The following is a 72,089-nucleotide window of genomic DNA, read 5'->3' as shown; positions in this document are numbered from 1 at the left end:
AACAATACACTAGTGTTCCAATAATGGATGACAATGTGGGAACAATGGACCGGGATGCTCTAATAATGGATCAGATTATGAGAACAATAGACTGCAATGTTCGAATAATGGATCAGAATCAGGGAAACATCGACTGCAATTTTCCAATAATGGATCAGAATCCGAGAACAATAGACTATCATGTTCCAATAATGGATGGCAATGTCGGAAAAATGGACCGGGATGTTCTAATAAAGGATCAGAATCTGAGAACAATCGACTGCAATGTTTCAATACTGGATCAGATTCTGAGGGCAATAGACTGTAAAGTCACAGACCTCCAGCCGGAAAAAGACTCTTCGACTGCTACCCTCTGTCTCCTGTGGCCAAGATGTGGAGATGCTGGCGTTGGACTGGGGTAAAAACAGTAAGAAGTTTAACAACACCAGGTTAAAGTCCAACAGGTTTATTTGGTAGCAAAAGCCACAAACTCTTTCGGAGCCCTCACCCGAGGAAGGGGCTTGGAGCTCCGAAAGCTTGTGTGGCTTTTCCTGCCAAATAAACTGTTGGACTTTAACCTGGTGTTATTAAACTTCTTCCTGTGGCCAAGCCAGTTCTCTACCCATCTAGCCACCTCTCCTTGTATCCCATGAGCCTTAACCTTCTTAACCAACCTGCCATGAGGGACTTTGTCAAATGCCTTACTGAAATCCGTATAGACGACATCCACAGCCCTTCCTCCGTCAACTGTGTTTGTCACTTCCTCAAAAAGCTCCACCAATTTTGTAAGGCACGACCTCCCTCTTACAAATACTGGATCAGAATCTGAGAACAATGGACTGTAATGTTGCACTAAAGGATCATAATCTGAGTAAAATACACTGCAATGTTCGAATAATGGATCGGACTCTGAGAACAATAGGTTGTAATGTTCCAATCCTGGTTCAGAATCTGGGAACAATAGACTGCAATTTTCCTATAATGGATCAGAATCTGAGAACAATCGACTGTAATGTTCTAATTCTGGATTAGAATTTGAGATCAAAAGACTGCAATGTTCCAATACTGGATCAGAAACTGAGAGCAATAGACTGCAATGTTCCAATACTGGATCAGAATCTGAGAACAATAGACTGTAAAGTTCCAATACTGGATCAGAGTCTGGGAATAATATCAATGGATGTTCCATTAATGGATCAGAATCTGAGAACAATACACTGTAATGTTCCATTATGAATCAGAATCTGGGAACAATAGACTCTAATTTTCCAATACTGGTTCAGAATCTGAGACAAATAGACTGGAATGTTCCAATAATGGATCAGAAGTTGGAAACATTGGACCGGGATGTTCCAATAATGGATAAGATTCTAAGATCCATACACTGCAATGTTCCAATACTGGTTCAGAACCTGAGAACAATAGACTGCAATGTTCCATGAATTGATCAGAATCTGAGAACTATAAGCTGTAATGTTCCAATACGGATTAGAATCTGGGAACAAATGACTGGGATGTTACAATAATGGATCAGAATCTGAGAACAATAGAATGTAATATTCCAAAACTGCATCAGAATCTGAGAACATTAGACTGCAATGTTCCAGTACTGGATCAGAATCTGAGAACAATAGACCGGGATGTTCCAATAATGGATCAGATTCTGAGAACAGTAGGCTGCAATGTTCCAATAATGGATCAGAATCTGAAAACTAAAGGTTGTAATGTTACAATGCTGGATCAGAGTCAGGGAACAATGGACCGGGATGGTCCAATACTGCAGCAGAATCTGACAACTATACACTGTTATGTTCCAATACAGGATCAGAATCAGAGAACAATAGACTGGAATGTTCCAATACTGGATCAGGATCTGGGAAGAATAGAACGGGATGTTACAATACTGGATCAGAATCTGACAACAATAGACTGAAATGTTAGAACATAAGAACAGAAGAAATAGGAGCAGGAGTAGGCCATCCAGCCCCTCAAGCCTGCTCCGCCATTCAATAAGATCATGGCTGATCTGATAGTGGGTTCAGTGCCACTTACCCGCCCGCTCCCCATAACGCTTAATTCCCTTAATGGTTAAAAATCTATCTAACTGTGACTTAAACACATTTAAGGAGGTAGCCACGACTGCTTCATTGGGCAGAGAATTCCAAAGATTCACTCCGCTCTGGGAGAAGAAGTTCCTCCTCAACTCTGTTCTAAATTGACTCCCCCATATTTTGAGGCTATGCCCCCTAGTTCTTGTTTACATTGGAAGTGGAAATAACCTCGCTTCTTCTACCCTGTCTAGCCCCTTCATTATCTTTTATGTATCTATAAGATCTCCCCTCAACCTTCTCAACTCCAATGAGTACAGGCCCAGTCTACTCAAACTCTCCTCATAAGCTGACCCCCTCATCTCCGGAATCGACCTGGTGAACCTTCTCTGTCCCCCCTCCAAAGCTAATATATCCTTTCTTAAATAAGGGGACCAAAACTGGACACAGTACTCTAGGTGCGGCCTCTCCAGTACCCTGTACTGTTGCAGCATGACCTCCCTGTTTTTATACTCCATCCCTCTCACGATAAAGGCCAACATTCCATTTGCCTTCTTGATCACCTGCTGCACCTGCAAACTGAGTTTTTGTGATTCATGCACAAGGACACCCAGGTCCCTCTGCACAGTAGCATGTTGTAATTTTACACTGTTTAAATAAGAGTCCATTTTACTATTATTCCTTCCAAAGTGGATAACCTCACACTGACCAACGTTATCCTCCATCTGCCAGATCCTTGCCCAATGACTTAGCCGATCCAAATCTCTCTGCAGACTCTGTGTCCTCCACGCAATTTGCTTTCCCATTCACCTTTGTATCATCCGCAAACTTTGTTACCCGACACTCGCTCCCCTCCTCCAGATCGTCGATGTATATGGTAAATCGTTGAGGCCCCAGCACCGATCCCTGCGGCACGCTACTAGTCACTGATTGCCAACCGGAAAAGCACCCATTTATTCCGACTCTCTGCTTTCTGTTCGATAGCCAATCCTCAATCCACGCTAACATTTTACCCCCAACTCTGTGTACCTTTATCTTATGCAGCAACCTTTTGTGAGGCACCTTATCGAAAGCCTTCAGGAAATCTATTTACACAACATCCACCGGTTCCCCTCTGTCAACTGCACTCGTCGTATCCTCAAAAAATTCCAGTAAATTAGTGAAACATGGCTTTCCCTTCAAGAATCCATGCTGCGTCTGCTTGATTGAACCATTCTTTTCCAGGTGTCCTGTTATGTCTTCCTTAATGATAGATTCCAGCATTTTCCCAACTACGGATGTTAAGCTAACCGGCCTGTAGTTACCTGCCTTTTGTCTACCTCCTTTTTTAAACAGTGGCGTTACATTCGCTGTTTTCCAATCAGCTGGCACCTCCCCAGAGTCCAGTGAATTTTGATAAATTACAACTAATGAATTTGCTATTACTTCTGCCGTTTCTTTTAGTGCCCTGGGATGCATTCCATCCGGACCAGGGGACGTGTCTACCTTTAGTCCCATTAGCCTACCCAGCACTACCTCTTTAGTAATAGTGATTGTTTTAAGTTCCTCAACCCCGACCGTCTTGAGTAAGGGCAGAAGTTGTTTTTTGTTGTTTAGTTAGGGCTTCATGATCGGCAGAGGTTTGGAGGGCCGAAGGGCCTGTTGCGGTGCTGTACTTTCCTTTGTTCTTTGTATGTATGGGTGGCATGGTGGCACAGTGTTTAGCACTGCTGCCTCACAGCTCCAGAGACCCGGGTTTGATCCCCGGTTTGGGTCACTGCCTGTGCGCAGTCTGCACGTTCTCCCCGTGTCTGCATGGGTTTCCTCCGGGTGCTCTGGTTTCCTCCCACAGATCAGAAGACGTGCTGTTTAGTTGCATTGATCATGCTAAATCCTCCCTCAGTGTACCCGAACAGGCGCCGGAGTGTGGCAACTCGGGGATTTTCACAGTAACTTCATTGCACTGTTAATGTGAGCCGACTTGTTACATGATTAAATAAACTTTAGAAACTTGACCAGCGCTGTGTGAAAAGCAGAGAATGCCTGTCTGACACCATTGTATCAGTCACATTCTCAAAGGGGCCACACATTCAAAAAGAAATCCAAGCACCTCATGCTAAACAGTAACTTGTGGGCAGGAAATGCAGCCTTGGCACAGTCACCATCTCGTACCAGGACTACATTTATAATGAAATGAAATATGAGCTTTACTAAAAATTGTACATCTTTTACACAAAACGAAACAGTCCAGTGACTAAGCTGGGGCATCATACTCTGCTGCACAGATTGGCAACAGGGCTTCCCTCAGCACCCCTCGTGCTGATGTTGCTGTTATTGCTTTCATCAGAGGGCATGGAACAAGTAACATCTGACTCGATAATTCATGGAAGCCGAAAGTATAGAACACAACTGCATTCTTTGTCAGAAAGGCAGCTGGATTGAGCTTTGCACCATGGGGTTAGTGCTCCCTCACAGCGCCAGGGATCCTGGTTCGAATCCGACCTTGGGTCACTCCATGTGTGGAGTCCGCACATTCTCCCCGTGTCTGCATGGGTTTCCTCCAGGTGCTCCACTTTCCTCCCACAGGCCAAAGATGTGCAGGTTAGGTGCATTGGCCGTGCTGAAAATTGTCCGTGATTGTCAGGGGGACTATCAGGGTGGATGCGTGGGGTTACGGAAATAGGGCCTGGGTGGGGTTGTGGTCAGTACAGACTCATCATAAATTGTATCACAGAAACCCAACAGTGCAAAAGAGGCCATTCGGCCCATCGAGTCTGCACCAACAACAATCCCGCCCAGGCCCAATCACCATAACCCCACATATTTACCCCACCAGCACCTCGAACCGACACATTCCGGAACACGAAGGGGAAATTTAGCCTATAATTCACCCCACTGACAGCCTGAATAAATTGCAATTATATTGTATCTTTAATGTAATGAAACAGACCGGAATGAAAAACATGAAACTTATTTCTGATCTGAATTTCTCATCACAATGGAACACTATTTTCATTGAAAATTGGGGATGAAGTGGAAATGATCGAGAGCTTCAGGTTTCTAGGTGTCCAGATCACCAACAACCTACCCTGATCCCCCCACACCGATGCAAAAGTTAAGAAAACCCACCGGTGCCTCTACTTTCTCAGGAGGCTAAGGAAATTTGGCATGTCAGCTCCGACTCTCACCAACTTTTATAGATGCACCATAGAAAGCATTCTTTCTGGTTGTATCACAGCTGGGTCTGGCTTCTGCTCTGTCCAAGGCTGCAAGAAACTATAAAGGGTTGTGAACGAAGCCTAGTCCATCACTCAAACCAGCCTCCCACCCATTGACTCTGTCTACACTTCCCACTGCCTCGGGAAAAGCAACCGGCATAATCATGGACCCCACACACCCCGGACATTCTCTCTTCCACCCTCTTCTGTCGGGAAAAAGATACAAAAGTCTGGGGTCACGTACCAACCGACTCAAGAACAGCTTCTTCCCTGCTGCTGTCAGACTTTTGAATGAACTACCTTATATTCAGGTAGCCGCATACAACATATAATATATATATTATATAATACTTTATTATTATGTGAAGTTGATCCTTCTCTATACGGTAGCCATGACTGTAACACTACATTCTGCACTCTCTCCTTTCCTTCTCTATGAATGGTATGCTTTGTCCGTGTAGCGCGCAAGAAACAATATTTTTCACTGTATACTAACACGTGACAATAATAAATCAAATCAAATCCAATCATTGCTCCTTCTCAGTGCCAGCATTGCAGTGTGTTGTTTGTTTTCTCACCTGTAATTGATTACTCTAATAGGTTGCTCTGCCGAGTCTCAGGAGTGTTTCTGCTGTTTATTAAAGAGAAGACATTCAGTGTGAGACCTCAGTAAATGGCCATGGTTTATGCCATAGGCAGACACCATCGCTTCTCTCAGAAAACACACATCCACTATCGGTCAAGCTGGAGCCAGTTACTATCCTATTCTCGCTGCCATTGGAGTTCCTGGTCGGTGATTGCAACAGATTAAAATATGTTTATTCGTGTCACAAGCGGGCTTACATTAACACTACAATGAAGTTACTGTGAAAATCCCCCAGTCACCACACTCCGGTTCCTGTTCGTGTACACTGAGGGATAATTTAGCATGGCCAATGCACCTAACCAGCACGTCTTTCAGACTGTGGGAGAAACCAGAGGAAACCCACGCACACATGGAGAGAACATGCAGACACCACACAGGCAGTGACACAAGCCGGGAACCGAACCCGGGTCCCTCGCTCTGTGAGGCAGCAGTGCTAACCACTCCATCACCGGTAGACCCTAAATAGATTGGACATAACGTCTGCTATGAGGAAGCTTCCTCCCACCACCTCCTAACTTTGGAGAGAGTGAAGTTGCTTCCCCGCAGCAGAATACCTGGGCTGGTGGAACGGCAATGGTTCCCTCCTGACCAGAGGGACGGCTCACGGGACCACAGACCCGACCAGCGTCTATAGCTGCTGAGGTGTGATGAGGGGTTGCCAGCGATTCGTCTTTGCTGGAATATTATTGTTCAACTTTGTCAATCGGGGTATAGATTACAAAAACGTAGAGGTCATGATGGAGTTGTATAGGAGCGTTGGTTTGGCCACAGCTGGAGGACTGTGTGCAGTTCTGGTCGACACATTATAGGAAGGATGTGATTGCATTGGAGGTGGTGCAGAGGAGATTCACCAGGATACTGCCTGGGATGGAACATTTAAGCTATGAAGAGAGGTTGGATAGGTTTCGTTTGTTCTCTCTGGAGCAAAGACTGAGGGGTGACCTGATCGAGGTGTACAAGATTATGAAGGACATGGACAGGGTGGTGAGAGAGCAGCTGTTCCCCTGAGCTGAAGGGTCAGTTACGAGGAGGCAAAATTTAAAAATGAGGTGTGGGAGATTCAGGTGGTATATTATGGACAGTCTTATTAAAATTCCAGTTGGTGAGAATAGTCTTATAAGCACTTTCAAAGATAGAACATAGAACAGTGCAGCACAGAACAGGCCCTTCGGCCCACAATGTTGTGCCGAGCTTTATCTGAAACCAAGATCATAGAATCATAGAATCCCTGCAGTGCAGAAGGAGGTTATTTGGCCCATCGAGTCTGCACTGACCACATTCCTACCCAGGCCCTATCCCCATAACCCCACATATTTACCCTGCTACCCCCCTGTTAATTTCTTGTCAATTATCTCTTCCAGATATTGATCGATCAAATTCCAGAAATAAGACTCAAGGCAAAACTGCTATCACAATATTCAAGGCAAACCACATGAATTCTGACACTCTTCCACTGCACTGTGGAAATCCAAAATATTCAGAAACAGGGGTGTATTTTGAAACATAAATCTTTCTTGGTTTCTGGATGGACTCTTCAAGTTTTACAACTTCACTCAGCAGAGTGCTAGTCACAGAATATCTCGTCACACAGCCTATATCGAGTCACAGAGCAATACAGCATGGAAACAGGCCCTTCGGCCCAAACAGTCCATGCTAACCATGGTGCCCTCCCAGTTGGTCCCAATTGCCCGCGTTCGGTCCATATCCCTCTAATCCTTTCCCTCTATCCAAATACTTTTTAAATGTTGCTATTGAACTTGCCTCAACCACTTTCTCTGGCAGCTCATTCCATACACACACCACCCTCCGTTTGAAGAAGTTGCCCCTCAGTTCCCTTTGAAATCTTTCCCCTCTCAACTCTATATATAATCATATAACTCAGCTCAGTGACTTTCCTTACATTTCCTCCTTCCCTCCCATCCCCCATTTCATTGTCTCTCGCACCTCTTTGAACTCCACTGTTCCAAGATATTAAGATCGTCCAGTTTCGATCAGGAATGGCTGCCTCCCACTTCGGGTCAAACAAAATGTACTAAGGTCCCCTCATTACTGATGAAACCTTTCCAAGTGATAAGAATCTTTATCTATGATTCTATGAAAATCCCACAGAGTATCTGGAGTATTGTGTCCAGTTTTGGTCTCTTTATTTGAGGAAGGATGTTGCTGCATTGGAGGCAGTTCAGAGGAGGTTCACCAGATTGATTCTGGGGGTGAGAGGATTGACGTATGAGGAGAGATTAATCACTTTGGGCTTGTACTCACTGGAGTTCAGAGGGATGAGAGGGGATCTGATGGAGGTATATAAAATTTTAAAAGGGATTGATAAAGTAACTGTAGACCAAATGTTTCCTCTTATGGGGCAATCTCGAACAAGAGGTCACAGAGTATAGGTTGAGAGGCGATAGATTTAAAACTGAGATGAGGAGGAACTACTTCTCGCAGAGAGGGTGGTGAATTTGTGGAACTCGCTGCCCCAGAGTGCGGGGGAGTCTGAATCATTGAATGGTTTCAAGAAGGAGATGGATATATTTCTAATAAAAAAGGGATTAGGGGATATGGGGAACAGGTGGGGAGGTGGATTTGAGACCAGGGAGAGATCAGCCATGATCTGATTGAATGACGGATCAGGCTCGAAGGGCTGAATTTGCCGACTTCTGCTCTTAATTCCTATGTTCCTATGTTATCGAGTCATTGAGGTTTACAGCATGGAAACAGGCCCTTCGGCCCAACGTGTCCGTGCCGCCAAGTTTTTACCTTTAAGCTCGTCCCAATTGCCCGCTATTGGTCCGTGTCTCTCTATACCCATCGTACCCATGTAACTGACTAAAGGCTTTTTAACGTACAAAATTGTACCCCCCTCTCCTACTGCCTCTGTCGGCTTGTTCCAGAAACTCACCACACTCTATGTGAAAGAATTCCCCCTCTGGACCCTTCTGAATCTTTATTTTGAGGATTCTGTATTCTGCATCTGTTTTCACAGTGGAACACGTCATTTCCATAGCAGGAATAGAGGATAACCAATGGACTTACTCATAAGAGCAAGGAGCTCTCAATATCTGGAGTGGAAGTATAAGTATAAGTCGAGGGAATTAAACCATATAACATCGCCAAAACTTAAAGCTGACTTTAGTGCTCTGAAATAGATAACTGCTGATATAGTAAATGTGCTGTTTTTATTAATGTCACAAGTAGGCTTACATTAACACTGCAATGTAGTTACTGTGAAAATCCCCTAGTCCCCACACTCCAGCGCCTGTTTGGGTATGTGGTGGACTCTCAGCTGCCCTCGAGCAAGTAGGGATGGGCAATAAATGGAGAGAACATGCAGATCCGCACAGACAGTGATCCAAGCCAGGAATCGAACCCGGGTCCCTGGCACTGTGAGGCAGCAGTGCTAACCACTGTACCACCGTGCTGCCCATTTCAGTTTACCACTCAAAGAACAAAGAACAGTGCAGCAAAGGAACAGGCCCTTCGGCCCACCAAGCCTGCGCCGACCATAATGCCTGCCTAAACTAAAACCGTATGCACTTACAGAATCCGTATCCTTCCATTCCCATTCCATTCATGTATTCATCGAGATGCCCCTTAAATGCTGCTATCGTACCTGCTCCCACCACCTCCTCGGGCAGTGCGTTCCAGCCATTCACCACCCTCTGTGTAAAAAACTTGCCTCACAGATCTCCTCTGATCTTTTCCCCACGCACCTTTAACCTATGTCCCCTAGTACTTGACGTTTCTACCCTAGGAAAGACCCTCTGACTATCCACTCTGTCTATGCCACTCTTGGACAAGTTGTGGAGACAATATTTACAAATCACTGCAGCCTGTAGGGAGATTGAACTCACATCATTGGTAGTATACTGAATCACACCCTTGTCATGTAGGCAAGTGAGTTCACCGCCCTACACGATGGGGCCAGTTGATGTCATAGATTTGGATTACAACAATCCCATAGCATGCAGCACAAAGAGTCGAGGTGTCCGATTGTGGCTCAGGTTGTCAGCCTGGATTGGATAGATAATTCGTCAGCAGGCACGGAACAGTGAGTCGGGATACTGAAGCACATTCAGGCTGGTTGGCTGTAACTTATGAAATATTGCAAAAATTTGTATTGGGGATGTAGCTGTTTATGTTTTTTTTATTATTTGTTCGTGGTACATGGGCGTCGCTGGCTGGGCCAACATTTATTGCCCATCCCTACTTGCTCGAGGGCAGTTGAGAGTCCACCACATTGCTGCGGCTCTGGAGTCACATGTGAGCCAGACCGGGTCCGCACGGCAGATTTCCTTCCCTGAAGGACATTCGTGAACCAGACGGGCTTTTCCGACAGTCGACAATGGTTTCATGGCCATCAGTAGATTCTTAATTCCAGATATTTTTTATTGCATTCAAATTCCATCGTCTGTCGTGGCGGGATTCGAACCCGGGTCCCTGGAACATTAGCTGAGTTTCTGGATTAATAGTCTGGCGATAATACCACTCGGCCAATATATGTCAACAAAATAACTGAAGTTGCTGGGAGTAAGCTACCAGATTTCCAATATGATTCTAAACTAATTGTGAATTAAAGCTATGAGGAGGATTCAAAGGGGCTGCACAGAGATATAGACAAAATAACAGAATGGGGAACAAGTTGGCAGATGGAGGAATAAATTAAATTATTTAATTTTGTGATGATTTGTTTTGATTTGATTTTATTCTTGTCACATGTATTAGTATACAGTGAAAGGTATTGTTTCTTGCACGCTACACAGACAATGCATATTGCACAGTGGTGAGCAGCACAATGGCATGGTGGTTAGCACTGCTGCATCACAGCTCCAGAGAACTGGGTTTGATTCCCGGCTTGGGCCACTGTCTGTGTGGAGTTTTCACATTCTCCCTGTGTCTGCGTGGGTTTCCTCCGGATCTGGTTTCCTCCCAAAGTCCAAAGGTGTGCGGGTTAGGTGCATTGGCAATGATAAATTGCCCCTTAGTGTCCTGGGATATGTACGTTAGAGGGATTAGCAGGGTAAATATTTGGGACGATGGGGATAGGACCCGGGTGGGATTGTTGTCAATGCAGACTCGATGGGCCGAATGGCCTCTTTCTTCACTGTCGGGTTTCTATGATTCCAGGGAAAGGAGAGGGTGCTGAATGTTACAGTCATATCTAGGGTGGAGAGAAAGGTCAACTTAATGCGGGGTAGGTCCATTCAAAAGTCTGATGGCAGCAAGGAAGAGGCTGTTCTTGAGTTGGTTGGTACGTGACCTCAGACGGAGGTCACCTGATGGAAGAAGGTGGGAGGGCGAATGCCCGGCGTGTGTGGGGTCCTTGATTATGCCGGCTGCTTTTCCGAGGCAGCGGGAAGTGTAGACAGAGTCAATGGATGGGAGGTGTGGATAGAGATGCGCAAAGAGACATATTTAGAACGTATATCTCTGTGAATGGAAAAGTACTGAAGGACCACAATCGATATGTCGATATATTATCCTGTGAATAGGGAGTCACTGAAATTCTGTATCTCGAGTGTAGATGTTTCCCTGTAGGTGGAGAGGCTGTTAGGGTGCAGGGCACTAATCAAGAAAGGTTGTCTTTAATAAAAATGTTAGTTTAAAAGTTTATTTATTAGTGTCACAAGTCGGCTTACATTAACATTGCAATGAAATTGCTGTGACATCTTACCGTTCAACTGAACTCAACCGTCCAACCTGCTTTGAGCTCAGCTCAAGTCATGCCATGGAATGGAAAGCTGTATAAACTCGATCCGCTTGAAGCCAATGCAAAAACAGAACTGAACCACTGGATTCCATTCAACCCAAAATAATGCAACATTTAAAAAGGCAAAACCATCATGTGGCCACCGGGATTTACTGGATGGTTTCAGAATGAGAAATGAGAAGGGAGCCTGACGGACAAAGCATCGTCATGAATAACTCCCGTGCTATGTTTTTTTTAGCTCCCATGTTTCACAGATGGCGATGTTTAAAATGAGAAGGAACGTCTTTTTTTATTCCGCACGACATTATAAATAAGAGATTTTTCGGCCAAATTCCCCCGTTAAAACAGCAATGTCATGATGCTGATTTGCTGTCAGCTCAATGATGTGATGCACAGTGTAATGTTTCAGGAATGAATCTTCTGTTTTCTGTTGAGGAACTAGTAAACCTTACAATGAGGCTGCTTGAAATATTCAAATCCTGAAATAAAATGCAGTTTCCACGACAGTTTGGCTCATTGTTCTTCAAAGACTTTTACAAAAAGAAGTTTCAACAAATGCCGAAGGTCGAATGTCTCCTTAAGATTTTAAAAATGTTGACAGTTTACAATCGCACTCTGGTCTTCATTTCTCAGAAGGTGATGCTGCTCTAGTTGCTTCATGTGATATTCAGCTGCAATGAAGGTCGCAGGAAGTGAGTTGATGTCCTCTACAATGATATATTCGGTGTTACTGCTTATGCAACGACTGGATTGATGTTACATCAAGTGCTGAAGCAGATTCTAAGCGCAAACAACAACCACGCCCCGAAAGACCAGCCAGGAAAGAACGTGTTTGTCTGGGGAGGAAAACAGAAATAATGTTTCAAATTCACTTCTGTGTTAAACATCAAATCACAGAATCCCTGGTGTGCAGAAGGAGGCTATTCGGCCCATCAAGTCTGCACCGACCACAATCCCACCCAGGCCCTATTCCCATAACCCCACATATCCCTGCTAATTCTCCTGACACTAGGGTCAATTTAGCATGGCCAATCAACCTAACCCACACATCTTTGGAATGTGGGAGGAAATCGGAGCACCCGGAGGAAACCCACGCAGACACAGGGAGAATGTGCCAACTCTACACAGTCAGTGACGTGAGACCAGAATTGAACCCGGGTCCCTGGTGCTGTGAAGCAGCAGTGCTAACCACTGTGCCACTGTGCCGCCCCAGATAGTCCACATCTTTTCCCGAAGGTAGGGGACTCCAAACGTAGAGGACATAGCTTTAAGGTGAGAGGGGAGAGATGCAAAAAGGCCCAGAGGGACAATTGTTTCACACAGAGGGCGGTGAATGTCTGGAAGAAGCTGCCAGAGGCAGTAGCAGTTTGTCTTTTAAGAAGCATTTAGACAGTTACATGGGTAAGATGGGTATAGAGGGATATGGGCCAAATACAGGCAATTGGGAGTAGCTGAGTAGTTAAAAAAAGGTGGCATGGACCAGTTGGGCTGAAGGGCCTGTTTCCATGCTGTAAACCTCTCTGACTCTATGACATGGGGGACAACAGTCAGACTCCGCACAGACAGTAACACAAGCCGGGAAGCGAACCCTGGTCTCTGACGCTGTGAGGGAGCAGCACTAACCACTGTGTCACCTAGTCTCAGACTATCTGATCTTATTATTGTTGGGTAAACAAATATAGAGAGAGAGAATGAATGATATGAATTAAAAGAGTTTCCACAGCTGGAATCGTGGTCTGTGTGGATGAGCAATCCAAATTAAGATGATTTGCAGAGATACTATTTAAAATTCACTTTGTTATATGACTGCATCATGTAACCACGGTTTTGCAAATTATGGGTCTGTGTGAATTATGGAAAAAGCTATTCGATTTCCCATTCTTCTGGTTTTCTTGTCGAATTACCTTTCTTTTTACTGAGTTACCTTTTAGATCAACACTAAATCTCAGATCCTGGCAACAAGAAGGTCATTTATTCTTGTTTTCTTTTGAATATTAATGTCTCAAACGGATAAGTAGCGACCGTTTGGTAAATAAGACAACTGCAAATGACTTGCTGGGACTGAAAGGGCTTCACAAAATTGATGTGAGCTTAATTTTCAGCTTATCTGGATTTGATTTGATTTATTATTGTCACATTTATTAATATATAATGAAAAGTATTGTTTCTTGCGCGCGATACAGACAAAACATAGAGAAGGAAAGGAGAGAGTGCAGAATGTAGTGTCACAGTCATAGCGAGGGTGCAGAGAAAGATCAACTAAATGCGAGGTAAGTCAATTCAAAAGTCTGACAGCAGCAGAGAAGAAGCTGTTCTTCAGTCGATTGATACGTGACCTCAGATTTTTGTATCTTTTTCCCGAAGAAAGAAGGTGGAAGAGAGAATGTCCGGGGTACGTGGGGTCCTTAATAATGCTGGATGCGTAGCCGAGACAGCGGGAAGTATAGACAGAGTCAATGGATGCGAGGCTGGTTTGCGTGATGGATTGGGCTACATTCAAAACCTTTTGTACTTCCTTACAGTCTTGGGCAGAGCAGGAGACACACCAAGCTGTGACCCAACCAGAAAGAATGCATCTGTAGAAGTTACTGAGATTCGGAGCTGACATGCCAAATTTCCTCAGTCTTCTGAGAAAGTGAGAGGCGTTGGTGGGCTTTCTGAACTATAGTGTCGGCATGTGGGGATCAGGACAGGTTGTTGGTGTTCTGGACACTTTCTTCTTTCTTCTTCGTCCCCATTGATGTAGACAGGGGCATGTTCTCCTTTACGCTTCCTGAAGTCGATGACAATCTCCTTCATTTTGCTGACATTGAGGGAGGGATTACTGTGGCTGCACCAGTTCACCAGATTCCCTATCTCATTCCTGTACTCTGTCTCGTCATTGTTTGAGATAAGTTTATTTATTCGTGTCACATGTCGGCTTACATTAGCACAGCAATGACGTTGTGAAAATCCCATAGTCGCCACACTCCGGCACCTGTTCGAGTACAAAGAACAAAGATCAGTACAGCACAGGAAACAGGCCCTTCGGCCCTCCAAGCCTGTGCCGCTCCTTGGTCCAACTAGACCATTCGTTTGTATCCCTCCATTCCCAGACTGCTCATGTGACTATCCAGGTAAGTCTTAAATGATGCCAGCGTGTCTGCCTCCACCACCCTACTTGGCAGCGCATTCCAGGCCCCACCACCCTCTGTGTAAAAAACGTCCCTCTGATGTCTGAGTTATACCTCGCCGCTCTCACCTTGAGCCCGTGACCCCTCGTGATCGTCACCTCCGACCTGGGAAAAAGCTTCCCACTGTTCACTCTATCTATACCCTTCATAATTTTGTACACCTCTATTAGGTCTCCCCTCATTCTCCGTCTTTCCAGGGAGAACAAGCCCAGCTCACCAAATCTCCCCTCATATCTAAGACCCTCCCTACCAGGCAACATCCTGGCAAACCTTCTCTGCACTCTCTTTAAAGCCTCCACGTCCTCCTGGTAGAAATCATAGAAATCATAGAAACCCTACAGTGCAGAAGGAGGCCATTCGGCCCATCGAGTCTGCACCGACCACAATCCCACCCAGGCCCTACCCTCACATATTTTACCTGCTAATCCCTCTAACCTACGCATCCCAGGACTCTAAGGGGCAATTTCTTTAACCTGGCCAATCAACCTAACCCGCACATCTTTGGACTGTGGGAGGAAACCAGAGCACCCGGAGGAAACCCACGCAGACACGAGGAGAATGTGCAAACTCCACACAGACAGTGACCCGAGCCGGGAATCGAACCCAGGACCCTGGAGCTGTGAAGCAGCAGTGCTAACCACTGTGCTACCGTGCCGCCCCAGTAGTGTGGCGACCAGAAATTGATGCAATATTCCAAATGTGGACTAACCAGCGTTCTGTACAACTGCCACATCAGACTCCACCTTTTATACTCTATACCCCGTCCTATCAAGGAAAGCATGCCATATTCCTTCTTCACCACCTTCTCCACCTCTACTGCCGCCTTCAAGGATTTGTGGACTTGCACACCGAGGTCCCTCTGTGTTTCTATACTCTTGATGGCTCTGCCATTTATTGTATATGTCCCCCCTACATTTGTTCTTCCACTGAGGGACAATTTTGCATGGCCAATACATCTAACCAGCACGTCGGTCGGACTGTGGGAGGAAACCAGAGCACCCGGAGGAAACCCATGGAGACACAGACATGGGGACAACGCGGCACGGTGGCACAGTGGTTAGCAGTGCCGTCTCACAGCGCCAGGGACCCGTGTTCAATTCCAGCCTTGGGTCAGTCTCTGTGCGGAGTCTGCATGTTCTCCCCGTGTCTGTATGGGTTTCCTCCGGGTGTTCCGCTTTCCTCCCACACGCCAAAGATGTCTGGGTTACGTGGATTGGTCACGCTACATTACCCCTGAGTGTCAGGAGGACTAGCAGAATAGATATGTGGGGTAGCGGGGACAGGGTCTGTGTGGGATTGTGGTCGGTGCAGATGTGATGGGCTGCATGGCCTCCTTCTGCTGTGTAGGGATTCTATGACTATTCTATATCAACATGCAGATTCAGCACAGACACTGACCCAAGCCAAGAATCAAACCCAGGTCCCTGGCGCTGTGATGCAGCAGTGCTAACCACTCTGGGATAGCAGCATTTGATGCACAGTTTGTGATAAATCTTTTAGAATGTGATTTATTGTTTACTGTATCAGACAGGTTCTGATTACATTGCAAGGTCTCAAGCGCCAGTGAATGACTGGACCATACCGTGACACAATGGTTAGCACTACTGCCTCACAGCACAGGAACCCGGGTTCAATTCCCAACTTGGATCACTGTCTGTGTGATGTCTGCACGTTCTCCCCGTGTCTGCGTGGGTTTCCTCCGGGTGCCCCAGCTTCCTCCCACACTCCAAAGATGTGCGGGTTAGGTGGATTGGCCATGCCTAAATTCCCCCTCAGTGCCAGGGGGCACTAGCAAGGGTAAAGAGGGATTACCGGCATGGGGGCTGGGTGGGTTTGTGGTCAGTGCACGCATGAAGGGCCGAATAGACACCTTCTGCACTGCAATCGGCTCGTCTTTCATACTGTGGGAGGAAACCGGAGCACCCGGACAAAACACACGCTGATATGGGGGAGAACATGCAAACTCCACACAGTGACCCAAGCCGGGAATCGAACCTGGGTCCCTGGCGCTGTGAGGTAGCAGTGCTGACCACTGTGCTGCCCCAATGAAGTCCCCAGTGATTTTGCACTCTATGTTTCAAGTATTCTCAAGCTTGAAACAAACTGAGTGAATTATTTTAGCGCTTAATCAATCGCATCACGAATTTATTGGAGGAGATGAATGGCAAAATGTTCAATGAAGTTTGTTATCCTCACTGTAATATTTAGGGACATATCCTGATACAGAACAAACAGATTTATGTTAAAGTTTGCAGGAAGTGATGTTGAAACGAACAATATTTGTGCATTGAGAGGCGTTCAGGTCTTCACATTTAAATATTAACTTTGGTCTTAAAAGAAAACATGTCCCCGGATCATTCCAATGCAGATAAGATGCTCTGTCAGAGAGTCGGTGCAGACTCGATGGGCCGTAGGGCCTCCTTCTGCACTGCCGTGGGTTCGATGGTTCACGGGAATGCTGTGATCTTGGAATTCAGCATGTACAATGCACTCTTTAAGATTCATCTCTTAGATTGTGACTCGCTTTTGCTAAGTGAATATGTGCTGGTCACATTGTAGTCTTTTCACACTCCAGTACCAGTCAATTAAAGGAAACTGAGTAGTTTACAGAGAGTATGATGCCGTTTATATTTCTTCACTGTCTGTCTGAATGTTGTATAATCAATATTGTGTAATCAGTATTGTGTAAGCAATGTTGTGAAATCAATATTGTGCAATAAATATTGTACAATCAGTATTGTGTAATTAATGTTGTGTAATCAATGTTGTGTAATCAATATTCTGAATATTCCGGGGTACAAGTGTTTTAGGCGAGACAGAGGAGAGACCAAAAGAGGTGGGGGAGTAGCAGTATTAGTTAGAGAGCACATTACAGCGGTGCAGAGGGAGGACAATTCAGAGGGGTGGTGTAACGAGTCACTGTGGGTGGAGCTCAGAAACAGGAAGGGAGCTGTCAATATGTTGGGGGTGTACTACAGGCCCCCCAACAGCCCAAGGGAAGTGGAAGAACGGATATGTCAGGAGATAATGGATAGGTGCAGGAAAAATAGGGTTGTTGTAGTGGGAGACTTCAATTTCGCTGGTAGAGACTGGAAATCGCGTAGGGCTGGGAGTCGGAATGGGGAGGAATTTGTAAAAAGTGTACAGGAAGGTTCTTTGGAACAATATGTAGATAGCCCGACTAGAGAGGGGGCTATACTGGACCGAGTACTGGGGAATGAGCCCGGTCAGGTCTTCAAAGTTTCGGTAGGGGAACATGTGGCAAATAGTGACCACAATTCTGTTAGCTTTAGGATAGTGATGGAAAATGATGAGTGGTGTCCCAAGGGTAAGGTGTTGGATTGGGGGAAGGCTAACTTTAGTGGGATTAGGCAGAAATTGGCAGCTGTTGATTGGGAGAGGCTGTTTGAGGGTAAATCCGCATCTGGCATGTGGGAGTCTTTTAAGGAACATTTGATAGGGCTGCAGGATAGGCATGTGCCTGTAAAAAAGAAGGATAGGAAAGGTAGGAATCGAGAACCATGGATAACCAGGGAAATTGAGGGATTGGTGAAACATAAAAGAGAGGCGTATGTTAGGTCCAGGCAGCGAAAAACGGAGGGAGCTCCGGAGGAATACAAAGTCGGAAAGAACTCAAACGAGGAATTAGAAGGGCAAAAAGGGGTCACGAAATGTCATGGCAGACAGGATTAAGGAGGATCCCAAGGCATTTTATTCATACGTTAGGAACAAAAGGGTTGTCAGGGAAAAAATCGGACCTCTCAGGGACAAAAGTGGGGAATTATGCTTCAGACCCCAAGGAGGTAGGGGAGATACTAAATGAATACTTTGCATCGGCATTCGCAAAGGAGAGGGATGTGTTGACTCGGAGTGTCTCGGAGGGGAGTGTTGACCCATTAGAGAAAATCTCCATTACAAGGGAGGAATATAAAGACTGACAAATCCCCAGGGCCTGATGGAATCTATCCAAGGCTGCTCATGGAGACGAAAGATGAAATCGCTGGGCCTCTGACGCAAATCTTTGTCTCGTCACTGGACTCAGGTGAGGTCCCAGAGGATTGGAGGATAGCTGATGTGGTCCCGTTATTTAAGAAGGGTAGGAAGGATAACCCAGGAAATTATAGGTCGGTGAGCCTGACGTCTGTGGTAGGGAAGTTGTTCGAGAAGATTCTTAGAGATGGGATGTATGCGCATTTAGAAAGGAATAAACTCATTAACGATAGTCAGCATGGTTTTGTGCGAGGGAGGTCATGTCCCACTAAACTGGTGGAGGTTTTTGAAGAAGTGACGAGAATGGTTGACGAGGGAAGGGCCGTGGATGTCGTCTATCTGGACTTTAGTAAAGCGTTTGACAAAGTCCCTCATAGTAGGTTGGTGCAAAAGGTTGTATCTCATGGGATAAAGGGGGAGGTGGCTAGATGGGTGGAGAACTGGCTTGATCACAGAAGACAGAGGGTGGTAGTGGAAGGGTCTTTTTCCGGCTGGATGCCTGTGACTCGTGGTGTTCCGCAGGGCTCTGTATTGGGACCTCTGCTATTTGTGATATATATAAACGTTCTGGAAGAAGGTGTAACTGGGGTGAACAGTAACTTTGCGGACAACACGAAAATGGCTGGACTTGCAGATAGTGAGGAACATTGTCAGAGGCTACAGAAGGATATAGATAGGCTGGAAATTTGGGCAAAGAAATGGCAGATAGAGTTCAATCCAGATGAATGCGAAGTGATGCATTTTGGTAGAACTAACGTAGGGAGGAGCTATACGATAAATGGCAGAACAATAAAGGGTCTAGATACGCAGAGGGACCTGGGTGTGCAAGTCCACAGATCCTTGAAGGTGACGTCACTGGTGGAGAAGGTAGTGAATAAGGCATATGGCTTGCTTGCCTTCATAGGATGGGGCATAGAGTATAAAAGTTGGGGTCTGATGTTGCAGTTGTATAGAACGTTGGTTCGGCCGCATTTGGAATACTGCGCCCAGTTCTGGTCGCCACACTACCAGAAGGACGTGGAGGCTTTAGAGAGAGTGCAGAGGAGGTTGACCAGGATGTTGCCTCGTATGAAGGGCTTAGTTATGAGGAGAAATTAGGTAAACTGAGGTTGTTCTCACTGGAAAGACCGAGGATGAGGGGTAACGTAATCGAGGTGTATAAAATTATGAAAGGTATAGATAGGGTGAACAGTGGGAAGCTTTTTCCCAGGTCGCAGGTGACGATCACGAGGGCTCACGGGCTCAAGCTGAGAGGGGCGAAGTATAACTCAGACATCAGAGGGACGTTGTTTACACAGAGGGTGGTGGGGGCCTGGAATGCGCTGCCAAGTAGGGTGGTGGAGGCAGGCACGCTGACATCGTTTAAGACTTACCTGGATATTCAAATGAGCAGCCTGGGAATGGAGGGATACAAACGATTGGTCTAGTTGGACCAAGGAGCGGCATAGGCTTGGAGGGCCGAAGGGCCTGTTTCCTGTGCTGTACTGTTCTTTGCTCTTTGCACAGTTAGGGTGAACGGTGGGAAGCTTTTTCCCAGGCCGGTGGTGACGTTCATGAGGGGTCATAGGTTCAAGGTGAAGGGGGGGAAGGTTTAACACGGATATCAGAAGGACGTATTTTACACAGAGGGTGGTGGGAGCCTGGAATGCGCTGCCGGGCAAGGTGGTGGAGGCGGATACACTGGGAACCATTAAGACTTATCTGGTGAGCCACATGAACGGAGTGGGAATGGAGGGATACAAAAGAATGGTCTAGTTTGGACCAGGGTGTGGCGCGGACTTGGAGGGCCGAAGGACCTGTTCCTGTGTTGTTTTGTTCTTTGTAATATTGTGTAATCAATGTTGTGTAATCAATATTGTGTAATCAATGTTGTGTAATCAATGTTGTGTAATCAGTATTGTGTAATCAATGTTGTGTAATCAATGTTGTGTAATCAATGTTGTGTAATCAGTATTGTGTAATCAGTATTGTGTAATCATTATTGTGTAATCAATATTGTGAATTGAAGGTATTTGACCCAGATTATTTTAACGTGCGTCACTGAACACAGTACTTTAATTTAACAGCAAAGTTCCTTTTCTGACTGTCGATTCTGGGCAGTGGTTCGAGAATCGCCATTTTATTATGAAATAAGGGACCTTCTGTTTCCACTGTCTGTTCACTTTGGGAGGTATAACTTTATCAAAAACAGGAAATACTGGAAAATCTCAGTTGGTCTGACAGCATCTGTGAATCATAGAATCCCTATAGTGCAGAAGGAGGCCATTTGGCCCATCGAGCCTACACCAACAACAATCCCACCCAGGCCCTATCCCCGTATCCCCACATATTTCCCCTGCTAGTCCCCCTGACACTAAGTGGCGATTTATCATGGTCGATCCACCTAACCTGCAGATCTTTGGACTGCGGGAGGAAACCGGAGCACCCGGAGGAAACCCACACAGACAGGGAGGGAATGTGCAAACTCCACACAGAAAGAAGAGAGAATAGAGACAACGCTTTGAGTCTGACGAAGGGTCATCCAGAGTTGAAACATTTGCTCTATTCTCTCCCCACAGATGCTGTCGGACCTGCTGAGTTTTTCCAGCATTTCCTGTTTTTATTTCAGATTCCAGCATCCACGGTATTTTGCTTTTATCTTACTCTTCATCAAAGATGGCACCGTTTACAGATTAAAGTTTATTTATTGGCTTATATTAACTCTGCAATTAAGTTATTTTTGTTGAAAAGTCACTTAACGCAAACGAGCTGCCAGACGCAGTAGTGGAGACGGGTACAACTTTGACTTTCAAAAAAGCATTTAGACAGTTACATGGGTAAGATGGGCTGCACGGTGGCACAGTGGTTAGCATTGCTGCCTCACAGCGGCAGGGACCCGGGTTCAATTCCAGCCTCAGGTCTCTGTCTGTGTGGAGTCTGCACATTCTCCCCGTGTCTGCGTGGGTTTCCTCCGGGTGCTCCATTTCCCTTCCACAGTCCAAAGGTGAGCAGGTTAGGTTGATTGGCCATAGTAAATTGCCCCTTTGTGTCAGGTGGACGAGCATGATAAATGGGTGGGGTGACAGGGATCGGGTCTGGGTGGGATGTTGATTGGTGCAGACACGATGGGCCAAATGGCCTCCTTCTGCACATTAGGGATTCTATGATTTCTATGGGTATAAAGGGATATGGGCCAAATGGGGGCAATTGGGACGAGCTTATTGGTGAAAACTGGGATGTGTGGACAGTTTGGGCCAAAGGGCCTGTTTCCATGCTGTAAATCTCTATGAATCGACTGTGAAAATCCCCAAGTCGACACACTCCGGCACCTGTTCGCATGTACTCAGGGAGAATTTAGCATGGTCAATGCACCTGACCAGCATGTCGTTGGACACTAAGGGGCAATTTACCATGGCCAATCCCCCTAACCTGTACACCTTTGCACAATAAGGGCCCGATTTTACCATTTTGATTCCAAGCGCTGAATCTGGACGCAATTCAGATCTGACTTGGAAATCTGTTCTCCGGGGGCCCCACACGCACTTACCCTGGAAAAAACATTGTGAGTCTGCATCGCTCTGTGGGCGGAGCTTCTCGCTCTCGAAACGCTGCAACTCCGATCGGAGCTCTGAACTGCGCGTGCGCAGTGAGAAATACATCTGAAATGGGCGCCCCTGTCACATCGCTCCCGGGCAGCAACAAGCGGATAAAGTGACCTGGGAGCGAAAAGTGGGAGTGATGGCCCCCACAGACATCGCCCCACCCCACAACATAACTGTCCCCCTTTACACCCACCTCCCCCACTACCCAGACCGATCACGACCCCTTACCCGCCCCCCCCCCACCGATCACCCGCAGAATGGCAACAGCAACCCTCCCACCCCTGCCCCCTTCACCAGAGAATTATCTGATCCACCTCCCTCCCCTCCCCCCATGACCAGAGAATGATCTGATCCACCTCCGGCCTCCCGCACCCCCACCCCCCTCTCCCCCCACCACTGATCTGAGTCAGAGAGCCGCCAGAATCTCTGATCTTACCTCCTCAGAGCTGGACTGCCCGAAACAGACCTTTGCCGAGCACATCTGTTCCGCGCCGAATCTGGACGGGCGAACGTGATGGTAAGGGGGGAAATGCAGGTAAGATTGGGCATCCAGCTCATTAAGTCAATTTAAATGCATCACCCATTTCGGGCGCGGTTCGGATCGCGGCCATTTTCGGGCCTTGGTAAAGTGGACATCTGCACGGATTGTACTAATCGCCTCACACCTGACTTTACCAAGTTTCGGCGCCGTTAAGGCAATTTAACATGGCCAATCAACCGATCCTCCATATGTTTGGACACGAAGGGGCAAGTGAGCATGGTTAATCCACCTATCCTTCTCATCTTTGGACACTAAGAGGCAATTCATCATGGCCAATCCACCCAACCTGCACATCTTTGGACACGACACAACCTGCTGTTCTGAGGCTTTATCCCGCTGGCAAATCAGACCATGAGGCCCTTCGTGTGGTGTAACATAACCGGTGTGGCGTGCCAAAATCAGTATTGTTCATTCTCAGTGTGTGGGCATTGCTGACTTTAGTGTCCATCCTTGGAAATTCATCGTTGGAGCTTTCTTACAACCACAGGGCTTACTCAGTCACTTCAGAGGACAGTTGAGTCAACCACATTGGTGTGGGGCTGGAGTCACGTAGAGCTGAGCCTGGGTAAGGACCTCTCCCGAAGTACATCAGTGAACTGGTCAGGTTTTTACTACAACCCATCAACTTCACCGCTATTTTCACTGACTTATTTCCAGATTTTACAAACTGAATTCAAATGTTTAAAGCCCCGTTCTCTGGCCCAGCTCAACACGAAGGTGCCATAAAATCCTCTTATTCTGCTCACACTCTGTACCCCCAACATTAATAAATCTTGATATTCAGAAATAGATTGATCCTTCGTGGGGTGTCACAGCGCCAGGGACCCGGGTTCGATTCCTGGCCTCGGGTCACTGTCTGTGTGGAGTTTGCACGTTCTCCCCGTGTCTGCGTGGGTTTCCTCCGGGTGCTCCGGTTTCCTCCCACAGTCCAAAGATATGCAGGTTTGGTGGATTGGCCATGCTAAATTGACCCTTAGTGTCAGGGCGACGAGCTCGGGTAAATGCATGGGGTTACAGGGACAGGGCCTGGATGGGATTGTGGCCGGTGCAGACTCGATGGGCTGAATGGCCTCCTTCTGCACTGGAATTCTATGATTCATCGTGGCATGACTGCTAAATGTAGCATGACCAATTCACCTGAGCTGCAAATCTTTGGACACTAAGGGGCAATTAGCATGGCCAATCCACCTAACCCGCACATCTGTGGACACTGAGGGGCAATGTCGAATGGCCAATCCACCTAACCCGGACATCTGTGCACACTAGGGGGCAATGTAGAATGGCCAATCCACGAATCCAGTACATCTGTGGACACTGAGGGGTAATGTGGAATGGCCAATCCACCTATCCAGTACATCTGTGGACACTAAGGGGCAATGTAGAATGGGCAATCCACCTATCCAGTACATCTGTGGACACTAAGGGGCAATGTAGAATGGTCAATCCAACTAACCCGCACATCTGTGGACAGTAAGGGGCAATGAAGAATGGCCAATCCACCGAACCAGTACATCTGTGGACACGAAGGGGAAATGCAGAATGGCCAATCCACCTAACCCGCACATCTGTGGACACTAAAGGGCAATGTAGAATGGCCCATCCACTTATCCAGCACCAAGGTACAGGGAGCCATCCAAGTAGGGGGAGAAACAAAAAATGTCGTAGAAATTGGGGACAGTACACGTTTGGTTCTGTTGGGGGCGGGGGGGGGGTACTTAACAGGGGTAAGCCATGGCGTACAGGTCACTGGCTCAGAGTCTGTCCTTGTGGCTCAGAAGGGAAGGGGGGAGAGGAGTAGAGGATTAGTCATTGGGGACTCCAAAGTTAAAGGGACGGATAGGAAATTCTGCAGGAACGAGAGAGACTCGCGGTCGGTGTGTTGCCTCCCAGGAGCCAGAGTCCGCGATGTCTCGGATCGTGTTTTCGATATCCTTAAGGGGGAGGGGGACCAGCCCCAAGTTGTGGTTCACATAGGCACTCAAGACATAGGCAGGAAAAGGGATGGACATGTAAGGCAGAAATTCAGGGAGTAAGGGTGGAAGCTTAGGGCTAGAGCAAACAAAGTTGTTATCTCTGGTTTGTTACCCGTGCCACGTGATAGTGAGGAGAGGAATAGGGAGAGAGAGCAGTTGAATACGTGGTTACAGGGATGGTGCAGGAGGGAGGGATTCAGATACCTGGACAATTCGGGCTCTTTCTGGGGTCGGTGGGACCTCTCCAAACAGAATGGTCTGCACTTGAACCAGAGGGGTACCAATATCTTGGGGGGGAAATTTGCGAATGCACTTCGGGAGAGTTTAAACTGATTCAGCAGGGGGGTGGGTACCTGAATTGTAGCTCCAGTGTACAGGAGGTTGAGAGTAGTGAGGTCATGGATGAGGTTTCAGAGTCGCAGGAGTGTACTGGCAGGCAGGAAGGCGGTTTGAAGTGTGTATACTTCAACGCCAGGAGCATCCAGAATAAGGTGGGTGAGCTTGCAGCACGGGTTGGTACCTGGGATTTCGATGTTGTGGCAACCTCGTAGACATGGATAGAGCAGAGACAGGAATGGTTGTTGCAGGTTCCGGGGTTTAGATGTTTCAGAAAGTGCAGGGAAGGTGGTAAAAGAGGGGGAGGTATGGCATTGTTAGTCAAGGACAGTATTACGGTGGCAGAAAGGACACTTGATGAGAACTCGTCTACTGAGGTAGTTTGGGCTGAGATTAGAAACAGGAAAGGAGAGGTCACCCTGTTGGGAGTTTTTTATAGACCTCCGAAAAGTTCCAGAGATGTAGAGGAAAAGATTGCAAAGATGATTTTGGATAGGAGCGCAAGTAACAGGGTAGTTGGACTGGGGTCTTTAACTTTACAAATATTGACTGGAAAAGCTATAGTTCGAGTACTTTAGAGGGGTCGGTTTTTGTCCAGTGTGTGCAGGAAGGCTTCCTGACGCAGTATGTAGATAGACCAACAAGAGGCGAGGCCACATTGGATTTGGTACTGGGTAATGAACCAGACTGGGTGTTAGATTTGGAGGGAGGTGAGCACTTTGGTGACAGTGACCACAATTCGATTATGTTTACTTAAGCAATGGAAAAGGATAGATATATACCATAGGGCAAGAGTTATAGCTGGGGGAAAGGACATTATGATGCGATTAGGCGAGATTTAGCTGGCATAGGCTGGGGAAGGAAACTGCAGGGGATGGGCACAACTGTAATGTGGAACTTGTTCAAGGAACAGCTACTACGCGTCCTCGATAAATATGTACCTGTCAGGCAGGGAGGAAGCAGACGTGTGAGGGAACCGTGGTTTACTAAGGAGGTTGAATCTCTTGTGAAGAGGAAGAAGACATATATTAAGATGAGACGTGAAGGCTCAGTTAGGGAGCTTGAGAGTTACAAGTTAGCCAGGAAGGAACTAAAGAAAGAGTTAAGAAGAGCCAGGAGGGGACATGAGAAGCCTTTGGTAGGTAGGATCAACGAAAACCCTAAAGCTTTCTATAGGTATGTCAGGAGTAAAAGAATGACTAGGGTAAGATTAGGACCAGTCAAGGACAGGAGTGGGAAGTTGTGCGTGGAGTCTGAAGAGATAGGAGAGGCACTAAATGAATATTTTTCCTCGGTATTCACACAGGAGAGGGACAGTGTTGTCGAGTGGAGTACTGAGATGCAGGCTGTTGGACTGGATGGGATTGAGGTTCATAAGGAGGAGGTGTTAGCAATTCTGGAAAGGGTAAAAATAGATAAGTCCCCTGGGCCGGATGGGATTTATCCTAGGACTCTCTGGGAGGCGAGAGAGGAGATTGCAGAGCCTTTGGCTTTGATCTTTGTGTCGTCATTTCTACGGGAACAGTGCCAGATGACTGGAGGATAGCAAATGTTGTCCCCTTGTTCAAGAAGGGGAGTAGGGACAACCCTGGTAATTATAGACCGGTGAGCCTTACTTCTGTTGTGGGCAAAGCAATGGAAAGGATTATAAGAGTTAGGATTTATGATCACCTAGAAAGGCATAATTTGATTAGGATAGTCAGCACGGTTTTGTGAAGGGTAGGTCGTGCCTCACAAACCTTATTGAGTTCTTTGAGAAGGTGACCGAAGAGGTAGATGAGGGTAAAGCGGTTGATGTGGTGTATATGGATTTCAGCAAAGCGTTTAATAAGGTTCCCCATGGGAAGCTTTTGCAGAAAATACGGACACATGGGATTGAGGGTGATTTAGTGGTTTGGATCAGGAATTGGCTAGCTGTAAGAAAACAAAGGGTGGTGGTTGATGGGAAATATTCATCCTGGAGTTCAGTTACTAGTGGTGTACCGAAAGGAACTGTTTTGGGGCCACTGCTGTTTGTCATTTTTATTAATGACCTGGATGAGGGCGTGGAAGGATGTATTAGTAAATTTGCGGATGACACTAAAGTCGGTGGAGTTGTTGAAAGTGCGGAGGGAAGTGGCAGGTTACAGAGGGACATCGATAAACTGCAGAGCTGGGCTGAGAGCTGGCAAATGGAGTTTAATGCGGAAAAGTGTGAGGTGATTCACTTTGGAAGGAGTAACAGGAATACAGAGTACTGGGCTAATGGTAAGATACTTGGTAGTTTGGATGAACAGAGGGATCTGGGAGACCATATGCATAGATCCCTGCAAGTTGGCACCCAGGTTGATAGGGTTGTTAAGACGGCGTACGGTGTGTTAGCTTTTATTGGGAGAGGGATTGAGTTTCGGAGCCAGGAGGTCATGCTGCAACTCTACAAAACTCTGGTGCGTCCGCATTTGGAGTATTGCGTACAGTTCTGGTCGCTGTATTATAGGAAAGAGGTGGAAGTGTTGGAAAGGGTGCAGAGGATATTTACCAGAATGTTGCCTGGTATGGTGGGAAAATCGTATGAGGAAAGGCTGAGGGGCTTGATGTTGTTTTCGTTAGAGAGAAGGTTAAGAGGTGACTTAATAGAGGCATACAAGATGATCAGTGGATTAGATAGGGTGGAGAGTGAGCGGCTTTTTCCTCGGATGGTGTTGGCTAGCACGAGGGGACATAGTTTTAAATTGAGGGGTGAGAGACATAGGACAGACGTTAGAGGTAGGTTCTTTATGATATTGGAACAGTGAATTTTAGAGGGGCTTTAGATTGGTTTCACTGATCGGCGCAACATCGAGGGCCGAAGGGCCTGTACTGCGCTGTAATGTTCTATGTTCTATGTCCTATCCAGTACATCTGTGGACACGAAGGGGTAATGTGGAATGGCCAATCCACCTATCCAGTCCATCTGTGGACACTAAGGGGCAATGTAGAATGGGCAATCCATCGATCCAGTACATCTGTGGACACTAAGGGGTAATTAAGAATGGCCAATCCACCGATCCAGGACATCTGTGGACACTAGGGGGCAATGTGGAATGGCCAATCCACCGAACCAGTACATCGGTGGACACTAAGGACACTTTAGCATTGCCAATCCACCTAACAGCACGTTTTTCAGACTGTGGGAGGAAACCGGAGCTGCCAGAGGAAACCCACGCAGACATGGGGAGAACATGCAGACTCCGCACAGACAGTGAGGCAAGCCGGGAATCGAACCTGTGTCCCTGGTGCTGTGAGGCAGCAGCGCTAATCCAATTAGCCAGGCAGCAGGTTATATTAGTCTTGGCATTCTGCAATGTGATCGGATTAATTGAAATGTCATGATTTTTTCACTATCTGTTTAAATTTCCAAGGATTATCACATTAAAAGCATCTTAGGGAAATGTCTGAGTGAATAACCCATCGCCCCATGACTGTTTTGGAGGAGTTGAATAACAGGAACTGAACTGAAGGATGTTTTTCTTACCATAAAAGTCAGATCCATAACCTGATGTGAAGAAGACAGATTTATGTTAAATCTTGGATAAAATTATTTCAAAATCAACATGCTTAAAGATATTTATGCCTTAAGAACAAAGAAAAGTGCTGCAGAGGAACAGGCCCTTCGATGTTCACTCTCCCATGTATCTCTTGGAATGGGATTGTTTTTGCTGTGTAAACAAGTGCTGATTGTATCGGGAGGTTTAACACTCAAGCATCAGTCAATAAGTATAAAGGTTATTTATTCGTGTCACAAGTAGGCTTATATCAACACTGCAATGAAGTTACTGTGAAAACCCCCCATTTGCTACACTCCGGCGCCTGTTTGGTTAACACTGAGGGAGTAATTAGCATGGCCAATGTATCTAACCAGCACTTCTATGGGACTTTGGAAGGAAACCGGAGCACCCGGAGAAAACTCATGCAGACACGGGGAGAACGTGCAGACTCCACACAGACAGTGAGGCAAGCCGGGAATCGAACCCAGGTCCCTGTCGCTGTGAGGCAGCAGTGCTAACCACTGTGCCACTGTAGTGGGAGTGGTATAAAGCAGCCTATCAGGAATCACAGTGTAGAACAATGTCGGGCATCTTACGGGAAAGGGGCAGCAGATTTAAAACAGACATGGGGAGAAATTACTTCTCTCAATGGGTGGTGAATCACTGGAATTCATTACCTCGGAGTGCGGTGGATGCTGGGACATGGTAAATTTGAGGAGACAGACAGAGTTTTAATTAGTAATGGATTGGAGCATGGGCTGGGGGGCGGTGTAGGGGGGGGGGGGGCTGTCTGGTAATGGGAAGGGGGGGCTGGGTGTTATCGTACTTGTTGCGCTCCTGATAGTTAAGGGTTTACCCGGCGATTGTCCAGAAGGCCTATTCTACTGGAGAATTGTGCTGTGCCTGCTCCCATCTGACAAACTGATTTCAATCCCTGACATCAGATCATAGTTACAATGAAAACATTAGGGGGGGAAAAAACTCTTGTAACTTTGGATTTGATTTTAAAGGTGCAGACGGTGCCCCGTATGGGACAGCCCCACACGCCCTACCCTCACCGCCACCCCAAATAAACACCCCACCCGCCTCGGTATTCCATGTTCATCCAGCAGAAGGGACTCTTCAGTTCTGGGCAATAAAATGATACATTTAAAAATAAAATACGTAACCCTGAGAGATAGTTCTATCTGAAGCCTCAGATTGTACTGTACATAACACTGAGAGATAGTTCTATCTGAAGCCTCAGTTTGCACTGTACATAACACTGAGAGATAGTTCTATCTGAATCCTCAGATTGTACTGTACATAACACTGAGAGATAGTTCTATCTGAAGCCTCAGATTGTACTGTACATAACACTGAGAGATAGTTCTATCTGAAGCCTCAGTTTGCACTGTACATAACACTGAGAGATAGTTCTATCTGAATCCTCAGATTGTACTGTACAGAACACTGAGAGATAGTTCTATCTGAAGCCTCAGATTTTACTGTACATAACACTGAGAGATAGTTCTATCTGAAGCCTCAGATTGTACTGTACAGAACACTGAGAGATAGTTCTATCTGAAGCCTCAGATTGTACTGTACAGAACACTGAGAGATAGTTCTATCTGAAGCCTCAGATTGTATTGTACATAACACTGAGAGATAGTTCTATCTGAAGCTTCAGATTGTATTGTACATAACACTGAGAGATAGTTCTATCTCACGCCTCAGATTGTACTGTACATAACACTGAGAGATAGTTCTATCTGAAGCCTCAGATTGTACTGTACATAACACTGAGAGATAGTTCTATCTGAAGCCTCAGATTTTACTGTGCATAACACTGAGAGATAGTTCTATCTGAAGCCTCAGATTGTACTGTACATAACACTGAGAGATAGTTCTATCTGAAGCCTCAGTTTGCACTGTACATAACACTGAGAGATAGTTCTATCTGAATCCTCAGATTGTACTGTACAGAACACTGAGAGATAGTTCTATCTGAAGCCTCAGATTTTACTGTACATAACACTGAGAGATAGTTCTATCTGAAGCCTCAGATTGTACTGTACAGAACACTGAGAGATAGTTCTATCTGAAGCCTCAGATTGTACTGTACAGAACACTGAGAGATAGTTCTATCTGAAGCCTCAGATTGTATTGTACATAACACTGAGAGATAGTTCTATCTGAAGCTTCAGATTGTATTGTACATAACACTGAGAGATAGTTCTATCTCACGCCTCAGATTGTACTGTACATAACACTGAGAGATAGTTCTATCTGAAGCCTCAGATTGTACTGTACATAACACTGAGAGATAGTTCTATCTGAAGCCTCAGATTTTACTGTACATAACACTGAGAGATAGTTCTATCTGAAGCCTCAGATTGTACTGTACATAACACTGAGAGATAGTTCTATCTGAAGCCTCAGATTGTACTGTACAGAACACTGAGAGATAGTTCTATCTGAAGCCTCAGATTGTACTGTACATAACACTGAGAGATAGTTCTATCTGAAGCCTCAGATTGTACTGTCCATAACACTGAGAGATAGTTCTATCTGAAGCCTCAGATTGTACTGTACAGAACACTGAGAGATAGTTCTATCTGAAGCCTCAGATTGTACTGTACATAACACTGAGAGATAGTTCTATCTGAAGCCTCAGATTGTACTGTACATAACACTGAGAGATAGTTCTATCTGAAGCCTCAGATTGTACTGTACATAACACTGAGAGATAGTTCTATCTGAAGCCTCAGATTGTACTGTACGTAACACTGAGAGATAGTTCTATCTGAAGCCTCAGAGTGTACTGTACCTAACACTGAGAGATAGTTATATCTGCAGCCTCAGATTGCACTGTACGTAACACTGAGAGATAGTTCTATCTGAAGCCTCAGATTGTACTGTACATAACACTGAGAGATAGTTCTATCTGATGACTCGAGCTAAGACTGTACTGTACGTAATGCTGAGAGATTGATCCGTGTGAAGTCCTATACTAAGATTGTTCTGTCCATGAGCTGTACATAAAATCTGCTACAACCTGGATGAAGCAGACTATATCAACCCTGATTGACGTTAACTTCATCTAAAACCACGACCATGATACCCATCAGACAATAAGATATAAGAGCAGAATGAGGCCATTCGGCCCGTCGAGCCGGCTCCACCATTGAATTCTGGCTGATAAGTTTCTCAAACCCATTCTCCTGCTTTCTCCCCGTAACCCTTGATCGCTGTACCAGTCAAGAACCTATTTATCTCTTTATTAAATACATTCAATGATCTGGCCTCCACAGCCTTGTGTGGCAATGAATTCCACAGATTCACCACCCTCTGGCTGAAGAAATTCCTCCTCGTCTCAGTTCTGAAGTAAGAAGTCTCACAACAGCAGGTTAAAGTCCCACAGGTTTATTTCGAATCACGAGCTTTCGGAACGCTGCTCCTTCATCAGGTGAGTGGGAAACTGATGTTGTGAGACTTCTTACTGCGCACACCCCAGTCCAACACCGCCATCTCCACATCACATTTCTAAAGGGCCATCCCTTCCCTCTGGGTCTGTGCCCTCGGGTCCAAGTCTCCCCTACTCATGGAAACATCTTCCCCAAGTGCACTCTATCCAGGCCTTTCATTATTCTGTAAGTTTCAATGTGATCCCCTTCCTCATACTTCCAAACTGCATCGAGCGTGGACCCCCAGTCCTCAGACGCTCCTCATGCGTCAAGTCTTTCATTCCCCGGATCATTCTTGTGAACCTGCTCTGGACCCTCTCCAAGGCCAGCACATCCTTCCTTAGATACGGGGACCAAAATTGCTGACAATATTCTGAATGCGGTCAGACCAGTGTCTTATAAACCCTCAGCAGTACACCCCTGCTTTTGTATTCTCGTCATCTCAAAATTAACACTAGCAGAGTGATCTCTGCTATATCGAATTAATATTGACCCTACATTATTTCCAACTTTCCATCCCTCCCTGACCCTCAACACCCCATCGAGGCTGTAACTATTCTACGTTGGGGATAAAAAGTGTTGGATTGAAGGGGGTTAAGTGAAGCTGTTTGTTTAGTGACTGGAATTGATTGAGTCTCCATGGATCCGATTAGTGTGCCTGGAGGGATTTCCCTCTTCTATTAATAAGGGATTCCGTTCAATGTGTTGTCCCATTGAGTCAGCGGGAGCGGCAACTCCGACACCAACAGAGATCAGCGGCTGTGGAGAGAGAGGGAGGGAGAGGAGAGATCAGAATCTGGGAGCAATGGATTTGAGTCTTCCAACAATGGATCAGAACAGATTCAGAGAGTCATAGAGGTTCACAGCAGGGAAACAGGCCATTCGGCCCAACTTGTCCATGCCACACTTTTTTAAAAACTCATAAACTAACCCCAACTGCCTGCATTCGGCCCATATCCTTCGATAGCCACGTAATTATCTAAATGCTTTTTAAAAGACAAAATTGGACCCGCCTCTACTCCTACATCTGGCAGCTTGTTCCAGACACTCACCACCCTCTGTGTGGAAAAATTGCCCCTCTGGACACTTTTGTATCTCTCCCGTCTCGCCTTAAACCTGTGCCCTCTAGAATCTGAGAACAATGAACCGGAATCTTCCAACAATGGATCAGAATCTGGGAACAATGGATTGTAATCTTCCAACAATGGATCAGAATCTGGGAACAATGGATTGGAATCTTCCAACAATGGATCAGAATCTGGGAACAATGGATTGGAATGTTTCGACAATGGATCAGAATCTGGGAACAATGAACCGGAATGTTCCAACCAAGGACAGGAGTTTATTCGATTGGATTTCTCAGTTTACTGCTGATTATTGGTGGATGACATCAGCTGATCGGTTTGAATGTCTACTGTTCGTGATTCAATGTTTTTACTATCCCCTCCTGGCGATTGTTGGTGTTCCGGGTAAGTCTCTGGCTGGAATTGGACCGGCCCGACCGCCACGGGAATCGGAGCAGGCGAGGGGCGGAGAATGGGAAGGTCTGTTGAACACGGGTGGGATTTTGCAGCTTGGGGAAGAGTGAGGCTGGAAAGTCCCGTCCCCTGTGTCCAGTTCCTAATTCTAGAAAGGCTGTTTAACTGTATTGATTTTCTTGTCATTTCCTGTACTGGGTTTGCTGCTCTTGTTGAATCTCTGTATCCGGTTATTAATTCTTTCAGCCACTGACAATTGTCTCAGGGTCTGTGGGCTGGGATGTCTTCTGAGTGCTGTGATTTTCCATAGACATGTGACCTCAAACACTATTCCACCGTGCGTAAAAGATTGAGACAGAATCCTTTTCACCCTCTGAATATAACACCAGTTCACCCACCCAATCACCAGGCCACAGAATCAATTTTATTGGTCATATCTGCACAGCAGGATCTCACAGAGAGAAAACATATTTCATTAAATTTGAAATTTATTCATCAGTGTCACAAGTATGCGAACATTAACATTGCAATGAAGTTACTATAAAAATCCCCGAGTCACCACACTCCAGCGCCTGTTCAGGTACACTGAGGGAGAATTTAGCACGGCCAATGCACCTAACCAGCACAACTTTCAGATTGTGGGAGGAAACTGGAGCACCCGGAGGAAACCCACGCAGACATGGGGAGAATATGCAGAATCTGCACAGACAGTGGCCAAGCCTGCAATTGAACCAGGACCTCTGGTGCTGTGAGGCAGCAATGCTATCGCCTGTGCTACCACAAGCTCTGCGAGAGCAACAGGAACACAAACACACAGACACACCCAAACACACATACATTAATACACACATTTGTTGATAGAAGCAATCAGATTTAGACACTTACTCCCACTCACACACAAATTCAAGAACCAAAATTGCTGCAACACTCCAGAATAATGCACACTTAGGAACACTCGTCAGGTACTCTGTTGCTCACACACAAACACGCACACACACACATGCATACTGGTACAGACAATATAGACACACGCAACACACACACGGTAGGGGAGAGGGCAGCATAACAGCTACTCCCTGTCCATTGATGGTGGGGTGATCAAGTAAAACCGCGTGATAGCCAAGAACTCAGGTCCATGTCCCATTTCTCACCTCTTGCAACCTTCACCGGCAATGGATGAATAGCGGATTCAGTCTCCTGCCCATTTCCGGCAAGAGGCTGAATAAATAATTTCAATTTATTTTTAAACAAATTTAAATGAAATTCGCGAGCCTGGGATGGAATTGTGCGCCACACTTGCCTTTGCAGCCTCACCGGGAGAGGTTGGGTCCGGTGAGGAAAACAGCTGGCCACATGTATGAGGACGAGTCATGATGACCTCGCCGGGAGAACTGAAGGCCATTGAGGACACCGGGCGGTCGAGGGCAAAGGTAGGTGCCCCTTGGGCAATGCCCACCGGGCAGTACCAGGGAGTGGGGCATGAGGTGGTGGGGTCTACAGGGGCGGAGCCTGAAGGTAGCGGGGCCGACTCTGAACGTAGTTGCTGCGTCGGAGAGGGTCCCGTTACCACTCTGCCCGCTGCCTGTGGGGTGGAGTGGTCCCCGCTGCCAGTCTGCACGTGATTGGTGTTGCTAGGGAGGGGGGCATCACTGCCTCTCTGCATGCCCATTGGGGTAGGGAGGGGGTCTCGCTGCCTCTCTGCATGCACAGTGGGGCAGGCAGGGGGCCTCGCTGCCTCTCTGCATGCACAGTGGGGTAGGGAGGGGGTCTCGCTGCCTCTCTGCATGCACAGTGGGGTAGGGAGGGGGGTCTTGCTGCCTCTGTGCATGCACAGTGGGGTAGGGAGGGGGTCTCGCTGACTCAGTGCATGGACAGTGGGGCAGGGTGGGGGGTCTCGCTGCCTCTCTGCATGCACAGTGGGGTAGGGAGGGGGGTCTCGCTGCCTCAGTGCATGGACAGTGGGGTAGGGTGGGGTGGTCTCGCTGCTTCTCTGCATGCACAGTGGGGTAGGGAGGGGTGTTGCTGCCTATCTGCATGCACAGTGGGGCAGGGAGGGGGGTCTTGCTGCCTCTCTGCATGCACAGTGGGGTAGGTAGGGGGTCTCGCTGCCTCTCTGCATGCACAGTGGGGTAGGGAGGGGGTCTCGCTGTCTCTCTGCATGCACAGTGGGTTAGGGAGAGGTGCCCTGCTGACACTCTGCATGCAATTGCTGTGGGGGAATGTGGGGTGATTGGACCAGGTGGTGGGGAGGGGGCTGGGTCTATATCTGGTCGGGGGCTGCTCAGAAAGTGCTGAGGACCCCTGGACTACCTGGGGGCAGCTGCTGTGTTGAAGCTCGCTGCAGCAGCAGAGAGCTGACAGATGTCTCTCTCAGACCAGGCAGCTCACTGCTGGCTGCAATTGCGCATTTGCAACCAGATAGGTTTGGGAGGTGGTCGGTATCCCAGCCAGCGCTGTGAGAGCTGCAAGTGATGGGGCCACTGCTGTGGGTGGCCTAACAGCCATCGAGTTTTAACAGCACAAAATGAGGCCATTCGGCCATTATGTCTGAACTGGTCATCAAACACCTATCCAATCGAATCCCATTTTCCAGCACTCGATCCACAGCCTTGTCATAGAGTTTACAGAATGGAAACAGGCCTTCGGCCCATCTTGTGCATGCCGCCCTTTCTTTTTAAACCCCTAAACTAATCCCAATTGCCCACATTTGCCCCATATCCCTCTATACCCATCGTGCCCATTTAACTCTCTAAACGCTTTTTAAAAAATAAAATTGTACCCGCCTCTCCTACTGCCTCTGGCAGCTCGATCCAGACACTCACCGCCCTCTGTGTGAAAACATTGCCGCTCTGGACCCTTTTGTATCTTTCCCCTCTCACCTTAAACCTCTGCCGTCTAGTTTCAGAGTCCCCTACCTTTGGGAAAAGATATTGACTATTGAGCTGATCTGTGCCCCTCATTATTTTATAGACCTCTATAAGATCACCCCTCAGCCTCCTACACTCCAGAGAATAAAGTCCCAGTCTATCCAGCCTCTCCTTATAACTCAATCCATCAAGTCCCAGTAGCATCCGAGTAAATATTTTCTGCACTCTTTCTAGCGTAATAATTATATGCTCTGGCGTTTGAGTTGCTGATCTAAATGCCTCTTGTGGTTGTTCCCGCTTCTACCATCCTTTCAGGCCGTGAGCTGCAGATCCCAGCACCCTGTGGATGGAAACATTTTCCCTCAAATCCACACAAAAATCTGCCCTTTACCTTAACTCCACGCCCCTCTGGTTATTGACACCTCTACTAAAGGGAAAAGGTTTCTTCCTATCCGTGTGCCACATAATTTTGTTCATATCACTCAGTCCCCCCCCCCCCACCTGAAAGCATTCCCCATCACCACCCACTACACCCACTCCACCTCCAGCCGTGTCTGCTCTAAGGTAAAAAACCCAGCCTAACCAGCCTCTCCTCATAGCTGAAACTCTCCAGCCCAGGCAGCATCCTGGTGAATCTCCTCTCCACCGTCTCCAGTGTAATCACATCCTTCCTGTAGTGTGATGACCAGAGCTGTACACAGTTCTGTTGCTCTGGTCTAACCAGCGTTTTATACATTTCCATCATCACCTCCCAGCTCTTATATTCTGTGCTGCAGCTGCGAAAGGCAAGTATCCAACATGTCGTCTTAACCACCTCATCTACCTGTCTTGCTGCTTTTAGGGATCCACATATCTGCACCCCAAATTCATTCTGGTCCTCTGCACTTCCTCAGACTCGACCGGACATGGTGCATTTCCTTGCCCGGATAGTCGTCCCAAATGCACGGCCTCACATTCGTCAGGTGTAAATTACATTTGCCCATTTGCCCAGCCTTTCAGTTTCCTCAGCACGGTGGCACAGTGGTTAGCACTGCTGCCCCACAGCGCCAGGGACGTGTGTTAGATTTCTGGCTTGGACCACATCTGTGTGGAGTTTGCACATTCTCCCCGTGTCTGCATGGGTTTCCTCCGGGTGCTCCAGTTTCCGCCCACAGTCGGAAGACTTGTGGGTTAGGTGGATTGGCCAGGATATACTGGACTTACTGTCAGGGAGAATTGCTGGGGTAAATGCATGGGGTTCAGGGGATATCACCTGGGTGGGATTGTGCTCAGTGCAGACTCGATGGGCTGAATGGCCTCCTTCTGCACTGTAGGATTCTATGATTCCTGTAATTTAAGGCTTTCCTCCTCAATATTTTCCACACCACCAATTTTTGTATCAACTGCAAACTTACTGATCACACCTCACACATTCATGTCTCGACCATCAATGTACACTACAAACAGCAAGGGACCCAGCATCGATCCCTGTGGAACCCCACTGAACACAGGCTTGCAGTCACACAAACAACCTTCCACCATCACCCTCTGCCACTCAGCCATTTTGAATATAATTTACCAAATTGACCTGGTTCCAATCGGAATCACTTCCTTGTTCAGTCTTCCATATTTGTCACAAGCTTTTCTGAAGAACACGTAGACTACATCGACTGCACTTCCCTCATCTCCTCATCCAGTCACCTCCTCAATATATTCCAGCGAATTGTTAGACATGATCTCCCCCTGTCAAAGGCACGCTGACTATTGTTCATGCATCCTTACCTCTCGAAGTGGAGATTAATTCTGTCCCTCAGTTTATTTTCCAATCATTTCCCTATCACTGATATGGTGATGATGGTGTCCTGGCCTTGATCTTGGATATCTCCAGGGCACCTTGCAGGATGGCAGTATAGCACAGTGGTTAGCACTGCTGCCTCACAGCATCAGGGATCCCATTTCAATTCCTGGGATTCCATCAGCACCAGTGAAGCTTCTTTTTAAACTTTGTTCCATTCTCACATCTCGCCTGTTGGGATTTCTCCTATTACAAGAACGTGTGGTGTTCCTCTGGAAAGAATCCACTGTGAGCAAGTCCAGTTTCTCGCAGCTCCCCAATGTCCACATTCAGCCTTGTAAATTCAGTCTCGATCACAGCCGTCCCGTGTACATCATCAACCTGCATAAGTTCATTGGTAAGGTCAGGGCACATCGTGCTGATGTTTCAGCTTGAGTTGCGAAAGACTGATTTGATTTGAATTGATTTGGTTTATTATTTTCACATATAATAAATATGTGATCCAAGCCGGGAATCGAACTCAGGTCCCTGTGAAACAGCAGTGCGAACCATTGTGCCACCATGCTGCCGACTCAGGAACAGCTTCTTCTCTGCTGCCATCTGACGTTTTAATGGACCCACATCGCATTCAGATGATCTTATTCTGCACCCTCGCTCTGAGTCCAACATTACATTCTGCACTCTCTCCTGCTCTATGTTCAGGGTTACAGTGTTACAGAGTTCAGTGTTGGGCCAGGGAGATGGTGTCTGTGGACCTGTTGGGGAGGTTGGTGAACTGTAGCGTATCCAGGCAATCTGGGAGGCCGGAATTGATTCATGCCATGACTAACCTTTTGATGCATTTCATAACATTGGATATAAAGTGAAAAGTGTTGTTGCTTGAGTGCAATACAGACAAAGCATACTGTACATAGAGAAGGAGAGAGGGCAGAATGTAATGTTGCAGTCATAGCTGGGATGTAGTAAAAGATCATCTGAATGCAATGTGGGTCCATTCAAACGTCTGATGGCAGCAGAGAAGCTGTTCCTGAGTCGGCAGCATGGTGGCACAATGGTTAGCGCTGCTGTCTCACAGGAACCTGAGTTCGATTCCTGGCTTGGATCACTGTCTGTGTGGAATTTGCACATTCCACCCGTATGCGCATGGGTTTGCTCCGGATGCTCCAGTTTTCCCCCACAGTCCAAAATGTGCAGGTTAGGTTGATTGGCCATGTTAACTGCCCATTAGCGTCCTGGGATATGTATGTTTGGGGATTAGCAGGGTGCATATGTGGGATTTCGGGGATAGGACCTGGGTGGGATTGTTGTCGGTGTAGACTCGATGGGTCAAATGGCCCCCTTCTGCACTGCAGTGATTCTATGATTCTATGAGTCGGTTGGTCCATGTCCTCACATATTTTTTACCTTTTTCTCTGATGGAACAAGTGGGAAAAGTTGATGTCCGTGGTGCGCTATTCCTGAATTAGGTTGGTTGCTTTTGTGAGGTAACGGGAGGTTTAGACAGAGTTAATGAGTGGGAGGTTGGTTTGAGTGATGGACTGGTCTGCATTCACCAAGCTTTGAAGTTTCTCGCTGTCTTGGACAGAGCAGGAGCCATACCAAGCTAGAATGTTATTTATGGTGCATCTGTAAAAGTTGATGAGAGTCGCAGCTGACATGCCAAATGTCCCTAAACCTCTGAGAAAATAGAGGCGTTCGGAGACTTTTTTAATTATAGGGACGTCATGGAGGAACCAGGAAAGGTTTTTCGTGATGTGGAGCCTAAAACGTGAAGCTCTCGACTATTTCAACTTCATCCCATTGATGTAGATCGGGGCATGTACTCCACTCGGCTTCCAGAAGTCGATTTGCTTTGTTGACATTGAGGAAGAGATTATTGTTGTCGCCCCAGTTCACCAGATTCTCTGTCTCTTCCTCCGACCAACTGCAGGTGTCATCAGCAAACTTGGAAATGGAGTTGCAGGGGAATTTGGCCACACAGTCACCAGTGTATAAGGAGTATAGTAAGGGGCTGAGGACGCAGCCTTACGGGGCACCGCTGTTCAGGATGATTGTGAAGGAGATGTTGTTGATTGTCCTTAATTTTGCTGTCTCTGGATTAGGAAGTTGAGGATCGAATTGCAGAGGCAGGAGCCAAGCCCAGGGCCACGGACTTTGGACATGGGTTTCCTAGCACTAATGGTGTTGCAGGCTGAGCTGTAGTTGATAAACACGAGTCTGTGTTCCAGGTTCACTGTCGGGCCAGGGAGATGGCATTGTGGACCTGTTGTGGATGTCGGTGAACTGTCGTGGATCCAGGCAATCTGTGAAGCCGGAACTGATTCATACCATGACTAACCTTTTGATGCATTTCATAATATTGGACATCAGAGTCACCGGACGATAGGCATTAAGGCAGCCTGCTTGGCTTTTCCTTTGGTACTGGCCTTTGTTTGAGTTTTACCTGGTGCATAGATTGGCAACCTACCTGCCGAGAGAGGACTGATGCAGCTGCACTGGTCCAGTAGACCAACGTGGGACAGCAGTAATCGCACTGAGCATTATGGACGATAGCGATTCGCTGAACCCTGAAGCTTTCTCCCACTCTTGAAAGCAAACACTGGAAGTTGTGTTCTGTGCCAATTGAGTGTGAGATTACTATTTTTTCCTGTGTTGTGCTAACAGTGGCCACAATGCTGTGATCTCCTCTCCAGGGTACAGTTCTGTGTAAATATAATAGAGATTCTGTGCTGTCAAGGCAACAGGATCTCCCTCTGCCAATTGTTAGTATTGTCCAGAGACAAGGTTCAAACCAGCCCTCTTTGGTACCAGCTCTGTTGCAGGGGTTGTCAGTAAACTGTCTGAGAGACGACAGATTACCATCTACAGGACTCCAGTCTGGATTTTCTGTCAGGGTTTACTCCTTCATCCGTGTAGCTGAGTGAGGGTCAATGTTGTGGACTCTCCGGAAAGCTCCCTCCCAAATGTATACCACTGTGTTGCTACCATGGAGCAGCACGGCGACACAGTGGTTAGCACTGCTGATTCACAGCGTCAGGGACCTGGGTTCAATTCCAGGCTTGGGTCACTGTCTGTGTTGGGGTTTGGACCTTCTCCCCGTGTCTGTGTGGGTTTCCTCCGGATGCTCCACTTTCCTCTCACACTGCAAAACACGTGCTGGATTAAAAAAAAAAGATTTAAGTGATTTTATGTGTGTACATTCTTTTTTATTTTAACCCATCCTCAGTCCAAATGGTAACTTCTTTCCCTGAATCCTGTCTAATTTTATTCTTTATTTCCCTTCCTGACAGTGAACATAATCACAATTGTGACTCTGACGAGCAGAAACTGTGGTCTGTCCAAATGTGTGACTCGTTACCTGGTGGCCATGTCAGCGGGGGATCTGCTGGTCGTTATCCTCGACCTGATATTCAGACACATTCCCATTCTTTATCGGGAACAGTTTTATTTCCTGCTGTCGCTCCCCGTGTGTAACATCCACGCCGTCCTGCTTTATGCAGCCACTGACTGTTCTGTCTGGTTCACCGTCACTTTCACCTTTGATCGATTTGTGGCCATTTGCTGCCCCAAGCTGAAGAGTAAATACTGCAGCGAGAAATCGGCGGCTGTGGTTCTGGGAACAGTGACGGTGCTGAGCTGTTTAAAGAACATCTTCTGGTATTTTATGTTATTAAATGGATATCAGCTGATGAACGACCCCTGGTTTTGTTTGGTCACAATGGATGTTGTGGAATCTCCGGTCTGGGGAACAATCGAGTTGCTCCACCACATTCTAACCCCGACTGTCCCGTTCGTCCTGATTCTGCTGCTCAACGTTTTCACCGTCAGACACATTTTAATGAGCAGCAGAGCCCGCAGGAGACTCCGGGCTCACAGCAGTGGGGAGAATCCCAGAGACCCAGAGATGGAGAGTCGCAGGAAATCCATCATTTTACTGTTTGTTATCTCAGCTAATTTCATCCTCTTATGGTCGACATTAATGGTTTTTTCAATATGGCGTCGGATGGATTATTTGGGCTATGAGTCGGTATGGTTAGATTTCTATGTTCTGGAATTTGGTTTCATGTTGCAACTCACAAGTTGTTGTACAAACACTGCCATTTATGCTGTGACACAGACTCACTTCAGACAGCAGCTAATCAATCTGCTGACAGCTCCCCTTACTGCAATTCTTCAACTCATTAGACCCTGACAGGAAACTACAACTACAAGACCCCTGACTCTTTCTATTGGACTTTCAAATATAAATAATAAACAGCCTCACAGAGACAGAGAGAGTGACAGATAAAGAGAGAGAGAGGGCAGTGAGAGCAAAACTGGGAGTGATAGAGAGACGGAGGTTGACAGAGAGAGGGAAGGGTACAAATACATGGAGCGTGACACAGTTTGAAAGAGTTTCTAACAGATACAGGGAGAGAAACAGAGAGAGCGAGAGAGAGAGAGAAAAAAAGAACAGAGACAGATAGGGACTCTACCAGAGCGAGAAAAACAGGGATAGAGATTGGGGGAAATGGGGAGGGAGATGGACAGGGAATGAGAAAGGGAGACAGATGGAAGGATGTAACGAGACAGGGAGACTAAAACGAAAAGGGAGACAGAAAGAGAGGCAGAGAGAGACAGAGACAGAGAGCGTCAGCGAATTTGAAACAGTGAGACTGAATGAGTACAATGGACACAGCAAGAGCAAAAGACAGAGCGAGGTAGAGAGAGAGAAAGACAGAGAAATAAGAAAAGGGGGACAGAGAAGGAGAGGGAGGAGGAGAGTGAGACTGAGAGGGAGGAGGAGACACGGAGGAGGAGACACGGAGGAAGAGTGTAGAGAGCAGGTGAATGACGGAGATGCAGAGAGACAGTAAGAGACACAGAGAGACAGGCAGAGAGAGAGAGTGAGTGAGAGATACAGAGAGAGGCTTGCACAGAAAGACAGAAAGAGACAGAGAGAGACATACTTAATGACTTTAACGATAACCATCAGGTGGAGTTATTGGAATATGAGCTCCCTGATTGAGACAGTTAATGCTGTCCAATCCGGGAGCCCTGCAGACGTATATAATATGGTGTGTCTCGGTTACCGGAAGTCAGGGTGTGTACACTCTGGGTGTGGATGTGATGGACTGGTGGTTTTATCACTACACTATTAATACAGAAACTCAGTTAAAGTTCTGTGCACCCGGGTTCGAATCCCGTCACAGCAGATGGTGGAATTTGAATAAATATATCTGGAATTCAGAATCAGCTGGTGACCATAATACCAGTGTCGATTTTCGGAAAAACCCATCTGGTTCACCAATGTCCCAGGGAAGGAAATCTGTCGTCCTTATGTGGTCAGGACTAAATGTGACTCCAAGTGGTTGACACTTAATTGTCCTCTGAACATGGGCAACTAGGGATGGGCAATAAATGCTGGCCGGCCAGTGACACCCAAGTCCCAAGAGTGAACACAAATACTTTGTACTGGGAAATTTTAAACAAACGGTAAACAGTTTCTCACAGCTGGATAAATACCCAATCCCTCTGATTGAGGACTTAGCTTCAAAGCTGGCAGGAGGATTCTTGTTTCCAATTATGAACTTATTCACGAGCACTTATACTGACAGCTCGATGAGGTTTCCCAGCGATATTCAACCATTCATACTCAGAGGAAGTTTAACATTTATAAAGTGTCAAATGTAGGCTTACATTAACACTGCAATGAAGTTAATGTGAAAATCGCCTAGTCGCCACACACTGGTGCCTGTTTGAGTAACACTGAGGGAGAATTTAGCATGGACACTGCACCTACCCAGCACGTCTTTCAGACAGTGGGAGGAAACCAGAGAAACCAGAGTAAACCCACGCAGATACGGAGAGAATGTGCAGACTCCGCACAGACAATGACCCAAGCCAGGAATTGAACCCAGGTCTCTGGCGTTATGAGGCAGCAGCGCTAACCACTGTGACACCTCGTCTACGGTGATCGTTTGGGCAAAGAAATTCCAGAAGGAACTGCATGGCGGTGCAGCCCATAATATTGGCCCATATCCAGCTGTGGGCTTTATTACTGTCCGCCTACCATTATTGATTGGAACACCTTCCAGGAGGCCGAGTCGTTCAGGTCGGTGCCTTGAGTTGGCTACGATTAACAGACACTTGTCATATTCCCAATGGAAGAGACGGTAATCATGAACTTTCTCAAAACTCTCCCAGTGGCAGCCAATAATATTCGGCTGTGGACGTAAGATTACCCATTCCTGAATGAATTGAAGCAGCGAGTGCTGATGGGGGAATCCAAAAGGCCGTTACAGCCTGAATTACACCCATATTGGAATGGCAGAGAGCAGCTGACTGTGGAAGATGGTACACTCCTGTGGGGTTCTAGAGTGTCATCCTGAGCCAGGGTCACCATCCCATGGTGAACATTACCATGGCCACCCAGGAGTGGCAAACTGAACATCCTCCAAGTTGCCATGTCTGGTGGCCAGGTATGGATACGAATATTTGCCCGTTGGTCAGTGTTGAGAATATCAACAAGGGCAGAAGTACCACCAATTACTACTCTTCACACTTGGGAATAGCCAGGACATCCGTAGACGTGGCTGCACATGGACAGTGCCGGTCCGTTCATGGGGTCTATGTTCCTGTAATGGTAGATGCTGATTCAAAATGGATGGCCGTACACAGGGTGAGTTACTCAAACACAAGGACAAGAGTGGAGAAACTTCACACCTCTTTCATGACACCCGGGATCCCGGAAATGTTAGTTTCTGAAAATGGACCACTCTTCATCAGCCAGGAATTTGCGCATTCGAAGAAGTTGGACAGAATTTGACACGTTAGGACAGTGTCATATTACCCATCATCCAACGGCCTGGCAGAAAGAGCGGCCCAAACAGTAAAAGCAGGTTCAAAATACCATCCCTCAGTCTCTTTGGACACCAAACCATCCAGATTTCATCTTCAATTACAGAACGACACCCCCCAACCTCCCCCCGACCTCCCCTCTTCAACAACTGGAATAGCCCCAGCAGAGTTGTTGATGGGAAGTTCACTCCGCCCAGTGTTAAGTCTGACCTTCTGAGGGCGGGAGCTGACACCCAGTGCCGATCCCACCAGCCGGGAGAGGCACCTAAAGGCAGGTGATAGGTTATTGGTAAAGAATCATGGCAATGGATCCACGTGGTTATGAGGCACGGTCGAGTCTGGAACAGGGCCAGTTTCCTATCAAGTCCGCTTGGGAGATAACATCCTATGGGAATGCTTCAATCATCTACAAGCCATGAAGTCCCAGGCCGTGCAGGAAAAATCAATTCCCAGCAGACCGGGAACTTTGGAAAGAATTCCAGGCACTCCGGCTCCTGTTCCCCATCTCCGCCAGTGGGAACCTCGGAGTCTGAAATGGACACAGTGGGTTTAGCCTCTCGACCACATTGTCACCCGATAAAGGGAACTCGGGCCACACGCTCATGGTGGAAGAGGCGAGCTCCGGTCTGCTGAACCCCACTCACTTCCGAGGCTGAGCAGCAGGAACCGGACCCAGCATTGAAACTCCAAAAAAGGCTTCCAAGGTGGTCAGCCCTCGGCGGTTACTCAGACCTAGAGGGGGAGGGGGGGCAGTGACTTCAATCAGGTTCATGAGTTGGACACTGGCAAATATAAACTACCAAACTGAGGCCTGTGAAATGTGCCCACTCAGGGAGCTCCACAGAGTGCAAGCTGCAGAGAGTGAAGCACTGAGAGCTGGGCTAAGTGTGGGAGTTTAGGGAAGTGGGTGGAGAGGTATTGCTGTGTCTTGTGTCCCTTACTGCCCGGTCCCTTACGGCCAGGTCCAGTGTGGGTAGGTGTCCCCCAGACATTACAGTTCAGAAAGTGACGTGAGCAGATGTGTTTATTGAGACTTTCAGAAGACTTTTGACAAGTTCTCACATCGCAGACTGCCATGTAAAGTGAAAGCACATGGGATTACAGGCAATGTTTTGAGACGGATAGAAAGCTGGTTCACTGATAGAAAGCAAAGAGTTGGCAATAAATGGGCCTTTTTCTGATTAGCAGTCAGTGTCTAGTGGGGTTCTGCAGGAATCTGTGCACGGACCCCAACTGCTCACATTATATATTAATTATTCTGAAAATGGAACTAAATGTATCATCTCCAAATTTGCAGATGATAAAAGGTGTGTGCGGGTGAGCTATGAGAAACATTCAGACATGCTTCAGTGTGATTTGAACAGGCTCAATGTGTGCGCATGTGCAAAGCAGTTGCAGTAAAATGTGGATCAATGTGAAGTTATCCACTTTAGCAGCAATAATAGGAAGGCAGATTATTATTTGAATGGGTGTAAATTGAGAGAGGTGGATACTCAGCGAGGCCTTGGTGTCCGTATGCATCAGTAAGTGAAAGTAAGCGCGCATGTACAACAGGCAGTAAAGAAGACAACTGTAATGCTGCCCTTCATAGGGATAAGATTGGAGTACAGGAAGAGAGATGTGTCACTGCAGTTGTACAGGGCATTGCTGAGGCCACACTTCGAGTATTGTGTGCAGTTTTGGTGTCCTTATCTGAGGAAGGATATCCTCGCTATCGAGGGAGTACAGCGAATGTTTACCAGGCTGATTCCTGGGATGGCAAGTCTGTGATATGAAGAGAGACTAAGTCGGTTAGGGCTTTATTCATTGGAGTTCATTCGAGTGAAACATATAATATTGGACCATGTTTAGACAGGGTAGATTCAGAAAGAATGTTCCTGATGCTCAGGAAGTTGAGGACTAGGGTTCATGGGTTGAGGATAAGCATCAACCTTTTAGAACAGAGGTGAGGAGAAATTTCTCCACTCTGATGATCTATGGACTTCGCTACCACAGAAAGTAGCTGAGGCCAAAGCCTTTCGTGATTTCAGGAATAAATTATGTATCGCTCTTGGGGCTAAAGTGATCACGGGATATGGGAGCAAGGGATGGTCAGAATATTGAAGTTGATGATGATCCCTGATCAAACTGAATGTCGGAGCTGGGTCGAAGGGCCGAATGGCCTGCTCCTGCTGTTCCTATATTTCAATGTTTCTATGATTGTGAAGCTGAGGTGAGTCTGTACACGGTGTGAATCTGAACATGATCCGAGTCCGAACCTTGTGTGAATCTGAACAGCGTCTCTGTCTGAACCTGGGTGGGTCTGAACCTGGTGCGGGGCCTCTCGACATGATTGCCAGTATTCCACTTGCCTTCCTAACTGCCGATTCAACCTGCAGGTTAACCTTTAGAGAATCTTGAACAAGGCCTCCCAAATTCCTTTGTGCATCTGATTTTCTAAGCATTTCCCCATTTAGAAAATAGTCTCTGCATCCATTCCTCCTTCCAAAGAGCATAACCTCACACTTTTCCTCATTGTATTCCATCTGCCCCCTCTTTATCCACTGTCCTAACCTGTCCAAGTCCTTCTGCAGCCCTCCTCCTCCCCCTCCCACTTCCGCAATACTCCCTGTCCCTCTGCATATCATTGTATCATCACCAAACTTAGCAACAGTGCCTTCATTTCGTTTTTCCAAATTATTAATGTGTATTGTGAAAAGTTGTGGTCCCAGCACCGACCCCCGAGGCACACCACTTGTCTCCGGCTGCCATCCTGAAAGAAGATCCCTTCATCCCTACTCTCTGCCTTCTGCCAGTCAGCCAATCCTCTATCCATGCCAGGATCTTACCCTCAACACCATTGGCACTTAACTTATATAACAGTCTCCTATGCTGCGCCTTATCAAAGAAAGATCACCACCAATGCCACCACAATTTCCTCAGCTATGTCTTTAAGAACCCTGGGGTGTACTCCATCCGGTCCAGCTGTTTTATCCACCCACAGACCTTTCAGTTTCCCCAGAACCCTCTCCTGAGTGATGGCCACTACACCCACCTGTGTCCCCCGACTCTCCTGGAGCTCTGGCATCCCACTGGTGTCTTCAACCGTGAAGACTGATGCAAACTATTCAGTTCCTCTGTCATTTCTTTGTTTCCTATTATTCCTTCTCCAGCCTCATTTTTCAGTGATCCAATGGGTATTTTTGCCTCTCTCTTAACTTTTATATATTGGAAAACCTCCTCCTCTCCTCTTTTATAATACAAGCTCGCTTACACTCATATTTCATCTTCTCCCCTCTTATTGCTTTTTTAAGTTGTCCTCTGCTTGCTTTCAAAAGCTTCCCAATCTTCTGCCTTCCCACTAATCCTTGCCACTAAGGATGCTTTCCCTTTTGTGTTTTTGCTGTCCTTGGCTTCCCCGTCAGCCATGGATTCCTCGTCCTCCCTGTGGCATGTTTCCTCCCCCTTGGGATGAATTTCTGTTGTGCCTCCCAAATAACTCTCAAGAACTCCTGTCATTGCTGTTCCACTGTCTCCCCTGCTCGGCTCCCTTTCCAATCAACTCTGGCCAGCTCCACCTTCATGTCCTTGTAGTTATCTTTATTTAATTCAAATATCTTTACATCTGATTCCAGGTTCTTCCTCTCAAACTGCAGGGTAAATTCTATCATATTGTGGTCACTCCTCCCTAAGGGTTCCTTCACCTGAAGTTCCCTAATCAAGTCTGCCTCATTACACATCGCCAAATCCAGAATTGCCTGTTCCGTAGTAGGCTCTGTCACAAGCTGCTCCAAAAACCATCTCTTAGACATTCCACAAATTCCTTTTCTTGGGATCCACGACCTACCTGATTTTCCCAGTCCACCTTAGAATCTTAGAAACCTACATATTGAAGTCCCCCATGATGATTGTAACATTGCCTTTTCTATCTCCTGATGTATTTTCTGCCCCTCATTCTCTCACTATCCTCATCCCTACCCTCAGACTGTACTTTACCCTTTACCTCCGCCAATCAGACACGATGTTTACACTTGAAGGCCAGTTTCCAATGTTCAAAGTCTCTCTATTTTTCCCTTGCCTCCTTTTTCCCTTTTGCCTGTAATTCAGATTGGTTCAATTATTTTGCTTGCTGTTCCTCCCTTTCCTTTTCTTTTCCCTGTAATTCAAATAGTTTTAATTATTTTTTATATTGAGTCAGTTTCATTTGTAACTGAATTTCCAACGATTCTGACTGAGCTTCTGACAGTTCCAAATGTTGTGCTATTGCCACAATTATCTTTCCTTTCCGTACTCTGTCAGGCAATGTCAACTGGAATGTGTTTCCAATTCCAAAAGCTTTGCTTTAGTCACTATCTGTCAGGTAACTTGCGTGACTTCCTCCACCCGCAGAAACTTCTGAGCCTCTGAAAGAGACATTAATCCAAACCACACTCCCTATTTAAACTGGAATACAACACCTGAAAAGAAAACACAAATCTGCTCGCCGCTCACTGTCTGAGTTCACTAATCCCAAATCAATCCAGAAATACAGGATTCAATCCCGGAGCCCCCAGTTGTTCTCAGTCAGGTTGGATACTCCCAGTTGTTCCTTGAAGCTCGAGTGACCTGTAACTCTTTACCTTGAATCTGGCTAGAAGGAGCATGGGAGGTTTCACTTCAGGTGGGAGTGAACTGACCCAGGAAGAACTCTTATTCAATACAAAGTTTAATTGAGAATATTGTTGACATGTGTGGTAAGACAATTAGCAAGAACTTTTAACAATTACAAACAAGAAACACAACAACCACGATAATATACAACTCTGAAGGACATATCTCTGGTGTGTTCCAACCAAAGCCAACACCCAATCCACAAAACCCTCCAAATCACCACAATACAGCAGAGGTTAATGCCGAATTATTACACGTGTCCAGCCTCCTGGGCTGAATGCTCAAAATCCCTTGAGAAACTCAGCAGAGGTTGCAGTCGAGTCTGTTCCACAAAACACAGCCTTTTCAAAAGAGAAGGACAGGGAGAGGGAGAGAGATTGCTTCTGAGCTTGCTGCTCAACTGCTTCCCAAAACTAAACTAAAAGACCAAAAGAAAACCACCACCTGACTGCCACATCTTAGCTCCACCTCCATGGAAGCTGCACGATTTAAACAAAATTGCTGAAAGGTCCACTCACATGACAACATTAACACTCACGCTCTCAACTCAGCACTCCCCATTACCCCAACACTCTCTCTCTCACACCAACACTATCCTGTCATGTCAACACACCCCCTCACCTCAACACACTCCCGCTCACCTCAATACTCCCCTTCCCCTCTCTACACAATCTCTATCACACAGACATTACACCCTTTCTCCTCAACACTATCCGTCTCGCTTCTAAGTTCTCCCTCTCACATTTACATTGTCCCATAGAGGGTTAACATCAATTCCTCTCACCAGAACACGCGCTCTCAATTCAACACTCCCCCAATCAACACAACTCTCCCCCTCTCACCTTAACATGTTCCCCCCTCACATCAATCCTCCCACTCACCTCTACATTACCCCACGCACAACAACACTACCCATCTCATCTCGACGCTCCTCACCTCAAGATCCCCAAGATATGAATTTCCCGTCCCACACCGCATGGGAGTCGGAGCAGATGGGCACAGACCGTGTCAAGATCCAATTACCTCTGGTGGGATTATCCGAATTTGGGGAGAGCGCGGGGCCAAATCCTACACTCTGTTTCACATCAACATTCTCCCTCTCTCATATCAGCTCTCTCTTCCCATCTCAGCACTCTGTCTCGCCTCAGCTCCCGCCATCTCATTTTAACTTTCCCCCTCACCTCAACAAACTCCCCCTCATCTCAATACACCGCCTCTCAACTCATCACTCTCCCCCTCACTTCCATAATAAACTTTCACTCCACACACAGCCCCCCACTCCACACAACTCAAACATCCGTCCGCTGTCCCTGCCCTGGGTGTGTTTGCTGGGGAAATTGCAGTTGGAGTTTTATCTTGTGTTTCCCCGATGCTACACCTGTCCCTGCAGATGCAGAAATAACCTGATTCTTATTGGAACCAGGTATTTAGGAACAGCAGTGACCGCACTCTCCTTTCACAACCTGCACAGATACATTACTGAATTGCTCTGATTGTCAATACACATCCAGGTGCATGGCTAACCTCATCCCTACTGCCTTTACCTTCCAGGTGTATCACCAACTTCATTCTTATTACCAACTGACAAACAGATACATCACTGACCTCACTCTTATTGTCGCTACTGATTCCCTGCGACCCCCACGTTACAAAACGAATAAAGGCAACACAGCAGCAGCGTCACACAAACTGTCTCAAAAACCTTCAGCTCCTTCAATCATTCTGATCCTGGGCTGATCTCAACAACATAAAGTTTGAATGCAGAATGTAAGTTTGTTCCTCCACGAATACACTTGGTTTAAATAATTGCGGAACAGAGCATCTATTTCAGGTCAAGCAGAGGTGGCAGTGTGGGAGCATGGTGCTAAATATCAGAATTATCTGTATCAATATCTGACTGCTCAGAGACAGGAATTAAAATAAATATATTCACTGCATGTGAAACATGTATAAAATGATATGCATTAAAAAGTTACTGCTGGTGTTCAGTGACTGGAACTAATGTTATTCACCTTGAGGTTTCTATAAATGTACCTCTTCTGTTCTGTGGAGAAACGGATTTCGAAATGTTTTTCAATTAGATTGTATAAGATCTCCACATGCATTTTCACAAATTCCCTCAATAAATCCCCAGCTGAATTTAACAAGGCAGTCCCCACCAATTGAATTCTGGTTTTCACTCTGCGTGAGATGTCAGCCCCTCCGGGAATGTCACCCCGCTTGGTTAACGCTGACACACAGACGCACTGTTACTGGGAGATATTGCAAAGTGTTCTTGTGTTGGATCGGGTCATCTCACTGTCCCAATAATGCAAACAATCACAATATGGAACGGGTTCTCACTTCTACACGGGACAATTATTCCCCATTTGGCATTGATTGCCATCAGTTGATCAATCTGATTTACTTTACTGGGACACTCTACACATACAACAGAAAATGTCTGCAATTAATTCATTCGAATTCCAAAGTGTCTGAACTGTATTTAGGAAAGATCTGAAGGAGTAATTCACAAACTATTACAACAAATTAACAGAAGACAGTTATTATAAAAGCACAAATGGAAAATATCAATATCAGTGAGGCTGCCCTGGGATTACTTCATGGAGAGTGATGGAAACGTGTTTGATACAGAAGATACACGTCCCTTTTATCAGCCTGTTTGAATTGGCAGTGCAGCAAGACCATACACTTTACCCAGTGCTGTCCCTATCCTTGGAAATGTTCAATGGAAGCACAATTTACAGTAACCCAATGGCAAATACAGAAACATGGTTCAGAATGGGGTTCGACACAGAGTAAACACCCTTTGCAGTGAACTATTCAATGGGACACTGCAGAGTGAGCTTTGCTCTGTCTGCAATCCCGTGTGTAACTGTTCCGGGAAGGTTTCAGAGGGCAGTATCAAGAGGAGATGTATCTGTATTGAACTTTTCTTTACCCATACATGGGATTTTTTTCTGGCAATATACAGGGAGAGCAGAACTATATGTATCTCTGTGTCCACCTGCGCTCGAGTTCCTGATGGGACAGTGTCGAGAGATTTTCTGTGGACCTTACCCTGTGCTGCTCTTGCTCAGGTCTTTAGTGTTTGGACCGTGTATGCAGACATTTTTTGTGCATCTCACCCTTGCTACACCTTCACTGGAGTTCTTGGTGAAACAGTGTGATGGGAGGTTTCTGGAAATCTCAGCCTGAGCTGCATCTGAACTCACACTCGTTGCATCTGTCTTGGGAGAGTTTGATGGGGACATTATAGAGGGAGATTTATTCTACATTTAACCACGTACTGTCCCTATCCTGGGTATCCTGGGAGTGTTTGATGAGGACACTGTCGAGAGAGGTTTATTAGGTATCTACCCCCCCCACCCCGGCCAATGCTGTAGCTGTTCTGGGTGGTGCAGAGGGAATTTTACCGTGTGAATGTTTGATGGGCACAGTCTTAAATTTACTCTGTGTCTATCCCCATGCTGTACACGTCCTGGGAGTGTTTGATGGGGACATTGATGAGGGACATTTACTTTGTATCTAACCCCGTCCAGTACCGGTCCTGTACGTTGCCCGTCTCCCAAATTAGCATGGCTAATCCAACTAACTCCCACATCTTTGGAGAGTGGGAGGAAATGAGAGCACACAGAGGATTCCCACGCAGACAGGGGAGAACGTGCACACTCCACACAGAGAGTGAGCCGAGGCTGTAATCAAACCCGGGTCTTTGGCGCCATGAGGCAGCAGCGCCAACCAGTGTGTTACAGAACCTCACCCCCACCACAAAATTCCCCTCTCACCTCAACACTCCCACTGTCACCTCCACACTCCCACTGTCGCCTCGACACTCTCCCCCTCTCGCCTCGACACTCTCCCCCTCTCGCCTCGACACTCTCCCCCTCTCGCCTCGACACTCTCCCCCTCTCGCCTCGACACTCTCCCCCTCTCGCCTCGACACTCTCCCCCTCTCGCCTCGACACTCTCCCCCTCTCGCCTCGACACTCTCCCCCTCTCACCTCGACACTCTCCCCCTCTCGCCTCGACACTCTCCCCCTCTCGCCTCGACACTCTCCCCCTCTCGTCTCGACACTCTCCCCCTCTCACCTCGACACTCTCCCCCTCTCGCCTCGACACTCTCCCCCTCTCGCCTCGACACTCTCCCCCTCTCGCCTCGACACTCTCCCCCTCTCGCCTCGACACTCTCCCCCTCTCGCCTCGACACTCTCCCCCTCTCGCCTCGACACTCTCCCCCTCTCGCCTCGACACTCTCCCCCTCTCGCCTCGACGCCCTCCCCCTCTCGCCTCGACGCCCTCCCCCTCTCGCCTCAACGCTCTCCCCCTCTCGCCTCAACGCTCTCCCCCTCTCGCCTCAACGCTCTCCCCCTCTCACCTCAACGCTCTCCCCCTCTCACCTCAACGCTCTCCCCCTCTCACCTCAACGCTCCCCCCTCTCACCTGCACACACTGTGTATCTCACCCTCTGCTATACCTGCACTGGAGATTCGTGTTTGGACAGTGTAGAGGGAGATAGTTTGTGTATCTGGGCCTGTGCTGCATCTACAATGAGGGTATTTGATGGGAGTGTAGAGGCAGCTTATCCTTGTAAATGTCTGATGGGCGCAAGCTTACGGATATCGAGCCTGAAGGTTGCCTGACTAAGTTGAACCTTCACTTTTGCAGCCATGAGACAGCCTGGTCACACAGTTAAGATGGGGTGGGAGTGACTCTGGACCTCTGTAGCTGACACTGGAGTGTTTGATGGGATGTTGCAGATGATGTTTGCTCCGTGTTTAAGGGCTGTCACCGTTCCCTCCGCACTTTGGCTGGCAGCGTGAGGGGACAGACTGACTTCACACCTAATCCCTGCAGTAAATATCCTGGGAGTGTTTGTTGGATCAGTGTGTATTGATATAACACCATGTTGTTCCCCTCTCATCTGAAAGCTCCCTCCTCACATTAACACACTCCCTCTCACCTCAGTAACCGCCTCTCACCTCAACTCCCACCGTCCACAGCAACACCCCTCACCTCAACACTGAGAGATAGTTCTATCTGAAGCCTCAGATTGTACTGGACATAACACTGAGAGATAGTTCTATCTGAAGCCTCAGATTGTACTGTACATAACACTGAGAGATAGTTCTATCTGAAGCCTCAGATTGTACTGTTCATAACACTGAGAGATAGTTCTATCTGAAGCCTCAGATTGTACTGTACATAACACTGAGAGATAGTTCTATCCGATCCTCAGATTGTACTGTACATAACACTGAGAGATAGTTCTATCTGAATCCTCAGATTGTACTGTACATAACACTGAGAGATAGTTCTATCTGAAGCTTCAGATTGTACTGTACATAACACTGAGAGATAGTTCTATCTGAAGCCTCAGATTGTACTGTACATAACACTGAGAGATAGTTCTATCTGAAGCCTCAGATTGTACTGTACATAACACTGAGAGATAGTTCTATCTGAAGCCTCAGATTGTACTGTACATAACACTGAGAGATAGTTCTATCTGAAGCCTCAGATTGTACTGTACATAACACTGAGAGATAGTTGTATCTGAATCCTCAGATTGTACTGTACATAACACTGAGAGATAGTTCTCTCTGAAGCCTCAGATTGTACTGTACATAACACAGAGAGATAGTTCTATCTGAAGCCTCAGATTGTACTGTACATAACACTGAGAGATAGTTCCATCTGAAGCCTCAGATTGTACTGTACATAACACTGAGAGATAGTTCTATCTGAAGCCTCAGATTGTACCTTTATAACACTGAGAGATAGTTCTATCTGAAGCCTCAGATTGTACCGTACATAACACTGAGAGATAGTTCTATCTGATGACTCGAGCTAAGACTGTACTGTACGTAATGCTGAGAGATTGATCCGTGTGAAGTCCTATGCTAAGATTGTTCTGTCCATGAGCTGTACTTAAGATCTGCTACAACCTGGATTAAGCAGACTATATCAACCCTGATTGACGTTAACTTCATCTAAAAACCACGACCATGATACCCATCAGACAATAAGATATAAGAGCAGAATGAGGCCATTCGGCCCGTCGAGCCGGCTCCACCATTCAATTCTGGCTGATAAGTTTCTCAAGCCCATTTTCCTGCTTTCTCCCCGTAACCCTTGATCGCTGGACCAGTCAAGAATCTATTTATCTCTTTATCAAATACAGTCAATGATCTGGCCTCCACAGCCTTGTGTGGCAATGAATTCCACAGATTCACCACCCTCTGGCTGAAGAAATCCCTCCTCGTCTCAGTCCTGAAGTAAGAAGTCTCACAACAGCAGGTTTAAGTCCCACAGGTTTATTTCGAATCACGAGCTTTCGGAACGCTGCTCCTTCATCAGGTGAGTGGGAAACTGGTGTTGTGAGACTTCTTACTGCGTACACCCCAGTCCAACACCGCCATCTCCACATCACATTTCTAAAGGGCCGTCCCTTCCCTCTGAGTCTGTGCCCTCGGGTCCAAGTCTCCCCAACTAATGGAAACATCTTCCCCAAGTGCACTCTATCCAGTCCTTTCATTATTCTGTAAGTTTCAATGTGATCCCCTTCCTCATACTTCCAAACTGCATCGAGTGTGGACCCCCAGTCCTCTGACGCTCCTCATGCGTCAAGTCTTTCATTCCCCGGATCATTCTTGTGAACCTGCTCTGGACCCTCTCCAAGGCCAGCACATCCTTCCTTAGATACGGGGACCAAAATTGCTGACAATATTGTGAATGCGGTCAGACCAGTGTCTTATAAACCCTCAGCAGTACACCCCTGCTTTTGTATTCTCGTCGTCTCGAAATTAACACTAGCAGAGTGATCTCTGCTATATCGAATTAATATTGACCCTACATTATTTCCAACTTTCCATCCCTCCCTGACCCTCAACACCCCATCGAGGCTGTAACTGTTCTACTTTGGGTATAAAAAGTGTTGGATTGAAGGGGGTTAAGTGAAGCTGTTTGTTTAGTGACTGGAATTGATGTGAGTCTCCATGGATCCGATTAGTGTGCCTGGAGGGATTCCCCTCTTCTATTAAGAAGGGATTCCGTTCAATGTGTTGTCCCATTGAGTCAGCGGGAGCGGCAACTCCGACACTAACAGAGATCAGCGGCTGTGGAGAGAGAGGGAGGGAGAGGAGAGATCGGAATCTGGGAACAATGGGTTGGAGTCTTCCAACAATGGATCAGAATCTGGGAGCAATGAACCGGAATGTTCCACCCAAGGACAGGAGTTTATTCTATTGGATTTCTTGGTTTACTGCTGATTATTGGTGGATACCATCAGCTGATCGGATTGAATATCTACTGTTCGCGATTCAATGTTTTTACTATCCCCTCCTGGCGATTGTTGGTGTTCCGGGTAAGTCTCTGGCTGGAATTGGACCGGCCCGACCGCCACGGGAATCGGAGCAGGCGTGGGGCGGAGAATGGGAAGGTCTGTTGAACACGGAAGAGTGAGGCTGGAAAGTCCCGTCCCCTGTGTCCAGTTCCTAATTCTAGAAAGGTTGTTTAACTGTATTGATTTTCTTGTCATTTCCTGTACTGGGTTTGCTGCTCTTGTTGAATCTCTGTATCCAGTTATTAATTATTTCAGCCACTGACAATTGTCTCAGTGTCTATGGGCTGGGATGTCTTCTGAGTGCTGTGACTTTCCATAGACATGTGACCTCAAACACTATTCCACCGTGCGTAAAATATTGAGACAGAATCCTTTTCACCCTCTGCATATAACACCAGTTCACCCACCCAATCACCAGGCCGCAGAATCAATTTTATTGGTCATATCTGCACAGCAGGATCTCACAGAGAGAAAACATATTTCATTAAATTTGAAATTTATTCATCAGTGTCACAAGTATGCGAACATTAACATTGCAATGAAGTTACTATAAAAATCCCCGAGTCACCACACTCCAGCGCCTGTTCAGGTACACTGAGGGAGAATTTAGCACGGCCAATGCACCCAACCAGCACAACTTTCAGATAGTGGGAGGAAACTGGAGCACACGGAGGAAACCCACGCAGACATGGGGAGAACATGCAGAATCTGCACAGACAGTGGCCAAGCCTGCAATTGAACCAGGACCTCTGGTGCTGTGAGGCAGCAATGCTCTCCCCTGTGCCACCACAAGCTCTCCGAGAGCAACAGGAACACAAACACACAGACACACCCAAACACACATACATTAATACACACATTTGTTGATAGAAGCAATCAGATTTAGACACTTACTCTCACTCACTCACAAATTCAAGAACCAAAATTGCTGCAACACTCCAGAATAACGCACACTTAGGAACACTCGTCAGGTACTCTGTTGCTCACACACAAACACGCACACACACACATGCATACTGATACAGACAATATAGACACACGCAACACACACACAGTAGTGGGGCAGGATAACAGCTACTCCCTGTCCATTGATGGTGGGGTGATCAAGTAAAACCGCGTGACAGCCTGGAACTCAGGTCCACGTCCCATTTCTCACCTCTTGCAACCTTCCCCGGCAATGGATAAACAGCGGATTCAGTCTCCTGCCCATTTCCGGCAAGAGGCTGAATAAATTATTTCAATTTATTTTAAAACAAATTTAAATGAAATTAGCGAGCCTGGGATGGAATTGTGCGCCACACTTGCCTTTGCAGCCTCACCCGGAGAGGTTGGGTCCGGTGAGGAAAACAGCTGGCCACATGTATGAGGACGAGTCATGATGACCTCGCCGGGAGAACTGTAGGCCATTGAGGGCACCGGGCAAGGTCGAGGGCAAAGGTAGGTGCCCCTTGGGCAATGCCCACCGGGCAGTACCAGGGAGTGGGGCATGAGGTGGCGGGGCCTGAAGGTAGCGGGGCCTGCACTGAATGTAGTTGCTGGGTCAGACAGTGTCCCGTTACCACTCTGCCCGCTGTCTGTGGGGCGGGGTGGTCCCCGCTGCCACTCTGCACGTGATTGGGTGTTGGTAGGGAGGGGGACATCACTGCCTCTCTGCATGGACAGTGGGGTAGGAAGAGTTCTCGCTGCCTCTCTGCATGCACAGTGGGGTAGGGAGGGGGGTCTCGCTGCCTCTCTGCATGGACAGTGGGGTAGGGAGCGGGTCTTGCTGCCTCTCTGCATGGACACTGGGGTAGGGAGCGGGTCTTGCTGCCTCTCTGCATGGACAGTGGGGTAGGGAGGGGGGTCTCGCTGCCTCTCTGCATGGACAGTGGGGTAGGGTGGGGGGCATCACTGCCACTCTGCATGCACAGTGGAGTAGGGAGGGGGTCTCGCTGCCTCTCTGCATGCACAGCGGGGTAGGGAGGGTCTCTCTGCGTCTCTGCATACACAGTGGGGTAGGGAGGGTCTCTCTGCCTCTCTGCATGCACAGTGGGGTAGGGTGGGGGGTCTCGCTGCCTCTCTGCATGGACAGTGGGGTAGGGAGGGGTCTCGCTGCGTCTCTGCATGCACAGTGGGGTAGGGAGAGGTCTCGCTGCGTCTCTGCATGCACAGTGGGGTAGGGAGGGGTCTTGCTGCCTCTCTGCATGCACAGTGGGTTAGGGAGGGGTCTCGCTGCCTCTCTGCATGGACAGTGGGTTAGGGTGGGGGGTCTTGCTGCGTCTCTGCATGCACAGTTGGGTAGGGAGGGGGTCTCGCGGCCTCTCTGCATACACAGTGGGGTAGGGAGGGGTGTCGCTGCCTCTCTGCATGCACAGTGGGGTAGGGAGGGGGTCTCGCTGCATCTCTGCATGGACATTGGGGTAGGGTGGGGGGTCTTGCTGCGTCTCTGCATTCAGAGTGGGGTAGGGTGGGGGTCCCGCTGCGTCTCTGCATGCACTGTGGGGTAGGGAGGGGGTCTCGCGGCCTCTCTGCATACACAGTGGGGTAGGGAGGGGTGTCGCTGCCGCTCTGCATGCACAGTGGGGTAGGGAGGGGGTCTCGCTGCAGCTCTGCATGCACAGTGGAGTAGGTAGTGGGTCTCGCTGCCTCTCAGCATGGACAGTGGGGTAGGCAGGGGGTCTCGCTGCCTCTCTGCATGCACAGTGGGGTAGAGAGGGGGTCTCACTGCCTCTCTGCATGGGCAGTGGGGTAGGGAGGGGGTATCGCTACCTCTCTGCATGCATAGTGGGGTAGGGTTGGGGTCTCGCTGCCTCTCTGCATGCCCAGTGGGGTAGGGAGGGGGTCTCGCTGCCTCTCTGCATGCACAGTGGGGTAGGGAGGGGTCTCGCTGCCTCATGCATGCACAGTGGGGTCGGGAGGGGGTCTCGCTACCTCTCTACATGGACAGTGGGGTAGGGAGGGGGTCTCGCTACCTCTCTACATGGACAGTGGGGTATAGAGGGGGTCTCGCAGCCTTTCTGCATGCACAGTGGCGTAGGGAGGGGTCTCGCTGCCTCTCTGCGTGCACGGTGGGGTAGGGAGGGGGTCTCACTGCCTCTCTGCATGCACAGTGGGGTAGGGCGGGGGTCTCGCTGCCTCTCTGCATGCACAGTGGGGTAGGGAGGGGGTCTCGCTGCCTCTCTGCATGCACAGTGGGGTAGTGAGGGGTTCTCGCTGCCTCTCTGCATGCACAGTGGGGTAGGGAGGAGGTCTCGCTGCCTCTCTGCATGCACAGTGGGGTAGGGAGGGGTCTCGCTGCCTCTCTGCATGCACAGTGGGGTAGGGAGGGGGTCTCGCTGCCTCTCTGCATGCACAGTGGGGTAGGGAGGGGGTCTCGCTGCCTCTCTGCATGCACAGTGGGGTAGTGAGGGGTTCTCGCTGCCTCTCTGCATGCACAGTGGGGTAGGGAGGAGGTCTCGCTGCCTCTCTGCATGCACAGTTGGGTAGGGAGGGGTCTCGCTGCCTCTCTGCATGCACAGTGGGGTAGGGTGGGGGGTCTTGCTGCGTCTCTGCATGCACAGTGGGTTAGGGAGACGTGCCCTGCTGACATTCTGCATGCAATTGGTGTGGGGGAATGGAGGGTGATTGGTCCAGGTGGTGGGGCGGGGGCTGGGTCTATATCTGTTCGGGGGCTGCTCAGAAAGAGCTGAGGTCCCCCGGACTACCTGGGGGCAGCTGCTGTGTTGAAGCGAGCTGCAGCAGCAGATAGCTGACAGCTGTCTCTCTCAGACCAGGCAGCTCACTGCTCGCTGCAATTGCGTATTTGCAACCAGATAGGTTTGGGAGGTGGTGGGTATCCCAGCCAGCGCTGTGAGAGCTGCAAGTGATGGGGCCACTGCTGTGGGTGGTCCAACAGCCATCGAGTTTTAACAGCACAAAATGAGGCCATTCGGCCATTATGTCTGAACTGGTCATCAAACACCTATCCAATCGAATCCCATTTTCCAGCACTCGATCCACAGCCTTGTCATAGAGTTTACAGAATGGAAACAGGCCCTTCGGCCCATCTTGTCCACGCAGCCTTTTCTTTTTAAACCCCTAAACTAATCCCAATTGCCCACATTTGCCCCATATCCGTCGATACCCATCGTACCAATTTAACTATCTAAACGCTTTTAAAAAAATACAATTGTACCCGCCTCTACTACTGCCTCTGTCAGCTCGTTCCAGACACTCACCACCCTCTGTGTGATAAAATCTGCCCCTCTGGACCCTTTTGTATCTTTCCCCTCTCACCTTAAACCTGTGCCATCCAGTTTTAGACTCCCCTACCTTTGGGAAAAGATATTGACTATCGAGCTGATCTGTGCCCCTCATTATTTTATAGACCGCTATAAGATCACCCCTCAGCCTCCTACGCTCCAGGGGAAAAAGTCCCAGTCTATTCAGCCTCTCCTTATAACTCAATCCATCAAGTCCCAGTAGCATCCGAGTAAATCTTTCCTGCACTCGTTCTAGTTTAATAATTATATGCTCTGGCGTTTGAGTTGCTATCTAAATGCCTCTTGTGGTTGTTCCCGCTTCTACCATCCTTTCAGGCCGTGAGCTGCAGATCCCAGCACCCTGTGGATGGAAACATTTTCCCTCAAATCCACACAAAAATCTGCCCTTTACCTTAAATCCACGCCCCTCTGGTTATTGACACCTCTACTAAAGGGAAAAGGTTTATTCCTATCCGTGTGCCACATAGTTTTGTTCATATCACTCAGTTCCCCACCCCCCCCCCCCCCCCCCGCCCCCACCTGAAAGCGTTCCCCACCACCACCCACTACACCCACTCCACCTCCAGCCGTCTCTGCTCTAAGGTAAAAAACCCAGCCTAACCAGCCTCTCCTCATAGCTGAAACTCTCCAGCCCAGGCAGCATCCTGGTGAATCTCCTCTCCACCGTCTCCAGTGTAATCACATCCTTCCTGTAGTGTGATGACCAGAGCTGTGCACAGTCCTCTTGCTCTGGTCTAACCAGCGTTTTATACATTTCCATCATCACCTCCCAGCTCTTATATCCTATGCTGCAGCTGCTAAAGGCAAGTATCCTACATGTCGTCTTAACCACCTCATCTACCTGTCTTGCTGCTTTTAGGGATCCACATATTTGCACCCCAAATTCATTCTGGTCCTCTGCACTTCCTCAGACTCGACCGGACATGGTACATTTCCTTGCCCGGATAGTCGTCCCAAATGCACGGCCTCACATTGGTCAGGTGTAAATTACATTTGCCCATTTGCCCAGCCTTTCAGTTTCCTCAGCACGGTGGCACAGTGGTTAGCACTGCTGCCCCACAGCGCCAGGGACGTGTGTTCCATTTCTGGCTTGGACCACATCTGTGTGGAATTTACACATTCTCCCCGTGTCTGCATGGGTTTCCTCTGGGTGCTCCAGTTTCAGCCCACAGTCGGAAGACTTGTGGGTTAGGTGGATTGGCCAGGATATACTGGACTTACTGTCAGGGAGAATTTCTTGGGTAAATGCATGGGGTTCAGGGGATATCGCCTGGGTAGGATTGTGCTCAGTGCAGACTCGATGGGCTCAATGGCCTCCTTCTGCACTGTAGGATTCTATGATTCCTGTCATCTAAGGCTTTCCTCCTCAATATTTACCACACCAACAATTTTTGTATCATCTGCAAACTTACTGATCACACCTCACACATTCATGTCTCGACCATCAATGTACACTCCAAACATCAAGGGACCCAGCATCGATCCCTGTGGAACCCCACTGAACACAGGCTTGCAGTCACAAAAACAACCTTCCACCATCACCCTCTGCCACTCAGCCATGTTGAATATAATTTACCAAATTGACCCGGTTCCAATCGGAATCACTTCCTTGTTCAGTCTTCCATATTTGTCAAAAGCTTTTCTGAAGAACACGTAGACTACATCGACTGCACTTCCCTCATCTCCTCATCCAGTCACCTCCTCAATATATTCCAGCGAATTGTTAGACATGATCTCCCCCTGTCAAAGGCACGCTGACTATTGTTCGTAAATCCTTACCTCTCGAAGTGGAGATTAATTCTGTCCCTCAGATTGTTTTCCAATCATTTCCCTACCACGGATATGGTGATGATGGTGTCCTGGCCGTGATCTTGGATATCTCCAGGGCACCTTGCAGGATGGCACTATGGCACAGTGGTTAGCACTGCTGCCTCACAGCATCAGGGATCCCATTTCAATTCCTGGGATTCCATCAGCACCAGTGAAGCTTCTTTTTAAAACTTTGTTCCATTCTCACATCTCGCCTGTTGGGATTTCTCCTATTACAAGAACGTGTGGTGTTCCTCTGGAAAGAGTCCACTGTGAGCAAGTCCAGTTTCTCGCAGCTCCCCAATGTCCACATTCAGCCTTGTAAATTCAGTCTCGATCACAGCCGTCCCGTGTACATCATCAACCTGCATAAGTTCATTGGTAAGGTCAGGGCACATCGTGCTGATGTTTCAGCTTGAGATGCGAAAGACTGATTTGATTTGAATTGATTTGGTTTATTATTTTCACATATAATAAATATGTGATCCAAGGCGGGAATCGAACTCAGGTCCCTGTGAGACAGCAGTGCTAACCATTGTGCCACCATGTTGCCGACTCAAGAACAGCTTCTCTGCTGCCATCTGACGTTTTAATGGACCCACATCGCATTCAGATGATCTTATTCTACACCCCAGCTCTGAGTCCAACATTACATTCTGCACTCTCTCCTTCTCTATGGTCGGGGTTACAGTGTTACAGAGTTCAGTGTTGGGCCAGGGAGATGGTGTCTGTGGACCTGTTGGGGAGGTAGGTGAACTGTAGTGTATCCAGGCAATCTGGGAGGCCGGAATTGATTCATGTCATGACTAACCTTTTGATGCATTTCATAACATTGGATATACAGTGAAAAGTGTTGTTGCTTGAGTGCCATACAGACAAAGCATACTGTACATAGAGAGGGAGAGAGGGCAGAATGTAATGTTGCAGTCATAGCTCGGGTGTACTAAAAGATCATCCTAATGCAATGTGGGTCCATTCAAACGTCAGATGGCAGCAGAGAAGCTGTTCCTGAGTCGGCAGCATGGTGGCACAATGGTTAGCGCTGCTGTCTCACAGGAACCTGAGTTCGATTCCCGGCTTGGATCACTGTGTGTGTGGAATTTGCACATTCTACCCGTGTCGGCATGGGTTTGCTCCGGATGCTGCGGTTTTCACCCACAGTCCAAAATGTGCAGGTTAGGTTGATTGGCCATGTTAACTGCCCAGTAGCGTCCTGGGATATGTATGTTTGGGGGATTAGCAGGCTACATATGTGGGATTTCGGGGATAGGGCCTGGGTGGGATTGTTGTCGGTGTTGACTCGATGGGTCAAATGGCCCCCTTCTGCACTGTAGTGTTTCTATGATTCTATGAGTCGGTTGGTCCATGTCCTCACACACTTTTTATCTTTTTCTCCAATGGAACAAGTGGGAAGAGTTGATGTCTGTGGTGCGCTATTCCTGAATTAGGCTGGTTGCTTTTGTGAGGCAACGGGAAGTTTAGACAGAGTTAATGAGTGGGAGGTTGGTTTGCGTGATGGACTGGTCTGCATTCATCAAGCTTTGAAGTTTCTCGCAGTCTTGGACAGAGCAGGAGCCATACCAAGCTAGAATGTTATTTATGGTGCATCTGTAAAAGTTGGTGTAGTCACAGCTGACATGCCAAATGTCAGTAAACCTCTGAGAAAATAGAGGCGTTCGGAGACTTTTTTAATTATAGGGACGTCATGGAGGAACCAGGAAAGGTTTTTCGTGATGTGGACCCTAAAACGTGAAGCTCTCGACTATTTCAACTTCATCCCATTGATGTAGATAGTGGCATGTACTCCACGAGGCTTCCAGAAGTCAATTTGCTTTGTTGACATTGAGGAGGAGATTATTGTTGTCGCCCCAGTTCACCAGATTCTCTGTCTCTTCCTCCGACCCACTGCAGGTGTCATCAGCAAACTTGGAAATCGAGTTGGAGGGGAATTTGGCCACACAGTCACCAGTGTATAAGGAGTATAGTAAGGGGCTGAGGACGCAGCCTTACGGGGCACCGCTGTTCAGGATGATTGTGAAGGAGATGTTGTTAACTGTCCTTAATTTTGCTGTCTATGGATTAGGAAGTTGAGGATCGAATTGCAGAGGCAGGAGCCAAGCCCAGGGCCACGGACTTTGGACATGAGTTTCGTAGGACTAATGGTGTTGCAGGCTGAGCTGTAGTTGATAAACACGAGTCTGTGTTCCAGGGTTCACTGTCGGGCCCGGGAGATGGCATTGTGGAACTGTTGTGGATGTCGGTGAACTGTCGTGGATCCAGGCAATCTGGGAAGCCGGAACTGATTCATGCCATGACTAAGCTTTTGATGCATTTCATAATATTGGACATCAGAGTCACCGGACGATAGGCATTAAGGCAGCCTGCTTGGCTTTTCCTTTGGTACTGGCCTTCGTTTGAGTTTTACCTGGTGCATAGATTGGCAACCTTCCTGCCGAGAGAGGACTGATGCAGCTGCACTGTTCCAGTAGACCAACGTGGGACAGCAGTAATCGCACTGAGCATTATGGACGATAGCGATTCGCTGAACCCTGAAGCTTTCTCCCACTCTTCAGAGCAAACACTGGAAGTTGTGTTCTGTGTCAATCGAGTGTGAGATTACTATTTTTTCCTGTGTTGCGCTAACAGTGGCCACAATGCTGTGATCTCCTCTCCAGGGTACAGTTCTGTGTAAATATAATAGAGATTCTGTGCTGTCAAGGCATCAGGATCTCCCTCTGCCAATTGTTAGTATTGTCCAGAGGCAAGGGTCAAACCAGCCCTCTTTGGTACCAGCTCTGTTGCAGAGGTTGTCAGTAAACTGTCTGAGAGACGACAGATTACCATCTACAGGACTCCAGTCTGGATTTTCTGTCAGGGTTTACTCCCTCATCCTTCTTACCCTCCAAATCCCCCACAAGGGAGGGCGGCTATTTACTTGGAGCTGAGTTAGGGTCAATGTCGTGGACTCCCCGGAAATCTCACTCCCAAATATATACCACTGTGTTGCTACCATGGAGCAGCACGGTGACACAGTGGTTAGCACTGCTGATTCACAGCGTCAGGGACCTGGGTTCAATTCCAGGCTTGGGTCACTGTCTGTGTGGAGTTTGGACCTTCTCCCCGTGTCTGTGTGGGTTTCCTCCGGATGCTCCACTTTCCTCTCACACTGCAAAAGACGTGCTGGTTTAAAAAAAATAAGTGATTTTATGTGTGTACATTCTTTTTTATTTCAACCCATCCTCAGTCCAAATGGGAACTTCTTTCCCTGAATCCTGTCTAATTTTATTCTTTATTTCCCTTCCTGACAGTGAACATAATCACAATTGTGACACTGACGAGCAGAAACTGTGGTCTGTCCAAATGTGTGACTCGTTACCTGGTGGCCATGTCAGCGGGGGATCTGCTGGTCGTTATCCTCGACCTGATATTCAGACACATTCCCATTCTTTATTGGGAACAGTTTGATTTCCTGCTGTCGCTCCCCGTGTGTAACATCCACGCCGTCCTGCTTTATGCAGCCACTGACTGTTCTGTCTGGTTCACCGTCACTTTCACCTTTGATCGATTTGTGGCCATTTGCTGCCCCAAGCTGAAGAGTAAATATTGCAGTGAGAAATCGGCGGCTGTGGTTCTGGGAACAGTGACGGTGCTGAGCTGTTTAAAGAACATTTTCTGGTATTTTATGTTCTCAAATAGATATCTGCTGGGGAACGTCCCCTGGTTTTGTGAGGTCACAATGGATGCTCTGTTCTCTCCGGTCTGGGGAACAATCGAGTTCCTCCACAACATTCTAACCCCGGCTGTCCCGTTCGTCCTGATTCTGCTGCTCAACGTTTTCACCGTCAGACACATTTTAATGAGCAGCAGAGCCCGCAGGAGACTCCGGGCTCACAGCAGTGGGGAGAATCCCAGAGACCCAGAGATGGAGAGTCGCAGGAAATCCATCATTTTACTGTTTGTTATCTCAGCCAATTTCATCCTCTTATGGTCGACATTAATGGTTTATTCTATATGGCGTCGGATGTATAATTTGGGCTATGGGTCGGTATGGTTAGATAACTATGTTCTGGAATTTGGTTTCATGTTGCAACTCACAAGTTGTTGTACAAACACTGCCATTTATGCTGTGACACAGACTCACTTCAGGCAGCAGCTGAAAAATCTGCTGAAATATCCCCTTACTGCAATTCTTCAATTCATTAGACCCTGAGAGGAAACTACAACGACAAGACCCCTGACTCTTTCTATTGGACTTTCAAATATAAATATTCACAACAAAGTAAAGCTCCCTCGACACTGTCCCCATCAAACAGTCCCAGGACAGGTACAGCACAGGGTTAGATACAGAGTAAAGCTCCCTCTCCACTGTCCCCCATCAAACACTCCCAGGACAGGTACAGCATGGGGTGAGATACAGAGTAAAGCTCCCTCGACACTGCCCCCATCAAGCACTCCCAGGACAGGTACAGCACGGGGTTTCACAGAGAGGAAAACTGCCTCGACACTGTCCCCGTCAAACACTCCAGGGGCAGGTACAGCACGGGGCGAGATACAGAGTAAAGCTCCCTCTACACTGTCACCTTCAAACACTCCCAGGACAGGTACAGCACGGGGTTAGATCCAGAGTCAAGCTCCCTCTACACCGTCCCCATCAAACACTCCCAGAACAGGTACAGCACGGGGTTCGATACAGAGAAAAGCTCCCTCGACACTGTCCCCATCAAACACTCTCAGGACAGGTACAGCACGGGGCTAGATACAGAGTAAAGCTCCCTCTAGACTGTCCCCATCAAACACTCCCAGGACAGGTACAGCACGGTGTTAGATACAGAGTAAAGCTCCCTCTACACTGTCCCCATCAAACACTCCAGGGGCAGGTACAGCACGGGGCTAGATACAGAGTAAAGCTCCCTCTACACTGTCCCCTTCAAACACTCCCAGGACAGGTACAGCACGGGGTTAGATACAGAGTAAAGCTCCCTCTACACTGTCCCCTTCAAACACTGCCAGGACAGGTACAGCACGAGGTTAGATCCAGAGAAAAGCTCCCTCTACACTGTCCCCATCAAACACTCCCAGGACAGGGACAGCACGGGGATAGATACAGAGTAAAGCTCCCTCTAATCTGTCCCCCATCAAACACTCCCAGGACAGATACAGCACGGGGTTAGATACAGAGTAAAGCTCCCTCGACACTGTCCCCACCAAACACACTCAGTACAGGTACAGCACGGGGTTAGATACAGAGTAAAGCTGCCTTTACACTGTCCCCCATCAAACACTCCCAGGACAGGTACAGCACGGGGTTAGATACAGAGTAAAGCTCTCTCTACACTGTCGCCATTAAATAATCCCAGGACAGATACAGCACAGGGATAGATGCAGAGTGAAGCTCACTCTACACTGTCCCGATCAAACACAACCAGGACAGGTACAGCACGGGGTTAGACACAGAGTAAAGCTCCCTCTGCACTGTCCCCATCAAATACTCCCAGGACAGGTCCAGCACGGTGTTAGATACAGAGTAAAGCTCCCTCTACACCGTCCCCATCAAACACTCCCAGGACAGCTACAGCACGGGGTTAGATACAGAGTAAAGCTCCCTCTACACTGTCCCCCATCAAACACTCCCAGGACAGGTACAGCACGGTGTTAGATACAGAGTAAAGCTCCCTCTACACCGTCCCCATCAAACACTCCCAGGACAGGTACAGCACGGGGTTAGATACAGAGTAAAGCTCCCTCTAAACTGTCCACATTATACACTGCCAGGATAGGTACAGCATGGAGTTAGATACAGAGTAAAGCTCCCACGACACTGTCGCCATCAAACACTCCCAGGACAGTGACAGCACGGGGTTAGATACAGAGTAAAGCTCCCTCGACACTGACCCCATCAAACACTCGCAGGACAGATGCAGCACGGGGTTAGATCCAGAGTAAAGCTCCCTCTAAACGGTCCCCCATCAAACACTCCCAGGACAGGCAAGGAAAACGGTTAGATACAGAGTAAAGCTCCCTCTGCACTGTCCCCATCAAACAGTCCCAGGACAGGTACAGCACAGGGTTAGATACAGAGTAAAGCTCCCTCTCCACTGTCCCCCATCAAACACTCCCAGGACAGGTACAGCTTGGGGTTAGATCCAGAGTCAAGCTCCCTCTACACCGTCCCCATCAAACACTCCCAGAACAGGTACAGCACGGGGTTCGATACAGAGTAAAGCTCCCTCGACACTGTCCCCATCAAACACTCCAGGGACAGGTACAGCACGGGGCTAGATACAGAGTAAAGCTCCCTCTACACTGTCCCCATCAAACACTCCCAGGACAGGTACAGCACGGGGTTAAATACAGAGTAAAGCTCCCTCTAAACTGTCCCCCATCAAACACTTCCAGGACAGGCAAGGAAAGATGTTATATACAGAGTAAAGCTCCCTCTACACTGTCCCCATCAAACAGTCCAAGGACAGGTACAGCACGGGGTTAGATACAGAGTAAAGCTCCCCCTAAACTGTCCCCATCAAACACTCCCAGGACAGGTACACCACGGAGTTTGATACAGAGTCAAGCTCCCTCTCCACCGTCCCCATCTAACACTCCCAGAACTGGTACAGCATGGGGTGAGATACAGAGTAAAGCTCCCTCTACACTGCCCCCATCAAACACTCCCCGGATAGCTGCAGCACGGGGTTTCACACAGAGTAAAGCTCTCTCGAAACTGTCCCCATCAAACACTCCCAGGACAGGTACAGCACGGGGTTCGATCCAGAGTAAAGCTCCCTCTACACTGTCCCCTTCAAACACTCCCAGGACAGGTACAGCACGGGGCTCGATCCAGAGTAAAGCTCGCTGTACACTGTCCCCATCAAACACACTCAGGACAGGTGCAGCACGGGGTTAGATACAGAGTAAAGCTCCCTCGACACTGTTCCCATCAAACACACCCAGGAAAGGTGCAGCATGGGGTTAGATACAGAGTAAAGCTCCCTCGACACTGTACCCATCAAATACTCCCAGGACAGGTACAGCACGGTGTTAGAGACAGAGTAAAGCTCCCTCTCCACTGTCCCCCATCAAACACTCCCAGGACAGGTACAGCACGGAGTTTGATACACAGTCAAGCTCCCTCTCCACCGTCCCCATCAAACACTCCCAGAACTGGTACAGCACGGCGTTAGATACAGAGTAAAGCTCCCTCTACACTGTCCGCATCAAACACTCCCAGGACAGGTACAGCACGGGGTTAGATACAGAGTATAGCTCCCTCTACACTGTCCCCATCAAACACTCCAGGGGCAGGTACAGCACGGGGCGAGATACTGAGTAAAGCTCCCTCTACACTGTCCCCTTCAAACACTCCCAGGACAGGTACAGCACGGGATTAGATCCGGAGTCAAGCTCCCTCTACACCGTCCCCATCAAACACTCCCAGGACATGTACAGCACGGGGTTAGATACAGAGTAGAGCTCCCTCTCCACTGTCCCCCATCAAACACTCCCAGGACAGGTACAGCACGGGGTTAGATACAGAGTAAAGCTCCCTCTACACTGTCCCCATCAAACACACCAAGGAAAGGTACAGCACGGGGTTACATCCAGAGTAAAGCTCCCTCTACACTGTCCCCATCAAACACTCCCAGGACAGGGACAGCAAAGTGTTTAAATACAGAGTAAAGCTCCCTCTACACTGTCCCCCGTCAAACACTCCCAGGAGAGGTACAGCACGGGGATAGATACAGAGTAAAGCTCCCTCTAATCTGTCCCCCATCAAACACTCCCAGGACAGATACAGCACGGGGTTAGATAGAGAAAAGCTCCCTCTACACTGTCCCCTTGAAACACTCGCAGGACAGGTGCAGCACGGGATTAGATACAGCGTAAAGCTCGCTCTACGCTGTCCCCATGAAACACACTCAGGACAGGTGCAGCACGGGGTTAGATACAGAGTAAAGCTCCATCGACACTGTCCCCATCAAACACTCCCAGGACAGGTACAGCACAGGGATAGATACAGAGTAAAGCTCCCTCTACACTGTCCCCATCAAACACTCGCAGGACAAGTACAGCTCGGGGTTAGATCCAGAGTAAAGCTCCCTCTAAACTGTCCCCCATCAAACACTCCCAGGACAGGCAAGGAAAGCGGTTGGATACAGAGTAATGCTCCCTCTGCACTGTCCCCATCAAACAGTCCCAGGACAGGTACAGCAGAGGGTTAGATACAGAGTAAAGCTCCCTCTCCACTGTCCCCCATCAAACACTCACAGGACAGGTACAGCACGGGGTTTGATACAGAGTCAAGCTCCCTCTATACCGTCCCCATCAAACACTCCCAGGACAGGTACAGCACGGGGTTTGATACAGAGTCAAGCTCCCTCTACACCGTCCCCATCAAACACTCCCAGAACGGGTACAGCACGGGATTACATACAGAGTAAAGCTCCCTCTACACTGTCCCCATCAAACACACCCAGGACAGGTACAGCACGGTGTTAGATACAGAGTAAAGCTCCCTCGACACTGTCCCCACCAAATACTCGCAGGACAGGTACAGCACGGGGTTAGATGCAGAGTGAAGCTCCCTCTACACTGTCCCCATTATACACTCCCAGGATAGGTACAGCATGGAGTTAGATACAGAGTAAAGCTCCCCCGACACTGTCGCCATCAAACACTCCCAGGACAGGGACAGCACAGGGTTAGATACAGAGTAAAGCTCCCTCTACACTGTCCCCATCAAACACTCGCAGGACAAGTAAAGCTCGGGGTTAGATCCAGAGTAAAGCTCCCTCTAAACTGTCCCCCATCAAACACTCCCAGGACAGGCAAGGAAAGCGGTTGGATACAGAGTAATGCTCCCTCTGCACTGTCCCCATCAAACAGTCCCAGGACAGGTACAGCACAGGGTTAGATACAGAGTAAAGCTCCCTCTCCACTGTCCCCCATCAAACACTCCCAGGACAGGTACAGCACGGGGTTTGATACAGAG

This window comes from Mustelus asterias, assembly GCF_964213995.1.
Source record: "Mustelus asterias chromosome 26 unlocalized genomic scaffold, sMusAst1.hap1.1 SUPER_26_unloc_6, whole genome shotgun sequence".
NCBI lineage: Eukaryota > Metazoa > Chordata > Chondrichthyes > Carcharhiniformes > Triakidae > Mustelus > Mustelus asterias.
This window is presented reverse-complemented; position numbering follows the sequence as displayed.